General features: G+C 41.7%; 2 protein-coding genes and 2 long non-coding RNA genes across 10 annotated transcripts; 3 read left to right on the forward strand and 1 right to left on the reverse strand.

Moving 5' to 3' along the window:
* Positions 1-5,695: 5,695 nt before the first annotated feature.
* LOC307042553 (zinc finger MYM-type protein 1-like) lies at positions 5,696-14,626 on the forward strand. 5 transcript variants are annotated; one of them, XM_079686507.1, is made up of 7 exons: positions 5,696-6,828; positions 7,557-11,628; positions 11,795-11,926; positions 12,013-12,128; positions 12,216-12,337; positions 12,483-12,557; positions 12,853-14,626. In XM_079686507.1, exon 2 carries the CDS (start codon positions 7,953-7,955, stop codon positions 8,949-8,951), a length of 999 nt encoding a protein of 332 aa, XP_079542633.1. In that variant the 5' UTR covers positions 5,696-6,828; positions 7,557-7,952; the 3' UTR covers positions 8,952-11,628; positions 11,795-11,926; positions 12,013-12,128; positions 12,216-12,337; positions 12,483-12,557; positions 12,853-14,626. The 5 variants fall into 5 exon arrangements, with proteins under 5 accessions (XP_079542633.1, XP_079542634.1, XP_079542632.1 ...); XM_079686508.1 differs by having other exon boundaries at positions 7,557-11,375; positions 11,544-11,628; positions 12,013-12,337; XM_079686506.1 differs by having other exon boundaries at positions 12,013-12,337.
* A 12,030-nt stretch (positions 14,627-26,656) lies between these two features.
* LOC307045245 lies at positions 26,657-29,293 on the forward strand. Its single transcript, XR_013809835.1, has 2 exons — positions 26,657-29,072; positions 29,155-29,293. It is a non-coding gene; the product is annotated as an uncharacterized lncRNA (long non-coding RNA).
* A 24,669-nt stretch (positions 29,294-53,962) lies between these two features.
* LOC307042233 lies at positions 53,963-55,856 on the forward strand. The gene is made up of 2 exons (XR_013809042.1): positions 53,963-54,732; positions 54,978-55,856. It is a non-coding gene; the product is annotated as an uncharacterized lncRNA (long non-coding RNA).
* A 152-nt stretch (positions 55,857-56,008) lies between these two features.
* Positions 56,009-59,779, reverse strand: LOC307042229 (uncharacterized protein). 3 transcript variants are annotated; one of them, XM_079686004.1, is made up of 5 exons: positions 58,694-59,779; positions 57,927-58,520; positions 57,617-57,804; positions 57,199-57,242; positions 56,969-57,065 (listed from the first exon to the last, which is right to left on the reverse strand). In XM_079686004.1, the coding sequence occupies exons 1-4, from the start codon at positions 59,039-59,041 to the stop codon at positions 57,215-57,217; spliced, it is 1,158 nt and encodes a 385-aa protein (XP_079542130.1). In that variant the 5' UTR covers positions 59,042-59,779; the 3' UTR covers positions 56,969-57,065; positions 57,199-57,214. The 3 variants fall into 3 exon arrangements, with proteins under 3 accessions (XP_079542129.1, XP_079542131.1, XP_079542130.1); XM_079686003.1 differs by lacking the exon at positions 57,199-57,242 and having other exon boundaries at positions 56,009-57,065; positions 58,694-59,769; XM_079686005.1 differs by lacking the exons at positions 57,199-57,242; positions 57,617-57,804 and having other exon boundaries at positions 56,938-57,065.
* Between the last annotated feature and the right edge of the window lie 3,309 nt (positions 59,780-63,088).

The following is a 63,088-nucleotide window of genomic DNA, read 5'->3' on the forward strand; positions in this document are numbered from 1 at the left end:
GATAAAATACATACGCTAACTGCACAAATGCTTTGAACTGCCGCTTTAGACTGGTGCACCCACTATTGATGTCCCACAGGTCCCATCCGTTCATCAATGGTCCCAACCGTGCATCAACAAATAACCTCCCTCTGGCAAACGTATACTGCAACAAATGGGATTACTTCTCTCCGAACTACACATTGTACTACAGAATAAGTAGTCTTCACAGAGTTTTTTTGCAGGTTTACCGTTGGATTTGTTGTTTTCTAAGGAATGAGTAAACTAATTTGTCCTAACTTGTCATCATGGGTAACTTAAAACATGCATCATTCCACTGCAGGAACTGCTAAGGCATCATGTCTTGGAGAGGCTTTACACACAACTTCAACAGGCTCTCCAACAAAGGCCATCGGACATTGACTTTTTGGAATTCTTATGCACCCAGGAAATGGTGTTCATCAGCACAATAACATCATAAATTGAAATTCCCCAGGAAATCCCAGATGAGCTCAGCTGAGCTGAGGTGCTTGTTAAGGAGCTATAGGGAAAGCCAACAACAGCCAATCACAGCTGAGCTGTAACAGAGTGAGAATGTAGTCGGACGCCCCAGACTTGAAATGTCTGAGCACTACCTAGTTTATCTGCTTGAAATGGGCATGCCTGCAACGGTAACTGCAAATGTGTTAGGTGTGTCAAGAGCAACACTGTACAGGCGGATGAATGAAGTAAACATTTCTGTTAGGAGACTGTATAGCACATGTACAAACCATGAGCTTGACGAAATGGTGCCAACCCTCAAGACAACAATGCCTAATTCTGGATACTGCCTGGTGAAAGGGGCTCTTCTCCCACAAGGACACAGAGTAGTGGGATCGGGTATTGGTGTTTTGTCAAGACTAACACGTTTGGGTTTTGTGGTAAGACGCACATATTCTCCGTGTGCCAAATATCTGGTGCACATAGATACCAACCATAAACTTATCCGGTAAGTTCAAAGTGATTATTTATAGAAATTCAAGTTTGTGTTTATTTGCCATTGCTATGTTCAGGATACGTTTTTGTAAGTAATATTGGGATTTATTTAAACATATGCATATGTTTCAATTGTTTTTTTCTTTTTTTCAACATTGTCATTTTTGGAGGCATTGGTGGCTTCTCCAGAAAGGTGTGTTACAATACTTAAAATCCATAGACACACACACACACACACACACGCACACCCACACACACACACACACACACACACACACACACACACACACACACACACACACACACACACACACACACACACACACACACACACACACACACACACCCTTCAAATCAAGTTGCATAAATGCTTGAGCTACGTTTTTTACGTTTTTATTATAATTACTTGTGAAATCTGCCTATTATGTTTTCGTCATTATTACAACAAATACACGCTTGCAACTGATAACACTGGCAATGATTGTATATTTATTATTTAGACTATTAAAAAATCTTGCTTCAAATAAGTAGGGGTAAGGCGTACCCCCCGCGTCCAACGCCCACTACACCACTGGCCAACCTGATCTCACCAGAATGCGTGACTCCCCCGCGACTCCTTAACACCACATTGCGTGGTGGAGTCACGAACTTTGCTACATTTATGTGTCTGCACCAGGCAAACAACCCCAATGTAAAGTGAATGAGGCTCCTTTGTCGTGGTGCACACACGCATTTCTACAACGTCCTGCAGTGAGCTTTTATTCAATAAAACGTTTTTAAAATCTACTTTATAGCTTGTAGTAACTCACGGGAGGCTTCTTTTATTTTATTTGTATTCATAATAATTTGTATTTTTCGTCAGAATGTATTATGGCAACCCTTTCTCCTAACAATTACGTTCCCACAGAACTAAACTGCATTCTCAATTACGTTTAGCTAGAAACTTATTTTTCCCGTTACGTTCGTTATGAACGTATCTCAAATACGTTTATTTTCTACATATCTTCTAGAAACATATTTTCTCCCACGTTACGTTCGTTATGAACGTATCTCAAATATGTTTATTTTCTAAATATCTTTGCCCTTTATTGTCTTGCTTATAATAATAGTCATTTATAAATATCATTTTAGAGCACATTTGAAATCAGTAGGCGAGCCTGTAATTTTGCCAGCTGTTACTCTCAATGACGAGGCAGAAAATAATAGTTTTAACATGCCAAAAAGCTGCTGTGTCGTTTATTGCACCTCAAACATTAAAACAAATCCAGAGTTACGTTTCTGTACTTCCTCTAAGAAGAGAGGACACTAACGGCCCGTCCACACAGCGGCGTGCGTTGAAGCTTCAACGCTTCTGCCCATTCACTTTGAATGGGTTGACGTCACGCTTCGCCGAACTGCATTGTGGGGAGCGTAGCTACGCGTTGCTCGCGTCAAAAGTTGAACCATGTTTCAACAGGTACATTTAGAACTGATAAAAAATGTGCGATTAATTTGCGATTAATCGCGATTAACTATATTAATCGACTGACATCCCTAAAAAATAAGACTTTATTCCGAGTGTTCTTGCTTTTCTCTTTGAAAGTCATCACATAACGGCATTGTAATACACAGTTCGGCTTCATTACATATTACACATCTGCCGTAGTTCTCTATTTATAGAGCCCTGATGAGAAGACTTCTGGAAAAACTTGAAGAACTTCCTCCAAAACTGAATACTTGACGTGGATCATAAATATATCAACAATTAAACAACATCTTGCATTTCTTTTCACAAGATATGTCTCCTTCAGTATCAATAGTAATTCGGCTGACTTTTATATTTGATCCAATTGGTAGATAGTTTATATTTACACCATAACAGTGCACAGCTGATAGAAAAGGACTTCTAGTTTTTAAAGATATTACTGATTTTCTTTGAGTAGAAGAATGTAAATACTGAGTTGAGAGAATAGTCAGGGGATTTGGGAGACACATCTATGGAATCACAATTTCAATAGCTTACCATTAAATGACTTATATGCCTTTCTGTCTATGATGTTTTATAAATCAGATGTTAATGTGTAGAAGTAAAACATGAGAAATAGTATAGCAATATCCTGTAAAATTATGTAAAAACATGAATAAAACTAAATATCTTCAGAAGTTATACATACATAAGTGTCCTACACTAATAATACAAAGTTATTATTAGTATGCTGTGTGTACCTTGTGTGCACCGCCTAGTGGTTAAAGCATGTTTTGAATTATTTTTGTTGAATAAAGTTATTTTTGTTGAATAATGTTGTTTGATGAAAAAAATATTAAGACTACATACTTTCATAGGGGGAAAGTAGAAGGTCAATGATAGAAATATAGAATATAAAAAATCAAGAAGATACTGTAAGTGATCTCTACAATAAAACAGTTCAGTGCAGGATGTACAAAGATATTAATATGAGGATGTGCAAAACAGACAAACGAATTAACCTTTATTAACACATTAAAGAATACTTTAGGTTAAGGTCTTCTTTCAAATAAGAAAAAAGTTTTTGGGGTATCTATCTACAGATAAATATTAAGCCTGACAAAGTACTTAACGTCTAATATATTGCTTTCCTGCAATGTTAACTATGTTGAAGCACTTATTTTAACTGATATTATAAACATTAATTATACTCTTATGTATGTAGATAGAATAAGAAATGTGCAGAATAAGTTTAATGGTGGAGGTATACACACATATTGATAGATGTCTTGTAATGCACTGTTAATATGTCAATAAACCTTAGAAAATCTTGAAATCTTGAAAGGGATGTGCAAAATAGCAATTATATACAGTTTTTAATTAACTATTAGTAGAGAATAACAAGTAATGTATATATATACTTTATATGGATCTGCAGATAAATGTTTAGTCTTATCAAGCACCAACTATCAAATATCTCTCCTGATTGTTGATATTAATGCTGCCCATTATGGATACAAGGCTTGTATTACAAGCGATTTTCACCCATTTAGTAATTACATGTTTTAAATGTGTACACATCAATGTGTTTCCTATCGCCTAAACCTCCAGGACTGTACACAGTTTAATACTGAAAACTTCTAATTTTTGGAAAAACAAAAACGTCTTTGAAAACTACAATTCCGAGTAGAGACGTGCCATAGAGAACATGTTGCGAAACACAATAGCCAGCATGTGTAGTTCTCGGGGGGCGTTCGAGTCCAGTTTTGAATAGTCTGCCGTGGTTTCGTTCCATTTCAAAGAGCTTGACACTCGGCGTAACCTTGGCGCACTGCCACTCCAACATCCAAATCCCAGAGCTTGAAGATTAATCACGGGGTATGTCAACGGGACTGTAGTCCCAAACGATAGCTGGGGATTATGGGTAGTGTAGTGTCTTCGGCCATCCTAAACTGATTTTTTTTCCGGATATCATATCACATTAACAACACAACATCTGGCGTCACAGAGATCTTCTGTTACTGTCCTTTGTTCTTAGAGGAAGTACAGAAACACGTAGGCCTAATTCTGGATTTGTTTTAATGTTTGAGGTGCAATAAACGACACAGCAGCTATTTGGCATGTTAAAACTATTATTTTCTGCCACGCTCATGAGAGTAACAGCTGGTGAAATTACAGCCTCGCCTACTGATTTCAAATGTGTGCTCTAAAATGATATTTATAAATGACTATTATGAATTCATACAAATACAATAAAAGAAGCCTCCCGTGAGTTACTACAAGCTATAAAGTAAAACGTTTTAAAAACGTTTTATAGAATAAAAGCTCACTGCAGGACGTTGTAGAAATGCGTGTGTGCACCACGACAAAGGAGTCTCATTCACTTTACATTGGGGTTGTGTGCAGACACGTAAATGTAGCAAAGTTTGTGACTCCACCACGCAATGCGGTGTTAAAGAGTCGTGGTGGAGTCATGCATTCTGGTGAGATCTGTTTCAATGAATGAAAACAGAGGAGCGACATTTCCCCTACAACTGCGCCGAGCACTTGACTTTATGCAGGTAGCTATGGCGTTATATTTGTGCCTCTATCCTGAGCACGCAATGAAACATGTTGAGCATAGAAAATGTGATTGAGCGCGCATTTCAACATTTTTGAGCACAGAGAAATATATTTTCTCTCATAAAACTCCTGCTCCGTGCGCAAGCAGACCGCTGCACGCGCTCTCTCTCCCTTGCTCGCTCGACCTCTCCACCGTGTGCGCGCTCCCTCGCTCGCTCGACCTCTCCACCCTGTGCACGCTCAGCTTTGCCTGCGCTCGCTCAAGTTGTCACTGTAGAAGTTGTCGATACTTCTTAATACGCATGTGTGGACTGGCCATCTGGCATACCGGGCATCGTCCCGGTGGGCCGTTGACCCAATGTGGGCCGGTCCGCAATGTTTTTTTTTTCTTTTCGTTTTTTTTCTTCTAAATTCCCTCCAATTGGGCCGGCCAATTGGCTACAGAGGGCTAGCAGTGTGTTGCCAGTATCGACACATATTATTGGTCTATTGTTTGTCATTGTCAATCAATCATGAGCTGATAAACTCAGAGAGCCCTGACAGTGCTGTCAATCACAACACAAACCAGGGTGGGGCGGGACCTCATGGCATGGGTGGGAGTCGCGGGACGGGCTGCCTGCTGCTGAGCTGAAAATGGATAAGCAGAAGAAACGCCCTGGTGGCGCTGAAAAACTGCGACTTAAAAAGCTGAAGTCTCTGGAGGTGGAGGCTGTCAAAAATATATACAGATGGTTCTAAAAACAAAGAAGAGTGTGTCGGAATTGGTATATATATCCCAGAATTTAAAGTGTCAATATCAAAAAGAGCATCAGACCAACTTTCAGTGTATACAGCAGAAATGTTGGCAGTAGTAATAGGATTACAGTGGGTGGAAGAGGTCAGACCAGACAGGGTGGTGATATGCACAGATTCATTATCCAGTTTACAAAGCATACAGTCAACAACAACTGCCAGAGAAGACATACTCATAGAAATCAATCACAGCCTGTTAAGACTTCACAGAAGCGGCATAGATCTGCAGTTCTGCTGGGTGCCTGCGCATGAGGGGGTGAAAGGGAACGAGTGTGCTGATAGATTAGCAAAAAGTGCACTACAAAAGGAAATCACATTACCAGTTCAACTTGGAAAAGGAGAAGGAAAAGCAGTTATTAAGAAGAAAGGGATGGAGATCTGGCAGAAAAGGTGGGAGAAAGACCAGAAAGGCAAAGAATACCATCAAGTGCAAAAGACAATTACAATTAATATTTATAAAGAAAGAAACAGAAGGGAGGAAGTAATGATAGCTAGGCTCAGACTAAATCACACTGCATTAAATGGTACGCTGTATGTCATGGGGAAAAGTGACAGTGACAAGTGTGGGAACTGTGGAGTTAGGGAAAATGTGGAACATATTTTATTACATTGTGTCACCTATAGAGTTGAAAGAGGGAAATTAAGGGATACAATTTTAGAGGCAAAGAGGGAGTGGAATGTAGCGGGTATTCTGGGAACAGAAGGAGAAGGAGTAAGAGCTATCAGAAAAGCACTGTTCACCTTTTTGAGGGAAACTGGGATAGGGAAAAGAATTTAACAGTAGACCATGGATGATTTGTTTTTTGTTTTGTTTTATTTATTTTATTTTATTTTATTTTATGGTTTTCTTTTTGATATGCTGGTTTATTAGAGGACTGACATGATGATACACACTCGTGTACAGTAGGTGGCGGGATGCAACCAAAAGCTGTTTGCGACCCGCCATTAAAAAAGAGAAGAAGAAGAAGAAGGTGGAGGCTGCTAAATATTCTAAATTGACGGACCTATTTGGTGCCGTGGTCACCGCCCCAGCAGGTGCTTCTGCGCCGGGAGACGAGCGAGTGGAGGCATACATCGTAAGTAACGTTAGCCTGGGCTGGCTAGGCTACATTTTTTAGACAAAAAAAAAGTAGAAAACGTTTTTACATTGAATGTGATGTGACCTAATTAACTGCATAGTCCTACTTGTGACAACATATTAGCCCAGAGTTGAAGGGCTGTGAATGTTGGTAGTTGTGGTTGATTTTGTTTAAATATGCCGAATTGTGATATTATGGGTTTTTATTGTTCAGATGATTTAGCTAGGCTAGCTAAGAGCTGCTAACGTCAGCGGTTTCTTGTAGCCATAGCAACAGTAAACGTTCACATGGACCAACGAGCTGTAAGTAGAGATGAAGCTGCAGAATCAAGCGGTATTGTAAATACAGATGAGATACTTTGAATTTTAGCAAAAAATATAAGTAAACCTATAGGAAATAATTAGATTAATTTGCAATATTTGCCATTGAATTTATTGTAATCTTTCAATTCATTTATTGTTTACTGAGGTGATAACTATTTCATAATTTGTGTGTAACTTTAATTTCTTTGTAAATGTGTTACTTTTACTGTAGTTTTCAAATGGCTGTGTATAGTGCTGTCTTGAGCATTTTCAGGTATTGTCACAAAGATCTGACTTTTTTGCACTAGTGTTGTTACGCTCGCGAACGTTTCGTTCAATATGAACTAATCTTTTATCTTGTACATTATTCTGTAGTTTTGAGTTATTTCCCCATCTAATGATAAATGCTTTCCCTATGTCCAGCCCAGACAGGTTCAGGGCAAGTCCAGCTGGTCAGTTCAGGGAGAGAGCCAGACCAATTCAGGCAGCCCAAAGACTGCACCACCTGAGAGGGAAAAGGCTGTAGAGAGTGAGGAGTATGTCAACCCAAAGACAGGATCACCTGAGAGGGAAAAGGCTGGAGAGAGTGAGGAGTGTGTCAGCCCAAATACAGGATCACCTGAGAGGGAAACAGCTGTTGAGAGCTATGAGTGTGCCAGTCAAATAACAGATTTGTTTTCACAACCTGATCAGAGAAATCTCCAGTCATTTTTAAATTACCATCCTCAGCAAAAAAGTAGCAATCCAGTGGTGCAGAAAGTGTTCTGTAGCAGAGACGTCACCATTAGAAGGTGGCTGACATACTGTCCAGAGCGTCACATGCTGTATTGTTTCATCTGCATGGCATTCGGTAAGAGAACTGATAGCAGTCTGTTCATCAGTGGAATGTCAGATTGGAGGCATATACACCAGCGCACAGAGGAGCATGAGAGAAGCAGTGGACACAGAAACTGTGCTGAAGCTTACCTCTTGAAATCCGCCAGTGCTGATATCAGCAGTGTGTTTGGTGGCAGTCAGATGTCGGCGCACAGAGAGCAGGTCAGAAAGAGACGGCAGGTTTTGGAGCGCATCATAGATGTCATCAAGGTTCTTGGGAAGAGGGGGCTTGCATACAGGAGGTCAGAAAATGAGGCAGCATATACTCTGGAAGACCACACAGTTGATCATGGTAATTTCTTGGAACTCACACTTCTACTGGGGAAGTATGATTTCTGTTTAAAAGAGCACCTGGACAGCTGCATTGAGAACAGCAAAAAGTTGCATTTGTCTGGTGGCACGAGAGGCAGAGGCTCCCTTGTAACTTTACTCTCCAAAACCACAGTCAACTCAATGATAGATGCAATTCACCATCTGATTCAAGAAAACATCTCCAGTGATATCAAGAAAGCAGGAATGTTTTCAGTGCAGCTGGACACAACACAGGACATCACCTCTCAGGATCAATGCTCTATAATTATGAGGTATGTTAGTGATGTTGTTCATGAGAGGCTTGTTGCAGTGCTGAAGTGCAGTTCATCCACTGGACAGGCCTTTGTCAACATGCTGTCAGAAGTTCTGGACAAAATGGGCCTCAGCAAGACCATGTGCATTGGAAATGCGACTGATAGGGCATCAAACATGCAAGGCCAATACAAAGGATTCTCCTCACTATTGTCTGCACAATCTCCAAACCAGGTGCATGTATGGTGCTACGCACATGTACTAAATCTGGTGCTTGCAAACACAACCCAGATTGTTATTGAGAGTGGGTCCCTGTTTGCGCTCCTCAATGGCATTGCGGTATTCATCAAAGCATGGGCGCGGGAAGGGGGGTGCTGAGGGCGCTGCAGCACCCCCTAGCGGCAGGCAGGGGGTGCGGAGCTCCCCTGTCTGAATTATTATTTGACGGTTATTGCTGCTCCCGCTGTGCATAATCTGTGTAATATGTAGCCAATAAATTCCACATTGTTGGTAAAATAATATTTTGGCCTGCCCCGAATGTTTTTTCTGTAGCCCCGGACAATTCTACCTCAATAATATAATACATTAACCTTGCTTTACGTGAACCTCATCAAGACACTAGAAAGGAATGCAGGACTGTAATTTCCCGTGTTCAGTGAATGCAACAGAGGCAAGACACCACACCAATCAGAGAGTTGCATGGAAATAAAAGTGTGCTTGTGTCATTCAAGCTCGCGGCTCTGTGTGTGTGCGGAAATAGCGCATTTAGTGTGTGTGAGAGAGGGAGAGAGAGAGGGACCGGTGCCAGCAGCAGGGACCGTGTTGTTAGCATCTGGTTAGCTAGCTGCACTAACGGACATACGGAGCTGTTTGTTCCACAACAAGCTGGAGGAGAGCTCTCCTCTCAGACTGAGAGGCTCAGGTGAGCTAAAGGACTCTCTGAGTGTTTAAATAGTTAACTTTAGTCTAAGTTATCTCAGTGGGTCTCAAACGGTTTGGTCAAAAATTATTCAAAAGATTATTTCCGCGGCACACCTTCATATGATCATTATAGTTATAAAAAAATAAGAGAATAAAGGAAAAACAGTTATGAAATACTATATGGAAGTAAAACAAGAATACAGTTTGAAAGGGGAGTGATTTGTAAAATATCCATAAAGAAAAAGAACATCTGCTTACAGTTGTGTTTCATCTGGATGTTGAGAGATGTATCCATAGATCTCCTAATGTTGCTCTCAAAGTGCACCAGATTGATGCTTTTAACTTCAATATTTAAAAAAAATCTTCCCGGGGGAACATCCCCCCGGGCCCCCCCTAGAGGAGGTGAGGTCCGCTCCCCACTCGTAAAAAATAGCACTTTACCCCTGCCTATATGCCGTGAGCTGATTATCGAGCCTTCATTGTAACAGTCGCGGGTTTACTGTGTGATTGCGTGTGGGGAGTTTTTTTGTGCGTGCTCTATAGTGCCCGTAATAGTGTTCACTGGAGTCCAGCACCTCAGCACCCCCACTCAAAATACCTTCCCGCGCCTCTGCATCAAAGAGTCATATAAAAGAATGAATGTGTGGGAAGAGTCAGGCCGAAACAAGAGACGTAGACGCCTTGCTCCTATTGGCGAGACACGCTGGTGGGCCAAGCATGAGGCCCTGAAGAAGGTGTTTGGCTTCTTTGGAAAACCGGAAGATGGTCTGTACGTTGATGTGCTGTTGACATTATCAGCTATACAGAAACAGGCAACAGTGAAACCATGTATCCGTGTCATGGCCAGAGGATATGCAAAGTCATTGCTCAAGTATGAGACGATCTTGACGGCTCAAATCTTCCTCCGCATATTTGAACATACCTCTCCATTGTCTAAATACCTTCAGACGGCAGGATTGGACATCCTCTCTGCTCACAGAATGGTGGCATCGACACAGGATATGCTGAAAAGCTTGGGAAGAGATTTTGAATCTGTAAAAAAAGCAGCAGACACATTTGTCAACTGGACAAACACAGAAATCCAAGAGAGAGATGACACGGACATTGAAGTGGAGGCAACACTGCCACAAAAGAGGAGGAGGATGAAGAAAGTCTTGCCTGGAGAGATGGCTCAGGATGAGACCCTGGATGATGCAGAAAAATCCTAAGAGGTGAATGTGCATAACTGGATCATGGACACAGCAATTGAAGCCATTCATAGGCGCTTTTTAACACACGGCAATCTATATGCTGACTTGGCATGTCTGGATCCCAGAAACTTCCCTCAGCTCTGCACCAGTGCTCTTCTCCAGTCTGCCCTTCAAGACTTAAGCAAGTGCTTGCAAGGATTTGACAGCAGGGCAACCAAGGAAAATATGCAGGCCGAGTTGAAAAGCTTTGCACTCCAGTGGAACAGGCTGAAGGCATCCCCATTGGCAGAGTACAAAGCAAGAACAGTAGAAGATGGATCAGGTGGTGAGGAGGACAACACAGAAGAGGTTGAGATAACTCCCATAAGCTGTTGCTCCTGCAAAGAATGCCCTCTGTGCTGCTACCAGATACTTCGCCGTTTCAACATGCTAACAGATGCATACCCTGTCCTAGGCCTTGCTTATAAATACCTGCTTACATTATCCCTCACACAGGTGGCTTGTGAGCACACATTTTCAATTTTGAAGTTTATTAAAAACAGACTCAGAAGCACCCTCTCATCTGATAAATTGGAGGCATTTATGTTGATGGCCACAGAGAAAGACATCCTCATGTCCTTGGACTCTGACTCTGTGATAGACAGACTTGCAGAGAAGAGTGAGCTGCTTAAAAAGCTGCTCCACTGATAAGGCGAGAAATATTTAATATTATTGTTATTATCACACATCACACATTATGGATGTAGTAATTCATTATTTGTCATTTTAATGATGCTTTTCAGAAGTTGTATTGTGCTTATGTGTTGATCCTTAATGGTGTGATCATGTACACTAAATTATCAATTATTCTCCATTACAGGTTGTTCTGATATATTTGAGGAGTCGTTCTCCCTCTGTTCTATATGTGGACTTGTTCTCTCATTTGGGACCACTGTTAGAATTTGGTAAGTTAATCATGTATGTTTTAATGTTGTATAAATTCATACTTCATAATTTTAAAAAAGTTTTGAAAGAAACGTACATCCCAAAAGTTTTCAACTCTAGGTGCAGGACAGAGGAAAATATTTTATTTATTTTTCAGACTTAATAATGTATCCAATTCCCTCTCAGGTTGACCACTTGACATGTGAGAGCTTGAGGAGTTGTTCCCCCTCCGTCCATGTTCGAGGACTTGCTCTCTCTCTGCCTCCACTCTCTACCTTCACTGCACCAAAGTTTGGCTGTTGAGTCTCCTCTAGTATGGTGAGTTTATCATTTTTTATGTTTTATGAAATCATACTTAATTTGTGATGATTAGAGACTTAATAATGTGTCCGATTCCCTCTCAGGTTGACCACTTGACATGTGAGAGCTTGAGGAGTTGTTCCCCCTCCGTCCATTTTCAAGGATTTGCTCCCTTACTGCCTCCACTTCACCACTTTTTGAGAAGTCTATGATTTGTTGAGTATGTCATGTGTCTTATAATGTTATATGAATTCATACTTGATTTGTGATGATGAGAGACTTAATAATGTTTCCATGTCTCTTTTAGGTTGACCACCCTATATATGAGAGCCTAAGGAGTTGTTTTCCCTCTGTCCCCTTTTGAGGACCTGCTTTGTCTCCTCCATCATTCACTGGGCCACTTTTAGGTTCCTGAGCTTATTTCATGTGGTGAGAGGAATGCAATATGTGTATGTTTAAAGGTTATGTTTAAAGGTTTATGTGAAGAAACATACTATATGTGTGATAAAATGACAATTGGTAATTCATAAATGTCTCTTTATATTCTCTGCTACCATTATCTCCTGTCAAACAGGTTTTCCTGACCTGCTAGAAGTTCTTCTATGATGCTTGAGTCATCCATCATATCTGAGAGCTTCGTCTTGACTTTGTGAGTTTATTATGCAACTTGTTTTGTCTCAGATTGAAACAAAAGGTTTGATTATGATTATTTCCTGGCTGAAGATTTTCATATTGATGGTTTTAATTTCAAACATCTGCATATCTTTTAAGTACAATTAACAGTTATGCAGGTAGGCCTTAGGGCTCTTTTGAGACTTAAGTCATCCTTCATGACAGATACATTTGTTGACTCAGTGTCACTACGTCACAAAAAGGCTACATGGCTACTTATATTTGTCAGTACACAGATACTGAGTACAAGTTCTGTTTGCTGTTTCTTGCAGGTCACGAATTTGGTGAGGAGTGGAGCTGGCTGGCTGCGGACGAGGAAGTATAGAGCAATACATACTTGTGCACATACACGTATATGAGAATGCATATCTATTCAGACCTGTAACCCATGTCTTAGACTTTTCACACAGCTATATATATATATATTTTTCCAATTCTCTATTTATGGTTTCATAATGAGTGAGTGAGTTTCAGCTCTAATGCTGCTGCTGTCTGTAATATGTTTCTATTTAGATTATTTGTCAGGATATTTTTTTGTTATTATTGTCCGAGTCTGGTTTGAACTAATACTGGGCTTACACCAAAAGATTTTCACAGTCACAGACTAAAAACTGAAAGGGTAGCATAAGGGTTCTTCCCGTTAGTCTCGTCCCACCCCTAGTCATGACATAACTTCTGTTGTGATTTGACACTATAATGAATAAAGATTGATTGATATAGCTGTCAATTTTAGTCCTTGAGTTCATAGTTAAGTGCTTTATTTGTTAACTGCTATCAAGGAATATGACTCTCCTTTGTAGTATGCATGAGAGAAGATGCCGCAAGTTTAGTGGACTTCTAGGTAGTGTCCGCTGAAAATGTAGTGGGCTGGTCTGGACAGAAAATGCCAGGGCTGAATTTTTGTCCCAGTCCACCCCTGTGTGTATGTACAAGGAATACACAATGCATAGGCAAGTGGTGGCTTTATTTATGACCACAGCATGAACAGTGAACATGTACGTTGCATGCCGACTAACAACTGAATGCCTATTATCTTAACACGTCACCGGGTGGCACACTGTTACGTTCCCCATTGGGCTAGGGGAGCCAAAGGGGAAATAACACGACCAGAGTGGTATTGGTAATAATTATAAGTGGTTTTATTACACCAAGAGAGAACTTTAACAAGGAAGTTTATAAACACAACAAAACCCTCCCGTTACACGGGGTACAAATGGTGACTCAAGAAGCTGCACACACACACAGTTGTAGCTGGTCTACAGGTGCTACTCACCTGGGTCTAAGCTAATACTTGTTAAACAGATCACAACAGCTGGTCAACAGGTGCTACTCACCTGGGTCTAAGCTAATACTTGTTAAACAGATCACAACAGCTGGTCAACAGGTGCTACTCACCTGGGTCTAAGCTAATACTTGTTAAACAGATCACAACAGCTGGTCAACAGGTGCTACTCACCTGGGTCTAAGCTAATATGGGTTAAACAGATCACAACAGCTGGTCAACAGGTGCTACTCACCTTGGTCTAAGCTAATACGGGTTAAACCGATCACAATATTACACAATACGAAGCTACAACACTCTACTTGCACTCGGCTAAGTATCTGCGGATTACAGGGGGAGCTAACAGTATAACACACACAAGAAGTATCGCAATGCTAGAGGCGTCTGTCTCCCAACACAGAGCCTCCCGAATGATCTCCGTTCCCAGCCTTTGTACTCCTCCCCCCCCCGGGGAATGTGCCGGAAAGGGCGGGGATTGGATAACGTCTCATCCAATCACCTCTTCGGATGCAGCGGGGGCGGGACGTCTGCGGCTGTAACACGCACCATCTACGGTGGCCTGCAAAGGACAAACTTAATCATATGAGAATGATCTACATCCCTTCTCTTTAGCTGATGTTTCTATCTGAAAGTAAATAACATTTAAGGCAGAGGATATTGAACATTCCTTTAGCATTTGGTGACACAAACAATAAACCATTACTAAATACCTTACCAGGTAACAGGAAAAGGAAATGACTAAACATATCACTTTAACAAGATTGTCCAACAGTTTTACTGCACATATTTAGGGTTTGGTTTGCATGTGCGACCTGGTCGTGTTATGTATGGTGTGTCACTGTTGTTGCAAGGGAAATGTGTCTTGGTAGTGAAGGGGAACTGTTCTGTGTCAGCCTGCTGTTTCTCTCAGGTGTTTGTGGTGTGTGGGGTACACAGTCCATCATAGAGGGGTCAGTGTTTTGAGGGTCGAAATCTTGAGGCTGCTGTTGCTGGAGCAACGGCTCGAGAACAGGAATGATGTGACGACGATTCCGTCTGTATGAAGTCCCGTTGGCTTGGATTATGTAAGAGCGTGGTTTCTCGCTCACGTCCTTGACAACGCCAAGCCGATCATATCCTTTTGGGGTCTGCATCCTGATCACTTGTCCCTCTGCCAGGGGTTTTAGAGGAGAACTTGAGATGTCATAGTGGCGCTTTAAGATGAGCCGCTTTAAGATGAGCCGCTTGTTGAGGAGTTGTGTTCTGATTAGTTGTGCATCTTTTGGGTTTGGCTGTAACAGTTTGGTGCTCACAGGGATGGCTGCACGTGTTTGTCGCGACATCAGGCGTTCAGCAGGAGAGCCTAACGTCAGATCACGGGGAATGTTTCTGAGATTTACCAGGTTGAGGAAGACATCTGTGCCATCTCTGTGTGAACGTTCCATCAGCTGCTTTGCACTGCGAACTGCTCTCTCTGCTAGTCCGTTTGACTGGGTATTCAGGACTGCTGGTGATGTGAACAAAGTCCCACTGTTTTGCAAAGTCCTTGAAATGCTGACTGGCGTACTGTCCAGCATTATCAGAGATGAGTGTGTGTGGTGTGCCGAAAACAGAGAAATGTCTCTTCAATTTAGTTATCACAGTTGATGAGGTCACATCCCGGAGAAGGTCGATTTCAAACCAGCCAGAGTATGAGTCAACCAGCACCTGATACCGTTTTCCATGCCACTCAAAGATGTCTGTTGCCACTGTGGACCATGGGAGATCTGGCACAGGATGAAGCTGGAGGGGCTCCTTTTGCTGATGGGATCTGGTGCTGTTGCACACCGCACATGAAAGCAACTCCTCAGTGATGTCTCTAGACATTTCTGGCCAAAAGATGATGCTTCTTGCTCTGCGTTTGGTTGCTTCAATGCCGGGGTGCCCTCTGTGCACTATTTTGATGTACTCTCTGTGCAGGGATTGAGGAATGACAGTTTTGTGGCCTTTCATGACGATTCCCTCTTCTACTGTCATTTCATCTCTGTAGGGAAAGAAGAGACGGACAGCAGGTTAGAGCTGATTCTGTCGGATGGGCCATCCTCTATTAATGACTGCACTGAGGGCTTGCAGATCTTCGTCCTCTGCTGTGTGCTTTCTGAGTTCTTCCAAGCGGGCTGTGGAGATGTAGCTCACAGACATAACTTCATAAGCATCATTTTCAGCAGGGCTTTGAGATGTTTGTGTGGTTGGGGCACGTGAAAGTGTGTCTGCTACATACATATACTTGCCCTTTTTGTACACCAAACTGATGTCGTAGCTCTGCAGCCGGAGCAACATTCTCTGCAGACGGGCAGGGGCTGTGTGGATGGGCTTCTTTAAGATAGTCACTAAAGGTTGGTGGTCAGTCTCCACCACTACAGGCTTTCCATGCACATAGTCTTTGAATTTTGTACAGGCAAACACGACAGCTAGCAGTTATTTTTCAATTTGTGCATACCTTGTCTCTGTGTCAGTGAGGGTGCGTGATGCAAACGCTACTGGCCTGCCATCTTGCATGCACGCTGCTCCAAGTCCGTAGCATGACGCATCACAGGCGAGCGTGACTGGTCTTCTGACATCATAGTATGACAGGACAGGTGGACTTGATAAGCATGATCTAAGAAGGTCAAATGCATCCTGATGCTGCTGGAACCAACACCATGCAGTGTCCTTGTGGATGAGTTTTCTCGGTGGTGCTGCGATGTCGCTGAAGTTCGGGATGAACTTGCCGAGGTAGTTAACCATACCGAGGAAACGCTGTAGTGAGACAACGTCTGTGGGGACTGGCATGTTAGTGATTGCATCTGTCTTAGAAGGGTCTGCCTTTAGGCCTTCACTTGTGAAAATGTGACCTACATATCCTACATGATCCAGGCGAAACTTGCACTTGGCTGGATTCAGCTTTAGGTTGACTTCTCTCACTCGTTCCAGCACCTTCTTGAGGTTGGCATCATGCTCAGCAACTCCGCGGCCACCAATGATGATGTCGTCAACGATGACAGAACATGGGTAACCTGCAAATAGCTGTTCCATCGAGCGTCATAATACCTCACTAGCAGAGCTAATGCCGAAGGGCATCCTTAGGAATCTGTACCGCCCAAATGGAGTACTGAAGGTTGTCAACATGGAGGATTTCTTGTCGAGACGTATCTGCCAGAAGGAGCTTTTAGCATCTAGCACAGAAAACACTTTTGCTCCTGACATCTGTGCTGCAACTTCTTCTACTGTTCTCATAGGGTGATGTGGTCTTTTCAGCGCTGTGTTGAGGTCTTGTGGATTGATACACAGTCTTATTTCCTGCTTGTCTTTTTTGTGTGCTGCCACCATAGATGAGACCCAGTCTGTGGGCTCAGTAACTGGTATAATGACACCTATGTTTTGCATGCGGTTAAGTTCAGCTTTAACTCTGTCTTGCATTGCAATAGGAATGCAGTGGGCAGGTCTAACCACAGGTTGTACACTAGGATCAACTGTCATGGAGTAAGTGATTGGTAGTTCTCCAAGTTCATCATCAAACAGGTCTTTGTACTGCATGAGTGTCTGTGTGGTGAAATCCGTGTTGCTTTCCGTAGTGATCTGGTGGACATCTTTGCTCAATGTGACAATTCCCATGTCCACGCATGCCCGAAATCCCAGTAGTGGCTGCACATCTTTGTTCACTATGAAGAAAGGCAACGAATGGTGCTGCTCCTTTAAGCAGCAAGGCAGTGTGGCCAGGCCTTTGGTCTCAATCCTGCTTCCTCCATAAGCAACAAGGTTTATAGCAGTCTCTTGCTTCACAAGTTGCTCGCCATTGGTCACTTGTGTGAACGTTTCTTGAGACAACACATTGCATTTAGCTCCTGTTTCAACTTTCATTTCAGTTGGTATGCCATTAATGTGAATTGTAACAAATCCTTCTTCTTTGTCTTTAGCTTGAGGATTAACACTATCAACATGTCTTTCGATATCTACGCCATCCACGTAGAACGTGTCTTCTCTGTGTGTTGTGGGCTCTTCCACTGTTACTTCATGTACAGACTGGTTAAAATTATTTCTATTTGAATGACTGTAGCTGCGTGGTTTAGACTTGCAGCATTTTTTGTAGTGATTCACTTTTTCACAGTTGTGGCACTTTTGCCCGAAAGCTGGACACTTTTCTCGCATAGCTGCATGGCTGCCTCCGCAATTATTACAGTTAGAGATGCTTTTGGAGTGAGCGAGTGACTGTGGCTTTGGCTGATATCTTCTGCTAGAAACAGGTCTCACTGCATCAACACTGGTAGCTTGAACGGCTAACGTCCTGCTGCTTTCCTCTGTCATTTCGTGTATACGGCAGACTGAAACAGCTTTAGCAAGTGTCAGTTCACTGTCTCTCAACAGAGTTTTTCTTAAAGAGTCATTGATTATGCCACATACTATTCTGTCACAGATTAGTTCCTCAGCTAAGTCTCCAAAATGGCAACTTTTAGCTTTTATCTTCAGATCACTGATGAATGACTCAATGCTCTCACCTTGCTTCTGATTTCTTGAATGAAACCTGTGCCTTTCCATTATTTTGTTATGTTGAGGGTTGCATATTTCTCTGAATTTCCGTATCAAACAGTCCGGGTCCTCCCTTGATTCAGCTGGGGAGATCACTGCACCGTCGGGGCCTGGCGCGCGCACTTCAGCTGCATACATAAAGGATCGTTCACGTTCAATGGCTTCTGGTCCAGCAAGATTGAGGAGGATGTAAGCCTTAGTCCTGGCAGCCTTGTCTGGGTGCGCTGCGGCGATGAAGATTTCATATTCCCTCTCAAAGATCCGCCAGCTCTCCGCGACGTTTCCTTCAAACATAACAGGGTCCGGACGGCGAAATCCATCCGCCATTGTAGCTGGGGCTAGCTTCAGCCAGCTAGTTAGCGTTAGCACGGTCCGTGGAAAAGAAATTCTCCAGACGAGGAGAGGCTCGTGCCGTCTTCTGACACCATGTAGAAGTTGTCGATACTTCTTAATACATGCATGTGTGTATGTACAAGGAATACACAATGCATAGGCAAGGGGTGGCTTTATTTATGACCACAGCATGAACAGTGAACATGTACGTTGCATGCCGACTAACAACTGAATGCCTATTATCTTAACACGTGACCGGGTGGCGCACCATCTACGGTGGCCTGCAAAGGACAAACTTAATCATATGAGAATGATCTACAGTCACAGCGTTACAAATGTGCCAAAAAACCAACCAATCGGAGAACTCGAGAAGGTCCATTCTGATTGGCTGGTCGTCTCCAAACATATCTTCTATCTGAGATGAGAGAGGGATTTTCGGTTGCCATCAGGCTGTTGACGTTCTTATTACACATCCATCGTTGACATTTACAGGAGACACGGAATGGACCAGTAACCGGTCGGAGAAAGAAGTGAAGTCGGAGAAAGAATTGAAGTCGGAGACGCGTGACAGAAAGCTCAGACAGAATTGGAAAACTCGGATACATACAGAAACGGTATGCAAAAGGGGGGGGGGGGGGAGATTAACATTAACATGCTTATTGTAGTTCTAAGTGCAATGCCTTGCGGTCTGTAGCACCATCCTTGATGGAGCATATGTGTGGGCAGGAAAGGAGTGAGCAGAGAGTAGAGTAGTTGTCGATTCTTGTTCTGTTTTCTGTGACTATCTGCCTCACCCTCTCAGACTTTCAGTTGCGCACGACTAAAGAGACGTGTTACCATGGAAACCAAACAAGGGTCTAACTGTATTAAAGTCTGAGTGGAAACAGTCCTGAGTAAATCTGATTTTGTCAGAAATCGGGAGAAATGCAGGAGAAATATGACCCCGGGAGGAAACCGGGAGAGGGCAATGAAATCGGGAGTCTCCCGTGAAAATCGGGAGGGTTGACAAGTATGAAACGGTAGCATTGGACTGTTATTTTTGGCGGATTTGCATAAACTGTACATTGAGTGTTTCATCATTTCAACCAGCTCAGATGGTAGCCAAAGAAACGATATGGAATGGATGATATCCAAAGCTGCGAGGAACAAAAGATCTTTGAAAGAAAGAGATAGTTCAGTAAGAGCTAGAAGTTGGTCGGATTGCTCGGGTGAAGCAGACAAGGCTAATCAAAGCAAAAAATCAAAAATCAGTCAAAGTGTCAGCCAAGCAATGTTGAATAAAGAACTAGAACACGAGTGGAAAGTTGTAATAGAATTCAATCAGGATGGTGGGCATTACCACCCGATTAAACTTACCAAAGCAATTGAAAAAGTGATTGGAAAAATTAAATTGGCTAAATTCATGAACAACAAGCGGGTTTTGATACATGCCAATAACAAACAGCAGCAGGAAAAGATTCTGGGAATGAACTCACTGAATGGGGAGAAAATGAAGGCGCATGTAACGGGAGCAATGGCAAAACTGAGAGGAGTAATCTCAGGAGTACCATTGGACATGTCAGTGGAAGATATTAAAAGTGAATTAAAAGGAGGCAAAGTAGTGGAAGTCACAAGGCTTAAAAGCAAACGGGATGGCACACTCAAAGAAACATTATCAGTTCTCATTCAGTTTGAGAAGACATTACCTAAGGCAGTACAAATGGGATATTTGAACTTCATTGTTAGGGAGTACATTCCCAAACCTCTCAGGTGCTACGCATGTCAACGAATGGGGCACACAGCGCAGCAGTGTAAAGGGCAGCTAAGGTGTGCGAGATGCGGAGGAAAACATGAGTATGGAAAATGTGAAAAGGATGCAAAGGTTAAATGTTGTAACTGCGGAGGAGATCACAGCGCTGCATTTGGAGGATGTGAAGTGCAGAGAGAGAGCAGAGAGGTGCAGAGGGTTAAGATTACAATCAAAGTTTAATACGCAGAAGCAATAAAGAAAGTAAGGGGAACAATAACAATCAATAAGACCCCTAGTGTAATGGAGCAGAGCATTACAATACAAAATGGCAGGAACACACCAAAAAGTAATCTTCAAATTCAACACCACATCGCCACCAAGAGTAAAGAGGATGATGATGTTCTAGGAGTGAAAAAGGTGAATTTTGTGGTATTTATATGCCATACTGTAAATGTTGCATTACAGTTAAAAAAGAAAAGTGATAGAATCAAAGCCATTGTGGAGGCAGCTGGAAAATTCCTAGACATGAAAGATATTAAAGCAGATGAGATACATGCAATGTTAGCTATAAATGGAGCTGGGGAAAATGAAAATCAGGAGGAGGGTTAGATCCTTAATCATGGTTCTGCACATACTACAGTGGAATGCAAGAAGCCTCATAGCTAATGGTCGAGAATTCAAGAAATATATATATGAGCTAGAGGTAGTCCCTGAGGTAATATGTGTGCAAGAAACCTGGTTACGACCTCAATTAGACTTTGTCATTCCAGGATTTAGCTGTATAAGGCATGATAGAGCTAATAGTCAAAATGGTGGAGGGTGTGCCACGTTTCTCAAAGAAGGTGTGGCATATAGGGAGGTGCAATCTCCTGATGATATAGAGTGTATTATAGTGGAAATTTGCAACCCTAGGAAACAAGATAACATTAGGATAATCAATTTATACAACCCATGTAAAAATCTAACCACTGATATATTTAAAGAAATAGCAGGCAATAAACATAGGAAGGAAGTTTGGTGTGGTGATTTCAATGCACACAACAGTCTATGGGGCAGCAACCCTACAGACAGTAACGGAAATATAGTGGAAGAAATGCTGGAGGAAAGAACACTAGTATGCCTTAATGATGGACATGGAACAAGAGTAGATGTACACAGGGGGAAAGTTTCATGCCTGGATCTGACATTAGTATCAAACTGTTTGGTTCGTACATGCGAATGGTTTGTTTTGAATAGGTCCACTGTAGGAAGTGACCATTATCCAGTGCTTACTAAAATCAATACTATATGCAGGAAGGAGGTGTAATAACCAGGTGGTGTGTTGCTAAAGCTGATTGGGGGAAATGTAGGATATGGTGTGAGGAGTCGGTACACCTGCTAACATCAAAGGGAAGCATAGAGGTCATTACAAGCCAAATAACGCAACATATACTAAATGCAGCAGAGAACAGTATACCAAAAACAACAATCAAGGGTAGGAAGAAAGTGGTGCCATGGTGGAATGAGGAATGCAGCAGGGCTATTAAAAAGCGAAACGATGCACTTAGAGAATTAAAGAAAAACATGACACAAAATAATGTTATAGAGTTTCAAAGGAAAAGGGCAGCTGCTCGAAGGACAATAAAATATACAAAAAAGAGAACATGGAGAGAATTTTGTTCTACCATTGGCAGAGGAGTTAAATTAGGTGATGTCTGGTCCATGTTTAAGCGGATGAGTGGGAAAAGGAAATCCATTAAAATTCCAGCTTTGGTTGATGGGGAGAGACTGGCAGTGACAGATAGAGAAAAGGCAGATATGCTAGGAAGGACACTTGCAGCAGTACATAGTGGGGAGCATCTCAGTGATATCCATAGGCAGCAAAAACAGCAGTTACTAGCAGAGAATGAAAACGTGAAGGAGAAGAGACAGGATAATAGGTCAGCTCTGGATGTGAAATGTACAATGTCAGAACTCAAAATAGCCTTACAAGGTACAGGATATACAGCCCAAGGACAAGACCAACTATGTTATGCTATGTTTAAACATTTACCTATGGAACTATGAAAATGGTGCTGAGTCTTTTCAATAAAATCTGGAGAGAAGGAGATATGCCAAGTGTGTGGAAAACAGCAATCGTGCTACCATTCAATAAGCCAGGGAAAGATACAGCTAACCCTATAGTAACTACAGACCAATAGCTCTTATATCACACCTATTAAATGGATGGAAAAGATCATTGTCCGTAGGCTCTCACATGTACTGGAACAGAAAGGGCTGCTGAGTATTTTTCAGAGCGGATTTCGTAAAGGGCGGTCCATAATAGATGCACTAGTAAGAGTGAGTAACGATGTGGAAAAAACATTGAAAATGAAAGAGATAATGGCAATAGTGTACTTTGACATTGAAAAGGCGTATGACTCTATGTGGAGGGATGGGCTACTGATCAAATTGGGTAGAATGGGTATTGGAGGGAGAATGTACAATTGGGTAAGGGCCTTTTTAACAGACAGGACATTTAGAGTAAAGGTCGGAGCAGATATTTCAAAAAATTATTTTGAAATAGAAAATGGTATTCCCCAAGGGAGTGCAGTCAGTCCAATATTATTTAACATCATGATTAATGATATATTTACATGCTTAGACACATGCATACAATCGGCTCTGTACGCAGATGATAGGGCAATTTGGATGAGGGGAAGACATGCCCAATACGTAATGGAGAATATAGCTAGAGCGATTAAAAAAGTGGATGTAGCAAAGTTTGTGGTCATATAACTGGGGATTCAAAATGTCAGAAAGCAAGTCATGCTACATGGTATTTACAAACAAACGCAAGATTGGTGGCCAACAGCTAACACTATATGATCGTCCAATGACAAAGGTGAATGAGCTCAAATACCTAGGACTGTGGTTTGATATCAAATACACATGGAAAATGCATATTAATCAAGTGGAAACAAAATGCAAAAAAGTATTAAATTTATTGCGAGCTGTAGCTGGATGCAACTGGGGTGCAGATAAACAAGCATTAATAGATATTTACAGATCAATTATGAGGTCCACAATAGACTATGGCTGTATAGTATATGGAGCAGCAGCAAAAACATCGCTTTTAAAAATGGATAGAATACAATATACAGCATGTGTATTGGAGCGATAAAGTCATCCCCTATAAATGCAGTTCTGATAGAAGTAGGAGAGACACCTCTGGAGATCAGAAGAGAGAAACTTGCTCTGTCATACTGGGTCAGGCTACAAGGAAGTGGAGAGGAAAATATTTCAAACAGAATATTACAGGATTGCTGGGAATATGCAAAATTCCATGGACGTGGGTTTGGCTGGACGAGTAAGGAAAGAACGAGGGCATATGGAGTGGAGAATATCACGTTTGCCAAAGCAACCCCGTTTAGCAGTGTTCCCCCATGGCTGTTCCCAAAAGCTAAAATAGATATGAGTATTGTAGAAAGGAAAAAAGAGTGGCAAATAAATGAAGTGGGAATTAAAACAAGTATGTATTTGAACCAAAAGTATTACAATTACCAACAAATTTATACAGATGGCTCTAAGAACAAGGAAGAGCGTGTTGGAGTTGGCATATACATCCCAGACTTTAAAATATCTATTTTAAAAAGAGCGTCTGATCAATTATCAGTGTATACAGCAGAAATGCTTGCTGTAATAATAGGATTGCAGTGGGTTGAAGAGGTCAGACCAGATAGGGTGGTTATATGTACAGATTCATTGTCCATATTACAAAGCATACAATCAACAACAACTACTAGAGAAGACATTCTCATAGAACTTAATCATAGCCTGTCAAGACTGCACAGAAGCGGCATAGATCTGCAGTTCTGCTGGATGCCTGCACATGAGGGGGTGAAAGGGAACGAGTGTGCTGATAAATTTGCAAAAAGTGCACTACAAAAGCAAATAACATTACCAGTTCAACTTGGAAAAGGAGGAGGAAAAGCAGTAATTAAGAAAAAAGGGATGGAGATCTGGCAGAAAAGGTGGGAGAAAGACCAGAAAGGCAAGGACTATCACAAAGTACAAAATACAATTACAATTAATATTCATAAAGAAAGAAACAGAAGGGAGGAAATCATGATGGCTAGACTCAGAATAAATCACACGGCTTTGAATGGTACGTTGTATACTGTATCATGGGGAAAAGTGACATTGACAAGTGTGGGAACTGTGCATTAAAAGAAGATGTAGAACATATATTGTTACATTGTGATATCTATAAAGCGGAAAGAGAACAATTAAAGGCTAAAGTCTTAGAGGCAGAGAGGGAGTGGAGTGTGGTTGGTGTTTTTGGAACAAAAGGAGAGGGAGTAAAAGCTACCAGAAAGGCACTGTTTAAATTATTGAGTGAAACTGGGGTAGGAAAAATAATTTAACATTAGGTCAGGAAAGAACATAGATTTTTTTTGTTTTGTTTTTGTTTGTTTTATTTATTTATTGGTTTTATTGATTTATTGATTTATTTTAATTTTATTAGAACATACAGAACTGTCTCAGAAAATTAGAATATTGTGATAAAGTTCTTTATTTTCTGTAATGCAATTAAAAAAAACAAAAATGTCATACATTCTGGATTCATTACAAATCAACTGAAATATTGCAAGCCTTTTATTATTTTAATATTGCTGATTATGGCATACAGCTTAAGAAAACTCAAAAATCCTATCTCAAAAAATTAGAATAGTTCCTCAGACCAAGTAAAAAAAAAAGATTTATAACAGCAAAACACAATCAAAAATTTGAAAATGTCCATTAATGCACTCAGTACTTGGTTGGGAATCCTTTTGCACGGATTACTGCATCAATGCGGCGTGGCATGGAGGCAATCAGCCTGTGGCATTGCTGAGGTGTTATGGATGCCCAGGATGCTTCAATAGCGGCCTTTAGCTCATTAGCATTGTTGGGTCTGGTGTCTTTCAGCTTCTTCTTCACAATACCCCACATATTCTCTATGGGGTTCAGGTCAGGGGAATTTGCAGGCCAATCGAGGACAGTAATGCCATGGTCAGTACACCAGTTACTGGTGGTTTTGGCACTGTGGGCAGGTGCCAGATCATGCTGGAAAATGAATTCCTCATCTCCATAGAGCTTTTCAGCAGACGGAAGCATGTAGTGCTCTAAAATCTCTTGGTACACAGCTGCATTTACTCTGGGCTTGATGAAACACAGTGGACCAACACCAGCAGCTGACATGGCTCCCCAAACCATCGCTGACTGTGGGAACTTCACACTGGATTTCAAGCAACTTGGATTTTGCTCCTCTCCAGCCTTTCTCCAGACTCTGGCGCCTTGACTTCCAAATGAAATACAAAACTTGCTTTCGTCTGAAAAGAGGACTTTGGACCACTGTGCAACTGTCCAGTGCTTCTTTTCCTTAGCCCAAGTCAGACGCCTCTTCCGTTGTCTTGAGTTCAGAAGTGGCTTGACCATGGGAATACGGCTATTGTAGCCCATTTCCCGGACACGTCTGTGAACAGTGACTTTTGATACCTGGACTCCAGCTTCAGTCCACTGTCTTTGAAGCTCCCCCAAATTCTGGAAGCGACTCTTCTTCACAATGCTGTTAAGGCTGCGGTCATCTCTCTTGGTTGTGCAGCGTTTCCTGCCACATTTCCCCCTTCCAACAGACTTTTTGTGGATGTGCTTTGAAACTGCACTCTGTGAACAGCTTGCTCTTTGAGAAATTTCTTTTTGTGTCTTACCCTCCTGATGGAGGGTGTCAATGACGGTCCTCTGGACAGCAGTCAGATCAGCAGTCTTCCCCATACTTGTGATTTAGTTTACTGAACCAAGCTGAGTGTTTTTCAAGGCTCAGGAAACCCTTGCAGGTGTTTCGAGTTAATTAGACGATTCAAGTGATTCGTTGAACACCCTACTAGTATACTTTTTCATGATATTCTAATATTTAGAGATAGGATATTTGAGTTTTCTTAAGCTGTATGCCATAATCAGCAATATTAAAATAATAAAAGGCTTGCAATATTTCAGTTGATTTGTAATGAATCCAGAATGTATGACATTTTTGTTTTTTTAATTGCATTACAGAAAATAAAGAACTTTATCACAATATTCTAATTTTCTGAGACAGTCCTGTAGGTTAAAGAGTTGGAATGATGTGATGATTCATACTCATGTACAGTAGGTGGCGGTATGCACCTTTTAAGTTGTTTGCAATCCGCCAAAAGCAAGAGAAGAAGAACAAGACATTTACAGGACATGACAGACTCGAATGTGGCGTAAGAGAATAGTACGCCACAGTGTGAGGTGAGTTATACATTTCTAGTTTTCTGATATCACGTTATTGTTTGCAATGCCTGAGTTTGCTAGCCGGCAACATAGCTATATGGGTAGTTTAAGCAAAAAGCTAACAAACCGTAACCTACATGTACATGAACCCTTCTGATGTATTGATTACATGCTGTAAGCAATGGAGGTGGCAGAATGACAAAACATGTTTCTCTCTCTATCACAATTTTGGGTTCACCAGAACCTCGACCAACTTCTGTTTCCTGTTCTACAATGGGCATAGAGCTTGCGTTAATTTTCAACCGGACAACTAAACAGATTAGGCTAGGACCGGATAAAGTTAGCAACACACGTTAACCATGAACAGCCTATTAATCCGTTCTCTTAATGTTATTCCGTCCAACGTTGTGGAATTAGAGAGAAAGGGCTTCTTAACATGCTTTTATCCGGGGTGGAGGAAGTTAAATATTAGTTAAAGGAGACCTATCATGCTATATTTAAATGATACAGTGTATGACCATACCCATATAAGGTATATTTATACATTTTATTTTTCAAAATACCAAACAGATCATTTTCTAGCCATGCCTCGTTTCGCTCATTTTCGCTCTATTCCAAGCCTGTCTTTGAAAATTCTGAGCAGCAGTTGACCACGCCCCCCTGAGGGGGGCGTGAGCCGGCGAGAGTCACGTTACCATGTTTGCTGTGATTACGAGTGTGGAATAAACATGTCATCTCAGAGCAATGCATGTGTTCAAGCATATTATCACTTGATCCAGAAACTGACCCTGAAGCAGTGGAGGTTTCGGTGTAGGTGCAAACATCTCGGTTGCAGCAGGACGTTTCTGAATGGTTAGTTGACAACATACTTGTCAACCCTCCCGATTTTCGCGGGAGACATTGCCCTCTCCCGGTTTCCTCCCGGGGTCATATTTCTCCCGCATTTCTCCCGATTTCTGACAAAATCAGATTTAAACACGACTGTTTCCACTCTGACTTTAATACAGCTACACCATTGTTTGGTTCCCATGGTAACACGTCTCTTTAGTGGCGCGCGCAACTCAAAGTCTGAGAGGGTGAGGCAGATATTCACAGAAAACAGAACAAGAATCGACAACTACTCTACTCTCTGCTCACTCCTTTCCTGTAAAATACAGGTCCAGTCCACACATATCCTCCATCAAGGACGGTGCTACAGGCCGCAAGGCAGTGCACTTACAACTACAATAAGCATGTTAATGTTAATCTAACAGCTCCGGCAATCCACTAGCACCCCCCCACCCCCCCCAATTTTGCATTTTGAAATGCTCCCAATTTCTGAGGTCTAAAGGTTGGCAAGTATGGTTGACAAGCTGTTGTCCCTATTTATTTTTACTCTGTTTGTTACGATGCTTGCTACTTATTCCGTTCATATTTTGGCTAATGAGCAAGAATGCAATGTGTACAGTTTGTAACTTAGAGTTTGACCCAGCAATAAGTCTCTGAAAGGCGGGGAAAAGTTGTGTGGATAGAGGCAGAGCGCAGCAGCAGCAAGCAGAGAGGAGCAGGCTGCGATAACCCCCCCCCCACAGAGCGTACCCAGAGGACAGGCTGCGTCACCTCACTTTGTAACCCATGAAAGGAGCAGGAATCCTGGGTACGTGAGTGTTAAAAGTGCATTAAACTGTTTTAATCCGACAGCCGCTGATGTGCACGGAAGTTTGTCCGTTTCGTTAACATTTGAATAGCCAAATGGACGGAAATCCGTCCTACAGTATATGCGAATGAGAGGTTTGGCAATGCACGTGGCCGTGGCTCATTCCCCTGATAGGTGGAGAGTTGATCAATAAGCGGAGCACCTCTTTGTGACGTAGAAAAGTGTTGAAATCTGGATCCGTTTTTTTCAGATCCGTTGCAGCCCCATTTTTAGAGATTTGGCTAAGGAGGAAAATAGAGAGGGTTGTGTTTTCTGACACTTGGTGAGTTCCCTGGAACACCGGGGACACATATTCATGTATAAAAGACGTACAAAGGTGCATTTTGCATGATAGGTCCCCTTTAAATATAACATTGGGGCGTGTGATTGTAGTGGGTGGAGGTGGTGAAATGAGGATATCCATTTTGGAGTTCAAGCTAGCATAATATAGTTAACGTTACACAATAATAAGGAAGAGAGCTATTTTTGTGATACATTGATATGGATTTAGAGTAGATATTTGAGACTTCTAAACAGTAAACAAAAACGTAATTTATGGGTGAGTGTTTTTAGCAGAGTCATATTATGTCTTTGTGATTCTGTTGATTATTACCTGTCTGTATTATGTTGCAACTCAGCTGATTTTGGATTGATGGCAAAGGGAGAGGGACTTAAGTGAGAGTGAAAACACAAGGTAAATTTAAAATAGGTCAGCAATTTCCCATCCTATAGGTTGCTAGATGTATCTAACCCTTTCTCCTGTCTCCCTCTTTCAGCACAAGAACCCCAAGGGGACTCAGTGGAGCCTGAAGACCTGCAATGAGACCCTCACCCTGAGCCTGAGTCTCACCTCCCAGAGCTTTGCAAGCCTCTCCCTGTTCCTTATTTTGATTAAAAAGACATTAAGCTTCCAAATGGTGTGGTCTTCGTTTTGTGAAAAATATGATTACCTCACATATTTTGTTGCTGTTGTTGTCTGTTGTGATAGTTAAATTGCTCCTGTTGACTTGAGCCAGCCATTCTTTCCTCCTCTCTGTGTCAGTGGGTAAGCCGTACATTCATACTCCTTTCTTTGAGTGATTGGAGCATCCCCAGGCAGCACAGCAAACCATGGGGGAGACGATATGCCAGGACAACACAGAGGAAAAGGCCCAGACAAACTGCACGCATGCTATTCAATGTTTATTGAATTCCATTTATTTACATGGATGTTCCTAAAACAACACATTTAACATCATCATCATGCTGCTGCTGCTGCTAGTCCTTTGACTCATTGTGCTGTCATTTGACAATCATTGATAGGCACCTGTCGGTCTCCTGTCCTTTCTGAAAGTCATAAAGATTACATTAGTCATTTAAATTACTTATGTCCTCAATTACCAGGGGATTACTGAAACCACCATGAATTAAAGAAATGGCAGAAATGATTTGAATCAGAATTTTGAAACCTTCCTTCCCATCCCCTCCCTCTAAATATATCAATAAGGATGTGATGTTCTTGACTCATAGAAGTTTAAGAAGATAATATTTGTTTTAAAGAATTCTAAGCAATAAACAACAGCAACAGGCTCTGTAACCAAGGCAAAGTTAGCCTAACATGTACAGTATGTTAACAGGTAAGATAGCTGTTCACACTATCCATGTATATTTTCTACTTTTTGTAATGCTGTTATTTCTATTTAAGATGTTTACATTTTCGATTATTTAATTCTAGTCTTTTAACTGTTTAATGTACAATGTCTTGTCTTTTGCTGCTGCAGCGTAAACATTTCCCCAATTGGTATCAATAAAGTACTTCTTATTTTGTCTTAATCCTCAAATATTAGCACGTTTTACTTTAAAAAGACAAAAAACACATTGATGTAACTTCATACACATATCGATATGTTGTATACATATTGCAAATCAAAATCTTTATTGACCACTAACTAACAAAAATTACATTTCTATCCTGTTATTAATGCATTCAAATCGTGATTCATGGCTCGCAGCAAACTTCCGGGAACTTTCTGAGTCTCTCTGAACCACGTGACGATCAAGCATTTTGGACTTCCGCTGTCGCAACTCTTCTCTCTACATGGTGCTGGACCAGCTAATCAGAATTGACCTTCTCGAGTTCTCCGATTGGTTGGTTTTGTGGCACATTTGTAACGCTGTGACAACTTGAGCGAGCGCAGGCAAAGCTGAGCACGCACAGGCTGGAGAGGTCGAGCGAGCGAGGGAGAGAGAGCGCGTGCAGCGGTGTGCTTACGCACGGAGCAGGAGTTTTATGAGAGAAAATATATTTCTCTGTGCTCAAAAATGTTCAAGTGCGCGTTCAATCGCATCTTCTATGCTCAACATGTTTCATTGCGTGCTCAGGATAGAGGGACAAATATAACGCCATAAATAGCCAGACAGTGGGACATTGTACGAAAAGTCAGCACACTCAGCACGGATAGTGCGCGCAACATGATTGCAGCGTCCAGGCAGCTCCTGTTCGAGCATATGCCTTGAGTTACACATAGCTCCAACGATCCATCACAGTGTCTCTCCAACACACAGACACACAGACACACACACACACACACACACACACACACACACACACACACACACACACACACACACACACACACACACACACACACACACACACACACACACACACACTTTGTATTGTATTATTGTATTGTATGAGAGAGGTTCCAGGTTGAATTGAGGCGGATATTTTTAATGTTCAGTGGTTGTTATGTTTAATATTCATGAGAATATTTGTCATTGATCATAAATAAATGATCATAAATGATAATAAACTAACATTTGCATAAAGCATATTTGTTCACTCATATGTTGATAAGAGTATGACAAACTTGAAAAATATCCCTCTAAGGAACATTTAGAACAGATAAAAAATGTGCGATTAATTTGCGATTAATTTCAGGACAACTTTGGGAATTTTGTTTGTTTGTTTTGAGTTTTAAATAGATTTTGAAAGGAGAGAGATAGAGGGAGAGGCAGCGCTGTCTGCTTAGTTGCAATACTGTATAGCTTATGCAATTTAGGCCTATACATTGTTTATGTAACTTATGTGCCAGTGTGTCCATGGTTTTGAGTCTGTGTGTGTGTTGAGCGCAGCGCCGTCTGCTTTTTGCAGTACAGTAACTAAAGTAGGACTAAGCATACCGGTAGTTTCTGTGGACCTGTCTGCCCGCACTGCGCGCGTTGTTGGAGATTTGGAGGATGTTTAAAACCAACCTCGTCTCCGCGTGTCGTTTGATAAGCTGGGTAAATTCGTAAAAAGGAAGGGATTAAGAAACACCAGAATGCAAGTGAAACAATAATCTTGTTTTAATGATACAAGGTAACAATACAAATACAAAGGAATCACAAAGCACTCTGCAGAGTACTCCGGGCTCAGGTTCTACCACGTGTGAGACAGGTCTCAGGAACGGCCGGTCAAAAACAAGAGCGCGAACCAAAGGAAAACACAGGCTTTCATACTAAAACACAGGAGGAGGTGTGTGCGTGCTTTCCCCCAGAGGTCATCTTATTGGGAGAGACCAACACATGGCCTGTCGCACCCAATCAGTGCGACACAGCAGAAGAAACCCGGAAACAAAAAGTCTCTTTCAGTTTGACGAAGACCAGACACCTTTTGGTGTCTGGTACGAACCTGCTCTAAACAACAAGTTTCCTTATCTTATTTCACATCTTGCAGCCAGCACACACACATCCCCTTTATGGCCCTTTGTCCCTGAGTCCATCTTCCCGCCTCAGGCTGCCACACACAAGTTAAAAGTATGTTTTAAGATATAGTTGTTATAGTTGGCTAAATATACGTAATACATGTAAATCACTTTCATATCAATAATAACGAAGAACACATTACCTATGCTCTTAAGCAGTATTAGAGATGCTTTTCAAATAGTCAAACTTCACACAGGCCTAATATAGAGAACACACTAATTTGTCCTACAGCCCTTCCCATTTGTTTGAGCTATTGTTCACATCTTTACTTCAAATAAAAGGTTTCACATTGCATATTTCCAGCTTCCTTTACACATACTGTTATTATTAATACAAAGTAATTAACCACACACATCTATTGAAAACAAGTAGATTTCCCTGATAATTGACATGCTGAAAATGCTCTCTCGTCCCTATCATAAAAGCTGCTTCCATTTCATATAGAGTAATAAAACATGTTTAAGCTAATTTCTCCACAATGTTTGTAGCCATTTAGTACCCGCACATGAAAGAATAAGAACAGAGGTATAGTTGAACAGTAATCATGTAGCAGTAGCACATATATTTACTGCAATGAAAACACACATATTTGCCCCAAGCATGTGTAACGCACACTCTTCTTTTATGAGGGAAACATTCCAGAGTCTTGGAGATATCCCCAAATTAGGATGTCCCCTGCTCCCATCCTTCTCTAAACACAAAGACTTCACCTCAATATATTGGGGAGGGAAAATATACTTTGTCCCTTCAAATTTAACACACATGAATATATATAAGGTGACATTAAAATGAATATACCAGATTTAACTTTCCTGCCATAACACGTTACTTTAATACTTCAAATAATTCAAATAATCCTTCAGCGTGCGCACTTGTGTGGCATTGTTTGGAGCTAATTAAAATAGCGTCCCCCCAGTAAAAAAATCCCCACTACACCACTGGTGACAACGGACTATTTTTGATCTGCCTGTCGGGTGTTCTTTTACCCATTATGACCGACTCGCTGCATATGATCACTTACTTAACTTCGACCTCCGGGGTGGCCTTACTATGGAGGAGTGGATTGAGAAGTGCCTGGCTATCTCCAGAAAAAAAAACACCTAAACGACGACATGCAGAGCTACGTGCAGGTAGATCAACTGGAAAAGTACCACCATTCAAAAGCTTTCTGATACCTCATTCACACCAATGGTGTTTCAGGGCCGGTTCGGAGCTGGAGCTTGAAAAGCACCGGGTTTTCCTGTTCACAACGCAGCGGAGCAGCCTCTTAGCTCCGGAATCCGGTTCGTTTCAAGCACCAAAAAAATTGTCCGGTCAGAGCAAAAGCACCACATACGTCTTGCTTACGTTGAGGCGGGGGCAGGGGCAGGGGCGGGATCAACTCCTGAACAACAAGAGAAAGCCCGCATTTTATCCAGTTTGTACACAACGATGAAGAAACTTAACAAGCAGCAGTGGTCCACTGAAGAGACCAGCTACCTACTGGGAATCTGGTCTTCCGAAGAGGTACAGAGGAAGCTGGAGCACAATCGGCCATTGTTGTTTTTGTCGGTGTCAGCTGTGAGGGGTTTCCGCTGGCTTTGGCTTTATGAAGCAGGCACGTGTTACGGGTCCCCAATATGAGGACCACAGTAACAGTGATGATACCTGTATGGTGCAGGTGAAACAGAAGTAATGAGGACACGTTGTGTTCGGTTTCCTTCCAGATTACTTCTGCGGTTGTTTTATTACACAAAATCATATAAACATATTACTTATCTTATACATTTCAGTTTCGACTTACATTCCTTGATAACCATTCACATACCTTCACTCTGTCTGTATGTTATTCTTTTATGTGATAAACACATATTTCGAATTGAATTTCACATTCAATAACACTTGTTGTACCTTAAATACATTTGTATACAGTATTAACCTGTATTTAATACTACTCTTCTTTTTACTTTCACTTAAAAGTAGTATTTCATGACCCCTCTAACCTGTCATGTTGACTATTTACCTTCTGCCATTAATGGCAGGTCACTAAAATGCATTACTGAAACATATTTAAGTGTAACAAACAACCTTACTCTTTTATCAACAGTAACTAACTTATAACCCTTACAAAGTACATATTTATTACAAACTCACAATCACTATACATGCATGTAAATACTCAGTGTGTGGGAGCCTTCAGATATACTGACAAACTTGTTTCCTTACTGCGTCAGATCACGTTGTCCCCAAAATGGCGCCGTACCGGGGAAGCTAGGCTAATACACACACACTATATAACAGTTTTACACATGTAAACAGCGCTACAAAGTCTTCAACTGTTAGCGGGCCATTACATATTATCTTTGCAAACCTTATGGGGGATTCATTGTGATTTATGCACAGTTTACCAACCTGTATGGTGCAGGTGAAACAGAAGTAATGAGGACACGTTGTGTTCGGTTTCCTTCCAGATTACTTCTGAGGAAACCCCGGGAACGTCCGTCGCTTTAATCGGTACCCCGGAACCATTGAATCAAACACAAACGTTCCGCCTCACTACTCACTGCATCTATCAACCCCGTTAATGACATGAAAATAACAGATGTACAAAATAAATGCATGTTCTAACTCTAAATAATAATAATAATTATATTAATGTGGTCACACATCCCAGGGGTGCCACACGCTCCCCGACAACAAAAGTGGCTCCCGACACTTACTTGAAATCACATATTCCTATTCAAGATAACTTTAACATCTTCATAAAACACAAATATTTACAATGTCCAAACTATCACACCTCAAAATGTATGACCCTTAGGACTAACACTGTGTGTGACCTTTCAATAACCTTGTATGGGACATGTAAATGGTGAATGGGGATATGGAATGAGGGGTGTGTAGTGGAATGATGGTGGGCATGTTTGTGAATACCAAAGGTGAGTGTAGGGCATGAGGTATGTATCCATAGCATTTACTGTTGGACCCGACTGGTATGTTGGGAGGCCAAGAGATGAGTAGGTGAGGATTTGACCTGGTCGTCTCTCCCGAGTAGACCGTCTCAGTGGGACAGGTGAGTCAGGTTCAAGGTCTTGTACCCGTTCCTCGGGACATGCACGTTGAGGCAACTCTTGCTCATCTTCGTTCTGAGGTACATTGGGGGTTGTCTGCTCATTGTCCTCCTCTAAGTCAGTTTGATGAGAGATTTCCGGTTCATCCTCAAGTTGAAGTTCACCCCTGTCTGAAGAGTACTCTTCTTCACAAAGACCTCTAGCCTGTCCTCCAGTTTCCCGTTGCGCAATGTCCATGTCAGGTAAAGTTTGGAACTCTAACTGTCTCTCTACACCAGAGTTCCTGGTAGTCTTTCCAAACATCTCCTCAGAAGGCTGTTGTTCCAACACTGGTCTCTGCTCTCTTCTTAACATAATTGGTCTCTTTGGAGTACCTGTTATGATAGGCCTAGCCCGATTTGCTGGTACCCGCAACCAGTAACCTCCTGTTGACTCATCCTCTGAATCAGATGTCTCAGCATTTTGGTCTCTCACATCCCTTTGTCTCCTTGGATGGCTTCCTTGCTTCTGTGATGGCTTTGGGGTTGGTTTGACTAACTGTGGTGGGAATTCCACTGGCAAGTCATTGACAAGCAGAAGCAGGTTTCTGTGCAGGGTTCTGATTTTCCCTTTTGCATCACTTTCTGGATGGACGACATATACTGGGTTATCTGAAACCTGTTCCTTTACCACATATATCCTCTTCTCCCAATAGGAACGCAACTTACCAGGCCCTCCGCGCTCACTTAGGTTCCTGACTAACACTCTATCCCCTTGCTTCAGAACCACTCCCCTCGCCTTCTGATCATAATAGGACTTGCCCTTTGCACTAGACGCCAGACTGTTATCAGTAGCAATCCGATATGCTTCTGTCATCCTGTCGCGCCATTTCTCAGCATATCCTTTGTGTGTTACTGGATCTGTCTCCTCTGACAGGCCGAATAGGAGATCCACAGGGAGACGAGGTTGACGACCATAGAGCAGAAAGTGAGGCGAATAACTGGTCGATTCGTGACGTGTGCAGTTATACGCGTGTATAACCTGTGGAAGATGTTCTTTCCATGTCTCTTTTTCTTTGTCTGTCAGCGTTCGCAGCATCTGTAACAGAGTTAGGTTGAACCGCTCAGCTGGATTACTTTGTGGGTGGTAAGGAGATGTTCGAGAGTGACCTACTCCAGCTAGCTGCCCGAGTGTTCGAAAGAGATCATTCTCGAATTCTCTTCCTTGATCATGGTGCAGTTTGTTGGGGAACCCAAAACGGGGTATAAAGTCATTATAAATCCGCTCTGCTGCTGTCCGTCCGGATTTATTTTTGGTTGCATAGGCCTGTGCGAACCTTGTGAAGTGGTCGACTACCACCAAGATATATTCATAGCCTCCTTTACTTTTCTCAAGGTGCAAGTAGTCAATGCAGACCAGTTCCAGGGGTGAGTTAGACTTCATGCTGCTCATTGGTGCACGCACATGGACCGTTGGTTTCTTCTGTTTAATGCAACAGCATTTCTTTGTCACATAATCCTCTATGAATCTTTTCATATGAGGCCAGTAAAACCTTTCTCTGGCTAGTTGAATGACTCTCTCTGTGCCTACATGTCCCATGTTATCATGAAGGTGCTTCAAGACAAAAGACTGATATTTCAGAGGTAGGACAAGCTGTTTTCTCTCTGGTGTCCGCCGATATAGGATTCCATCTTCAAGGTGTAGACGGTTCCACTCGTGGAGAAGCTTACACGCGGTTCCCTTGACTGACCTCCTCATATCATCTGAAAGTTTATCACTAACTTCTTTTAGCCTTACGATCTCTCCAATCGTTTGGTCTTCCCTTTGGGCTTGAACCAACTCATTGTGACTTATTTCCTGTAGAGGTGTGCACGGCTGTGGGATAACATCAAGGGAGGAGGCAGAGAGGGCAGCTACCCAGGCAACATCTTTTCTCTGAGCTGCTTGACCTCCTTCCCAGGTTGCACTCACCACATCTTGCGACAACTCTTCTGTGCACGTTGACATGTAGTGGTCAATATCAAGAGGGATACGGGACAGTGTATCCGCATCAATGTTCATTCTTCCAGGTCTGTACTTAATGTTAAAGCGGAAGTCTGACAACTCCCCCACCCAACGGTGACCGACCGCATTGAGTTTGGCCGTGCTCATAACATAAGTAAGTGGATTGTTGTCAGTGTAGATGGTGAAGTGAGGAGCATAAAAGAGGTAATCTCTAAACTTCTCACACACTGCCCACTTTAGCGCAAGGAACTCTAATTTGCCGCTGTGCAAATGATAATTCCTTTCAGCCGGTGTCAAGGTTCGTGACCCATAGCCAATGACTCGCAGCTTTTCGTCCTGCTGTTGGTAAAGAACTGCTCCCAGTCCTTGCTCCGATGCATCGGTATGCAAGACAAATGGCATGTCAAAGTCTGGGTATCCGAGAACTGGAGGATGAGTTAACATGTCAACCAGTTCCTCAAGTGTAGTCTGATGCACAGCAGTCCACTCTATAGGCGCCCTGGATGACAGCTGGGGGCCTTTAGCTTTGATCTGTCGAGCTTGTGTTGAGGCTTTCACTTGGAGCAACTCGTATAATGGCTTTGCTATCTTTGAGAAGTCTTGTATGTACGACCTGTAGTAACTGAGAAAGCCGAGGACTCTTCTCAGGTCACCTACGGTCTTCGGTGTTTTCGCTTTCAGGGCCAGTACAGCTTCTAGATCTTTGGGGTCGACTCGAACACCCTCACCAGAGACCAGGCGTCCGACATAGCGAACTTCTCCCCTGAACACCTCACACTTCTCAGGGCGGAGCTTCACTCCCTGACTCTGTATCGCTTGGAGCACTTTCCGAACCACCTCCACATGATTTTCAAAGGTCTGGGAGTAACACAGGATGTCGTCCAGGTAAGGTATACAGCACTCATCTCTCAAAGAACTCAACATCTCCTCCATACTCCTCTGAAAAGCTGCTGGTGCATTCGTAAGACCAAACGGGATTCTCACCCACTCATAAAGCCCCCAGGGTGTGATGAAGGCGGTCAGATGGCATGAACCTTCAGCCACAAAACCCTGGTGGTATGCCTTACCCTGGTCAAGGATGCTGAACCAAGAGTATCCCCCCAAGGTGTCCAGTAGGTCCCGTATCCGAGGCAGTGGGTGTCGGTCTGGTACAGTTTTCTGATTGAGCAGGCGATAGTCTATACAAAGGCGCAAAGAGCCATCTTTCTTCCGCACGCACACAACAGGGGCAGAATAGGAAGACTTGGATTTAACAATCCATCCCTTCACCAGTAGGTCTTGAATATATTCTTTGACCTCCCTCAAAAGCGGCTTTGGTATGGAAGTATACGTCCTTTGCACTGGAATATCGTCCTTCAGATTTATCACCATTTGTAGGCTAGGGTTACAGCCAATGTCATTTCCGTCCCTCGCAAAAGCCTTTGATTCTTCGTACAACATTCTCTTGGCAATCTCTTGTTGTTCCTCCTCCAAGTGACTGAGGTCCACTGGGGGGTGCCACAGGGGTGGAATCGGCTCAGCTTTTTGGATTGGTTCAAGGGGTTGAGTTGAGACCTCATTGACTGTTGTAGTACATGTTGTCTTGTCAGGAGATTCAGCATCCACAAACCTTTCAATGTGCTGCAATACGCCCAGGGCTGTCTTGCGTGGTAAGGTGACATCATGTTTGGTGTTATTGCCTACTGGAATTGTGACATAAGGCTTTGCAGGGTTCTGTATCTCAAACAAACCTGTCCCTAAATCCAGCTGCGATAATTGATGACTGTCTTCATCAGCTTCAAACAACACCAGACGATCAGAGGGGTTCAGGGTTTGGGGAACACGACACCTCACCCAGGTGACTTGACCAGCCGGAATGACGATGTCATTTACACCTGTTCTTAGGCGTCCCTGCGACACACTTGGTTCAACTGCCTGAATAAAGCTCACAATTGCTTCGGCTTTCTCCACCGGAACACTGATGGCATCACGAAGCAGTTTAACCAGAGTGCATATCAATCGTTCTGGCTGCCCCTCAATGATTTCCTCCAAAACATTAAAACCAACCAATGGTCTCTCCATGGTCAAGCTTGTGACTAGGAATGGAACACTGATGGAAAGACTGGGTTCTTCATTTCCTGGCAGGTTGGTCATAATGGCTACCCAGCCATCAAACGGAATAAGCTCGCCATTAACTGCATACACCTTTAGCTCGTCCAGATCCTCGATAATCTCCGATATTGGTCGAACATCAAGATTAGGCAGATATTGTTCTTTCCAGGCTCGGCTTATGATACTGACTTGAGCACCGGAGTCAAGCAATGCAGTCACTGCCAATCCGTTTAGATTACACTGTATTAGCGATTTTTTTTCTATCAGCTTGGCAACATTTCTACGTTTCACCCCTGGTGAACCAAAAGAAAACTGAGTCGAGGATTCATCTTGCTGGTAACTATTCTGTGCACTAGCTACTTCAACTGTTTTGCCCTCACAACTGGTTTGCGCTTTTGCCTCACCAGAATGTTCAGCTTGGGGTCGTATTGTGGATCCGATCACTGGCAACCCCGCTGCAGTGACCGGCTTGAGTTTCCCTGACTCTCTTGTCTCTTTAAACAGCCCACAGCCCTGTGCCCTCCATCCCCACAATAGAAACAGTGGTTACAATCTGGCCGGTTTTGTTCGACACATTTTGAACAACCAAAAGGTTTCTCTCTCCTGGGTCTCACTCTGTTTTGAGAGTATTGATTATGGTTAATCATGTCTGCCGGATGTGGCTGCTTTTGTTGTCTCATAGCCTCAACCATGCTGGTTAGCTCATCTACCTTAGCTGCAAGCTCTTTTATTGGGTCTGTTTTTGTTTTGTGTGCTGTGCTCTCTTGTTTGTTGCCACACTCTTGGACTGTGTTAAGCTCAAGTTGTGCGCTATGAGCACTAGTTGTTGCCTGCCGACGAGAAGGACCTATCCTCTTCTGTCTCTCACTCTCCTCACTGGTGATTCTCATTACATGGCGTAATATTGTTTCATCACTCACCTCACCACTTGACAGAAGAGGCTTTAGTTCTCTGCGTACATCACTGTGTTTATATCCAAGTCCCTGCAAGACCGTATGTAGAAACACATCTTGAACAGTAGCTGGACTGTATTTAATGCCTGCGTCTGACAGTTTGGAGGTGAATAGGACACGTTGCTTTAACCCTATCACTCGGTAGAGAAACTGTTGTGGTGTTTCATTATCATCCTGTCTAGCACACATTAATTCTTGGAATAACTCCGTACTGTTTTTCTCTCTTAAGTGGGCCTGGAGAAAGCCTTTGAGCTCCATCACTGTCAGGTCATCCTTATTTATTAGCATGTCTTTGAAAGTTCCAGGTTTTATGATTCGGAGCACACCACGAACTATGTCTCCGTCATGGACACCTTCTCTAATCCCTTCCTCGATTTGCTTACAGACATTGTTATAGCTTATGTCCGAAGAATGATCACCAACCTGACCCCCTTGCACCTTAAACTCCCTCCTCTGGAGGTAGGAGAGCTCTCTTAAGGAGATCATTGTCTCAGGGCCGGACTGGGCAGCAGACTGAGCTGTTGAGTGTGGGCTGTTATGAGACTTATTAGTGTGTGCTGGTGACAGTGGGGTTGGTTCTAGTGTCTGTGTTGCAGGTGCCAAAATGCTTTGTCTTAACCTTTTGCCCAGGTCTTCATAGCTATTGAGCATTTCCAGTAACCCAGTATTTGTGTTATCACCTACAGCATTAAAACTGACTGGAGAAGCGGTGAGATCTGTCTCAGCTTCAGATATCTGCTTAGTGTTGTTACCTGTGTTTATCTCTAAGTGTGGTTCTACATGTGGCAAACCCGGTACACTTACTTCTCTGTCTTTCACAATGTCATCAATAGCATCTTTCAACATCAACAAGTGAGCCATCCCACTATCTTCTGACTCAAGCAAGTGCTTACTGTGCATAAATAAACTGATGTAGTTGAAGCAGCCTTCATCGTCTCCCTCCTCGAGCTCAGACGGTTCCTGGCCTGGCACTGGACCCACTTCCTTGGCAATGTGGAGGAGTTCTTTCGCTGACAAGGAGAGTAGGCTTCTTCTGATGTCCCACACCAGACTTTTCCTTTGGCTCTCCGACATGACAGCAGCTCTTCCAATTCACTCACGATGGATCGCTCAGTTCAGCAACGGTTCCACGTCTGCTCCAGCTTACAGCTCTCTGCTCGCATCAGCTCTGGTATTGGTCCTAGAAGTCATTAATGGATCGGCTCCCGACCAGTAGGTGGCGCCGATCCCGGACGAGCCCCCAAGAACTGTTACGGGTCCCCAATATGAGGACCACAGTAACAGTGATGATACCTGTATGGTGCAGGTGAAACAGAAGTAATGAGGACACGTTGTGTTCGGTTTCCTTCCAGATTACTTCTGCGGTTGTTTTATTACACAAAATCATATAAACATATTACTTATCTTATACATTTCAGTTTCGACTTACATTCCTTGATAACCATTCACATACCTTCACTCTGTCTGTATGTTATTCTTTTATGTGATAAACACATATTTCGAATTGAATTTCACATTCAATAACACTTGTTGTACCTTAAATACATTTGTATACAGTATTAACCTGTATTTAATACTACTCTTCTTTTTACTTTCACTTAAAAGTAGTATTTCATGACCCCTCTAACCTGTCATGTTGACTATTTACCTTCTGCCATTAATGGCAGGTCACTAAAATGCATTACTGAAACATATTTAAGTGTAACAAACAACCTTACTCTTTTATCAACAGTAACTAACTTATAACCCTTACAAAGTACATATTTATTACAAACTCACAATCACTATACATGCATGTAAATACTCAGTGTGTGGGAGCCTTCAGATATACTGACAAACTTGTTTCCTTACTGCGTCAGATCACGTTGTCCCCAAAATGGCGCCGTACCGGGGAAGCTAGGCTAATACACACACACTATATAACAGTTTTACACATGTAAACAGCGCTACAAAGTAGGGATGTAACGATACCAAAAACTCACGGTACGATAATCTCGCGATAACAAGCCCACGGTACGGAATTTATTGCGATATTGAATAATAAAGGGAAGAAGAAGAAAAATCTGAATTTTTTTTTTCAATAAAACATTTTTTTACTCGGAAAATGTTTTTTTATTACATAATAAATCTGATTTTTACAGCATTTTTGTAGGATAGCAGTATTTTAAAGTGTCAAAAACAAAGTGACAGTAACAGACTGGAACAAGAAAACCAGTGTTTTTGTACCTACTAGTACTACCAAACAAAGTAAGCATTTTCTTTATGCCACTGCATCTCACAAATAAACAAGGACATTTAATAATCAGACCCTGCAATAAAATAAATCAAGTTTCACTTTAGTTTTTCAAGTAACTCAACTCAAACTCACTAGTCATTTTGACAGATTAGAACAAACTCGGAACAGCACCAATGTTTCCCCGCAGCGAGGCTCTGGTGTTATGCCGTGTTATGCATGCCCTCCAAAAGGAAATGATATAGTTTCCAAACCGTACTTTGCCGTACAGATCAATACATGTCTGGGAGGTCTTGCTTTACGCTGTGCGCGTCGCGCGAGGTGCATGCACACACGGCATAACACCGCCCCCCCCCCCCCCCCCCCCCGCTGACAGTTCACGAGCATGCTCTAGAGTCTATCGTGAACTTTTCAGACCCGACGGGTAATAAGGGATTATGACGGATATTTTATGATCCTGTCTGTCGAAATGACGGACAGCGAAAAAGTCTAACGCCAGGCTTATTGACAGGGCGAGATATAAATATATGGTTGATACTTGTCAATGTCTCTAGGTGTTTAAATGTAGCTCTGTAAATACGATGTCCTTTTGTGTTATCTGTTGTTTTATTTTCATGTTGTAACCTACTTGCTGCCATGTTAGACAGGTATCTCTTGAAAAATAGATCGATGATCTCAATGGGACCACCTGGTTAAATAAAGGTTTAAAAAAAAAAAAGTGTTTACAAAAAATAATATATATTTTTTAAATTAATTGTTTTTTGAAAATCGCGGTAGATTTTGTCAGTCTCACGACGGTATTGGGAAGTTTATTTACCGCGATACCGCGATATTCGGTATATCGTTACATCCCTACTACAAAGTCTTCAACTGTTAGCGGGCCATTACATATTATCTTTGCAAACCTTATGGGGGATTCATTGTGATTTATGCACAGTTTACCAACCTGTATGGTGCAGGTGAAACAGAAGTAATGAGGACACGTTGTGTTCGGTTTCCTTCCAGATTACTTCTGAGGAAACCCCGGGAACGTCCGTCGCTTTAATCGGTACCCCGGAACCATTGAATCAAACACAAACGTTCCGCCTCACTACTCACTGCATCTATCAACCCCGTTAATGACATGAAAATAACAGATGTACAAAATAAATGCATGTTCTAACTCTAAATAATAATAATAATTATATTAATGTGGTCACACATCCCAGGGGTGCCACACACGCAAACGGTTACGTAATGACGCAAACGATGACGCAATGACGCAGCACCAGTCGGACTCTGGGCAGTGTGAAAAGAGCCGGAGCTAAACCGAAGAACCGGTTCTGAACCTGAAAAGCTCTAGCACGGAGCTTGAACCGGAGTTGCGTTGGTGTGAATGAGGTATTAGAGACAAGCTGTCCCTAATGTCTCTGTTAATAAATGAAGTCTCTGTTAATACATTAAAGTATAAAGCTTGCATATTTGAAATTAAATGTTAAAAGAAAAAAATTGTATTCTAAACATGACATGACAATGTGTTCATATTCCCTCTTGTTAAAATTGCATATTATTACTATAAGTCTTTATTTGTTTTATTTAATTAACATATGTGACCTCCTTCTCCCTCAAAGATAGAAAAGGGGAAACCCCCTGATGCAGAGAGGGAGGAGCGAAGAGACTATAAAAGATGACTTGTGAAGAGAAACGAGAGGGCTTTAGAGCTCGGGGGGCCTTTTTTCGAGGCTTGATTTTGGGTCTTGGGCCCTGGGCCTGGGCTTGGGCTCTTTTATGGCGCGTAGCACGGTTTAAGCGTGCCGTGCCAAACCCGGCCCGTTTTTTGTTGCGTTTCCTCTAGGGGTAGTTCCGGCTAACGGGTACTTTTTCCCAGTTTTTCTCATGGGAGCCTGTCTCAGTACACCTGCACTCTGAGGACACTTCCACTCTCAGGACAGGAAGTGCACGCTAAGAATTCCAAAAATAAAATCGCCACTATCAGTACAGCGCCACTTTCCAAACAGGTAATGCACGCAAATACAAAATAAAATCATATCGTGACACTTATTATATACATATGTAAATATATAGATATATACGGACACCTTGTATTGTAGTTACTATCAGTACAGCCGCAGCGCCACTTTCCGAACAGGAAATGCACGCTAATACAACTTAAAATCGCACTGACACTTATTATCTATATATATATATCTATATATAGATATATATTTATTTATATAAATACGACATCTTGTATTTTAGTTACACCCGCTAGACAACAGTGGAGGGTTCGAGAAACAACCGTGTTTGCCGGGTGCACCGCGGCGGAGGTGGGGAGGTTCCAGCTGGGAACCTCCACCCGCATTGAAGATGACGTCACTGCTCCGCCTACACTGCGCTACTATAGTTACTGCCCCAGCTACTAAACTCTAATGGAAACGCAGCATAAAGTGAGCCTGGCCTACCAAGGCCTAACTATACCGTACTAAGCCGTGCGAGGCCCTGCAGTGGAAATGCGCCATTCGACCGCTCTAGGGGATTCACTTGTGAACCTGTTGCTTTTGTACTTTGACCTTGTGTCTTTGTAAACCTTTTGTATCATTCTTTTGTTTTTTTTGGGATCTGGGATTTTGTAAATCCTCTATTGTTGTTAAAAACGTAATAAAACCGGTTTGTACTTTGTACATTTCGACCCAATTCCTGGTCTCTCTGGTGGTCTCTGAAGGTATCTGCTTGGTCTTAGAGTGAGGTAAGAACGTCCTTCCTTGGGAAAGGCTGACATTAGTTGATCATTTGGATTTCAAATTGTTTTAGGGGAATAGAAACCCTGCTAAGGTTAAACTATAGTTTCATATTGATTTCTGTTTTTGATGTGGTTTTGATTGATGCTGAAATATGACATATGCTCTGCTGATGTGGTAATGTCACTGCTGTGATATTAATGTTTGACTCTGGCTTTGTTTGATATTACATTTGCATTGTTTTAATTGGTATAACTGGGGTTCAAAGTGGGGGTTAGGGATTGTGGGTCCTGAAGCTGCCCTAATTACCAGGGAATATCCCAATGACACGGGGTTTCTCCTCCAGGGGCAGTTTAGATACTGCTCTGGGGTTCTACCAGCCCACCAACAACTATACACTATATACTCCGTTTTGCTATCCCGGTGGTTGGACATCCGACGCTTTAGTGCCTGAAATAAGTGATACGACGGGCATCTGGTGTTAGAGGCCACGCTGTAAGTGCCCCCCTAAACAGATTACGGTGATCTTGCGTGTAGATTCTGGGGGGTTTAGTCCTAAAGGTAGGACGGCCGTTTTCCGGAGCCTTATCAGCACCGGAGCTCGGTATCGCAGACGACCTAGATATCAACGTTGGTTGTTTAGAAGTTAGATTCCTTTTCATAACTGTGAAGCTGACAATTGAGCGGCCCGACCAAGCAAGGAGGCAGAGGCAGAACGTCCAAAAATACAACCCGGTGTGGGCATTTATTAAATCATACACATATGATATGACACAGCCTCAATCTGCTGCTCCTGTGCGCACAGTCACCAGCCACCACCAGGATCTCACACACACTCCCCTTCTAACAGCAAAACCCCAGAGCCTAAATGCTCAACCCAATCAACCCAAGAGGACACAGGTGAGGGGGGAGGAGACATTACAGGGCAAAAAGCTCTTTTTCGGCGGAATGCTTTGGAATTTGCGGAATATAAAGAACCTTCTGAGAGGTACTTTATATTCCGCAAATTCCAAAACATTACATGGGTCTTACAGGAAGGGTATTTCATCAAGGTCAAAGAAAAGTTCTTAGATAAAAAACAACAGGCCTGGTATTGTTCGGATGTCAGCGATAACTGACTTGTGTTGTTATTTATGTGTTAGGACATTTTGAAAGGACTATCCAGTATTATTCAAGCTTTGGATGCAAATAAATACTGAAGTGAAAAATGTCCTCCAGTTCTTTGGAGGTTGTTTAAAGTCATTCTGAGAAATGTAGTACATTTTAATGGCCAGCTCAAGGATACACCATCAATTTCAGCACTAAATCCAACCCCATTACTGGAAGGCCTAGTATCATAGACTTTCTCCTTTACATCAATGAAGGGCAAGCACATTTATTTCAGATATCTTAATCATGATAGATTACATAAAATAGAGACTAATAGCCAAGCAATGCTAGATAAGCACTTTGGTAGGTCTCCAACTAAATAATTATCTGATGATTCATAGAAACAATCAGTACTAATTCACTTCACACTTTTTAGTTAAAAGCCATGATCCAACGTTTATAGTCATCAACAAAACCAGGAGAGAAACAATAAAAGCTTTATTGCACACCAAAAACAATGCAAACCCATCCCGAAAGATTCCTGAAATTTGATGTAAGATTAAGTTTCATCCCTATGTTCAATTTGCCCACTATGCAAAGTTACAGAAATCATCAAATACAAGCTAAAAGCTGAGTAAATGTGTCTATTTGAGTTTCTTGTAAAAAAAGCTGAGTTTGAATGTGTGTCCACAGCTGACGTTAAATCATCCGGACTTCTTTCTGCGGATTGATATGACTGCACATATTCCCTTGATCCTTCTTAGGTCATGTTTTCCTTCGTAATGTGTTAGCAAGTACTAACAAGCACTGACATTTCCAAATTGACCAATCAGAATTGATTTGTCTTTTCCCTTCCCCCACCCCATCTCACCGTCCCACCGTCCAATCACAACGCTCATCCGGACTGTTAAATGGTAACAAACTATGAGTGTTGCAGGAACGGTCTTGGAAGTCAGTGGGGTCCAATCCATCACCAGGTGGTGCTTATAATGTTTGGGTGGCTTAAGGAGATTGGATTGGACATTGTGTACTTGAGCGAGGTCAGAATTGTGAAGAGCCGGGTAATAAAAGTATCTTTAATGTGGAGATCAGAAGACATCAGCACATTAACATGGATCCTTCATCATGATGTTAGAAATGGTGTTTCCTGAGGAGATACGGACATTAAGCACGGTTGGAGGGTTTCATCAATGAGAGGATGGTCAGGGATTACTAAGATTTATTGAGGCATGTTGATACATCAATCACACTGAAAAACTGAAATGTTGACTTTAATTAAATGTATTATGTCAACAGACTTCACATAACTCTATTAAGTTAGTTGAAGCAATAATATTAAGTTAAAATAAAACATTTTTTAGGTTGAACTTAATATTATTGCTTTTCACTAGCCTATAGTCTTGTAGTCAAGGCCACCTTATCCGAAACCAAGACATTACCAAGACCGGAGAATAGCAAGACCAAGACAAGACCAAGGCAGGACAAGGTCGAATCAAGACCGGAACCAGACTACTGTGAATCCAACACTACATAATACACTTACAATACCATGTGTAAGATACCAGAGTCAATTTGATCTGAAAGATCCACATCGTCATAAAAAGACACACATACGTAAGAAAGTTATAAATTCAACTTCATCATATTTATTCAAAAAGTTATCCTTTTCATATAAAAACAGTAACATAGTAAGAACATAATATAAAACATCATAATATAAATTGTACCCTATATAGGTCTAAGCCACTAACAAAAAACAAACCAACCAGGAACCACCTTTGTAGACAAACACACACAGGGTGAAGGAAAACCACACACACACACACGCACGCACGCACGCACGCACGCACGCACGCACGCACACACAGATACACATTCTCTCTCTCTCCCTCCCTCACATTTTGCAACATCTTCACTGCAAGAGCGTTTCAGTGTGTGTGAACGGGGAGAGGTGAGGGGGCAGCAGCCGGTATAGACCAGTGCCATGTTTACAAACATTGCGGCGCATGAGGGCAAAGATTCAGAATCACATGAAATGAGCGTTTTACATCCAATAACATCCCCAGCAACAGCCGTGGTCTCGACCATGGATCCATAATAAGAACGGTCTCTACCGGTCTTGACATAAACTCACGAGACCTATAAGTCCGAGACCGAGACAAGACCGAGACCAAATGCAGTCGATTCCGAGACAAGACCAAGACTGTTAAAAAGTGGTCTCGAGACCAAGACCGGTCTTGAGTACTATAACACTACTAACCTAACACAGTTAAGTGAAATCTGTTGACATAATACATTTAATTAAAGTCAACGTTTACGTTTTTTTGAGTGCAATCAATCATAAATACTTTCCAACCCCAAGGGGAAATTAGGTTTTGTGACAGTTTCAGCATATTAGTATACAATCAATAACTCACTATATAAACATACGTTGAAGTAAATATGTGCAATGAAAGTCCTAGTAGCTGTTGAGGAAATATTGACCTAGGCCTTTTACCCAGTTTAAATATATACTCCCGTAGTCAGCATTCAGGCACCTCGGCTGCCCCTTTCTCTCTTTGAGAATAGTTTTGTCTAGAACTAGAGAAATACTTGGGATTGGATGAGGGAGCTTCAGAATTGGACACGCAGTAGCTGTATCAGTGAATGTAAATTCTCTGGCCGTAACTTCTAAAAAATCTTCAGTGACTGACATCAGTCCAAGCTCTCTTTGTGTTCTGATGATGAAGCTCTAGGTATAATCCTTGTCCTTCACAACATTACCGAAGAATGAAAGCAAATGTCGGAAATGTTGATCGAAAAGTTGCCCGAACTGAAGCCATCGATGTTGTTTGAAGAAATATCGGGTGCAGCCATGTTTCCATGAAACACATTCAACTCAAGTCCCAGGAAGTGCGCTGAACGTTGGAGCTTATTTTTGGAATGGCCATAGTGCTACAACTTCTGTGTAATAAGAAAGGTAAAAGTTGAAAATAGTACACATCTAGCAGGAGAAACTGCAACAGGATGCATGCACGGTTGGCATATGAATTTGATTCCCAAGAGTAATACAACAAAAAGAGAGACTATATTGGTCCAGAGACCGGCAAATATCAGTCCCTTTACACGTTTTAACCCCCTCAGAGGGATCAAGCAGACATCTGAGCCATCATAACCCCTTAGGGCCATATGGCTCGGGGTAGAACGAAACAAAGATGAGTTTGTGTTCTTGTTTCTCTGAATTAAATCCGATGAACAAACTATTGTAGTAAAATGTAAGAGTAAGATCCTTGGATCATAAGTTAATAGCAAAACTATTTTTTTTAGCTTTTATTTGCATTTCCCTGTGAAAAGCCTTGATTATGTCATTTTGTATCTATACTTACTGCATGGAACCGAATGTCAAACAGTGCAGCACTGCAAAAGCAAGCACTTTCCTGAACAAGTGAAGGGTATGGGGAAACATGTGACGCGAATGTAAACATAGTAACCTTCAAAAAGCCATGTTTTTACAATGAGTTTGTGTAAAGAATTGAACAGAAACTAATATTAGTACCCTAACATAAAGCAATAAAAGGACATTTTAATCAAAGGTGTTGGTGTTGCACTAGCTGATTTAGTTGAATAATTGCACAAATAATTGATGAAATGACAACATGCCAATTTTTTTTGCAGGATGGAGTGCATCCCCAATCCTATTCCATCATGATTTCCCATGTACTCAGCCACATTCAGGGGCTCTCATTACTGTCCTCTCCCCCATGAGCATTGTGTTTTACAGTCCTACACTGCCGCGGCAGCAGGGCACGTCACATGGGACAGAGTTTTTCATGGCCACAGAGCATATAGATGCACTACACACACACACACACACACACACACACACACACACACACACACACACACACACACACACACACACACACACACACACACACACACACACACACACACACACACACACACACACACACACACACACACACACACACACACACACACACACACACACACACACACAATTCAATGCATATGATTATTTTGCCTGTTGTTAACCCTATTTTATGGCCTCTATGTGATTTTAGATGTAGTCGCTTCCAATGTTCCTACAATGAACGCAGAATGAAAAGAACAGGAAGAGCTTTATATATTATTCTGACTAGAAAACAAGGGTGTAACTTTGGTTTGAGAAGTGGGGGGGACACAAAACAGGGGGTCCTCCGCAATGAAACATTGTTCTCTATTTAATTCCTTTTCCTGCCTTTCTACAATTATATATTAGGGACTATGGTGTTAACTAATCCAAGAAAAATGTGTAGTGTATATAATGAGTGTGCAAACTTATCTATCCATGAACCTGTTTTATTTGTGATTGCCTCACATCCTATAGGGAGGTCCGGGGGCATGCACCCCCGGTAAGAAAAATGTCTTTAAATTGAAGTTAAAGCATCAATCTGGTGCACAAATTAAGAGATTTATGGATACAACTCTCAACACTCATATGAAACAGAACTGTATATATTTCAATACTCCAAAAACCATTAGAATATGCTCACAACCAATAACACATCATTGATATACTCCTCTCTCCTATCTTTATCTTACCTAGTCTGCATTCTTTCTTTTTATTTATGCATATTCTACTAATCACTTCCCTTTCAAACTGTGTTTTTAATTTTTTACTGACATTGGAATTATTTTTTAACTTATTTTGAACAACTATATTAAATAGATGGAAATATTTGTTTAGACCAAACCGTTTGAGATAACTAAAGTTTACAAGCGAGTCCTTTACCTCCCTGAGCTGACGTTATCTCAGCCTCTCAGTCCGACAGGAGAGGACTCTCCCTCTCCTTATTGTTGAAAAAGCTTCTAATCTCCGTTAGCTCCGAGCTAGCACCAGATACTAACAACAACCCCTGTAACTCTCTCTGTTTCTCTCTGTCTCTCTCTCTTTCTCACACAAACTGCGCTCCTGCCACACACACAAACAGACGCTCCTCTGTGACGATGACCACTTGCGTAAAAAAAAAAACACATTTGAAAAGTGGGGGGGACACAAACGGGATTTTGAAAAGTGGGGGGGACATGTTTTATTTTCCCCATAAGGAACAAGTCGCTGCAAATTATCCCGCTTATTACATGGCCACATTCTCATCAAAGTAACGACATGACTCCCAATATTAATTTAAATGCTTTTATGGATTTAGAAAATGTTTTTATTGATTTAAAAAACAGTTGTATGTATTGATTTAAATTGACATGCATCCGCTAAGAAAAATTGTCCGTTGTTAACGTTTTTTAAACAGTCTGAATTAAACGGCAGCTCTCAGCTGTGTATTTACACAACTAATGGCCCATCAACCACAGCTCTCTCCCCCCCTCACCCCCTGATCTTTCTTAACAAGCAGCTAAATTAACTGTAGGTTACTCTGAGTGACAAGTTTACAGTTAGTGATAACACCATAAAAGCTGGTGGGTTGAAAGCAATACGGGAGGTAAAAAGAACTACAATAATTGTGATCTATTTATTGTGGCTTTTATGTTTTTAGGTATAAAATGTTGTGTAATTCAGGCTTATAATGTACCGTTCTCTAAAAGCCTTCAACAATGACAATATTCATATAATTTAATAAATCCTTCCAACACACATTGTAAAAAATAGCCTACTGTAAGTTAAGAAATCATTCCAATATGTACATCTTCTGATGTAACAACAATAACATTATAAATAGTAACATAGCTGAACATGGTATTGCACATTTAGCTTTGAGTGTTACTGATCTGAGATGTTTTTATTACATGAATTAAGGTGACTGAGGCTTTTTAACATAGACAGAGCACAACTGAAACATAACATCTGAAACGATGTAACAACATAATACACTTTTTGGGGATGCAGCTTTGGATGTGAGGAGTGGGACACGGCTTAGAACGGGCGTGTCGCCTACTGTCCTGCCAGTGTTGGCAGGACAGGAGAGTGTGTGCACCAGTCTGCCTTGATCTATGAATTCATGTCCGTGACACTCACTGCTGCCCACAGCTGTTTTATAGAAGGAAAACCTCCTTCACTTCATGAAAGTGTTTTAACCACACACACCTCTACACCCACACACACACACACACACACACACACACACACACACACACACACACCTCTACACACACACAAACACACACACACACACACACACACACACACACACACACACACACACACACACACACACACACACACACACACACACACACACACACACACAATTGACATGAAATCACTTACAAATATGAATATACTGTATTCAACTTCATTAAAACGTTATTAACGTGCCTAAACTCACTAATTCACTAAAAATATTTATATTTTAATGGAGCCTCGTCGGCAGATCAGGATCCCAACGCGTAGCGGAACAAGTCGCTGCAAATTATCCCGCTTATTACACGGCCACATTCTCAACAAAGTAACGACATGACTCCCAGTATTAATTGAAATGCTTTTATGGATTTAGAAAATCTTTATATTGATTTAAAAAATAATTGTATTGATTTAAATTGACATGCATCCGCTAAGAAAAATAGTCCGTTGTTACCGTTTTTTAAACAGTCTGAATGAAACGGCAGCTCTCAGCTGTGTATTTACACAACTAATGGCCCATCAACCACAGCTCTCTCCCCCCCTCCCCCCCTGATCTTTCTTCTCCAGCAGCTAAATTAACGGTAGGTTACTCTGAGTGACAAGCTTACAGTTAGACACAACACTGTAATTACAAGTGACCCTCAGTTAGTTGACTTTTATGTTCAACTGCTAAATTCGTTACTGATAAAAAAGGGCTTCTACTGTACCTAATTACATTAACACTAGAACCGCCAGAGGTTTTTGTATAGGCCTACCTAAACCCGTCAAATCCCGCTATTAGAATGCAATTTTTAACAACATAGGGTGCTACATAACACACTTTGAGGAAAAGTCACGGACTGGGAGACTTTAATATTTTATTGAAAAAAAGTTACATTGCACACACACAACACACATCACACAAATGGACCCGATTGGCGGTTCTAGTGTTAAATAAATTAACTAATTAATTAAACCAGTTCAATACGCATTATTCTTATTCTTATCATTCTTTATGAGCGTAGAAATAGTCTTAAAATCAGATCTGTTTTTTAAATGAAATCTGACGGCAGGCAGTTAGCTCTGATCACCTATGATAAATGCGCGACACCTAATCGCTGGCCATGCAGCCACAGAGCTCCCTCTATACAAATCAAACTGTAGACGGTGTGAAAGCACCTATTGTTTTAAATAATGGTCGGAATGTGACCTGTGAGCCTTCTGAATTACCGTGGGACAGCACATTCTAAACTAAAATGTTCAATCAATAAAGTAACATCTTATCTTATCTTAATAATATCTTCATATTAATAATAATAATAAATTATACAGTATGTGTCCGAAAGGGAGCAGGAGGAAGTAAACAAAAAAATATACAAAAAATATACTGCATATTAAAGAAAACGATTGTAGAGGTAAAAGTATGAGCATAACAAATAAAGAAGTGTAATGTAAACATTTACCTTATTATTATGATTATTTAATATATAAAGACTATATATTATTGAATTACAAGATTAGATATACTTTAGTTGATCTAAAATATTGATGTGTTCAAATGCTCTTCAAAACACAACTGAAAGTCCATGAAACTTGTCTTTCTGTATTTGTGAATGAAGCGCCATCTCCTGGTTAAAACCTGAAATTGAAAATCTGGCAACGCCCTCTTGGAAAATAGTGGGAGGGCTTAACATTCCTCTATAGAGCTCCTGCGGATGATGTCACATATGCTGGTCACGTGACGAGAAACGAAGGGGGCAGCCATTTTGGCAGTAATCGCGTCAGTAAATTCATTGGCAGGCACTGGCAGACTGTCGAGGATGGTGGATAACTGCTGTGCACCAGGTTGCACAAATAGGCGTGGGAAGAAGAAAGGTGTATCTTATTATCGCATTCCAAAAGACGCGGAGAGGAGGGAAAAGTGGATCGCAGCGATTAAAAGAGCCAGGAGCCGTCTGAACAAGACTGAAAGATGGGACCCCCCGGCCGTTTGCTTTCGCTTATGCAGTGATCACTTCATATCAGGTGGGTGAAGGAATACAGTACAATGCTACAAAAAGTTTCTGGTCAGTTTAATTTTTACCGAAGTAGAATCTAGCACCCAGTTATTATAGCTAACGGACTCTGTGATGTCCCTTTTTAACTCAACAAGTGTGGCTCTGGTGCAGCCTAGCCAGTTAGCTTGTAGCAAGCTAGTGGTAAACAAACCCGTGTTGAAAATATTCCTTCTTATTTTTTAGGGAGAAAGAGTGATAACCCGTTGAGTCCGGATTTTATTCCGTCAATTTTTGATTACCTTCCATCTCCAGAGAAGAGGAGACGAAAAACGAGACTGGAGGTTTTTAACAGAAGGCAGAAGGCTAAATTGCACAAAGTAGAGCAGGCAAAGCTATCTGCAGAAGCCATCCGTCAAAGGTTGGTAGATCAAACTCCTGTCTGATTACATGTTGGGTCTACTTGTTATCGGTGTGTTATTCAGATTATTTTATTTCAAATAGTTAACTGCCGTGATATGGTTCTAAACAAAAACGTCACACCAGTCATTTAATGAAGGCTAATATCATATGATTTCCATTAAACATGTCAGACTGTAAACATGTAAACTGCCATCAGTATTGTATGCATGAAAGCTTATTTTGCTGCTTCTGTGTTTTCATCAGGACATCAACTGATTGTCCCCAGAACAAGGCAGCCCAAGAAGACCAAATCACAGAGCCTTTGAAGGAGCCCCCCATCTCAGATCCTTTGGTAGACTCAGGCGATGATGATCCTGTCAAGCCTGATCCAGCAACACCACCATGCACCTCTGAAACCTGTTCTAACCGCATCCAGTGTCTTGAGCTAGAATGCCAAGCTCTAAGGACTGAAAACATGTTGTTAAGGGACAAGATAAATAGGAAGACCCTGACAGAGATTAGTTTGCATAATGATGATAAAAAGGTGAATGTCCTCACTGGGTTAGCAACCTATACATGTCTTATGACCATTTTTCAATATTTGGCTCCATTTCTCAAACTTAAATCATCAATAACATGTTTTCAACAATACATGTTGACTTTGATGAAGCTTCGAATGAACTTCACATTTGACTTTTTGGGTTTTTATTTTGGCATCGATCCAACTACTGTCTCCAGGCACTTCAAACACTGTGTTAATTTGATTTATTGTAGACTGGTGCCAAGTGTAGTGGTGTGGCCTGAAAGAGAATCTTTAAGAACATCTCTTCCATATGTATTTAGAAATGGTGACTACGAGAAGACTGTTTGTATCATTGATTGCTTTGAAATATTTCTAGAGAAACCAAGTAGATTGCGACCCAGTGCGCAGTGTTACTCAAGATACAAATCACATCACACCATGAAATATTTAATTGCCATTTGCCCTCAAGGTTCAATTTGTTTCATTTCTACTGGATGGGGAGGTCGCACCAGTGATAAGTTCATTACAGAACACAGTGATTTTTTACCTAATATTCTCCCAGGGGATGTTGTTTTGGCAGACAGGGGGTTTCTGGTGAAGGAGTCTGTTGAAAGGTGTCAGGCTGAATTAAAAATTCCAGCATTTACTCGTGGAAAAACACAGTTAGATCCTGCTGACATAGAGAATACAAGATCTCTAGCCTCTTTAAGGATTCACATCGAAAGAGTCATAGGAGTACTTCGTCAGAAATATACTATCTTACAAAGCACTGTGCCAATAACTTTCACAGACATAGAGAAAGAAAATGATGTTACTTATCTTGATAAAATTGTGAGTGTATGTTGTGGACTAACAAATGTACCTGATTCTGTGGTGCCCTTTGAGTGATGAATTTGTGCGTCAACAGAAAATAAACCTTTTTGATTCGCTTCTCACTTGTTTGTTGTGACTACTTTTCTCACTCACTAGATTTGAGTGACCTATCCATGTTTTAAGAGCGCTACAGATACTGCTACAGACACAGAAGACATTGGTTTAACAGTTGTTTATTAATTAATAAAATATTGACATTGCATCAGCTCATTCATATTCACACTTTTTGTAAGTAAGTAAGACTAAGTAATTATGTTGTTTTTTTTTGGGCATTGATTAGTTTCCTACAACTAGGACACACCCACTGTTTCGGTACCCTTTTCATCCGAAGGCAGGTTTGGTGGAACCTCTTCACGGCACAGAACCCTGAGGCACAAACAAGCATGTTCCCTGCCGCAGGTGCACGGCAGTAGCACCACTGTTGCTGGGGATCGGTGCTTGCAGTTGCTTGTTTTGGTGCAGAAAACCATTTGCCTAACAGCTCTGGGATGATGCATTTTAGGAAGAAGTCACGAGCAAGTTCAAGTTCTTTGTGAAAGAATTCTGGGTCAAATGTAATGCGTTCCACAAAGGGTGAATCACCTTCCTTTTCAGTCCACAGAATGAAATCACAGTATGCCAATTTGGTAACAAATAGCTGCATCTGCACTTGGTAGAAGTATGCATGGTCTCGCTTAAGTCTAATTTTTCCTTGGGAATCTTGTTCAAGGCAAAAGTGTGCAACAGAATTTACAGCTTCATTGACAGAAAGCTCCTTTGCAGAAAATGGGCACTTAATTTCTAAGACCCCTGTACCACAGCAGCTACAGGACACATACCCATCAGGTGAGGCCCCGATAAATGGGTGCAGAGGTGAAATTCTAAATCCGGCTGGTCGCACCAGGACGTCTGTGTGTGATAGGCGATGCTGCATTTCGTAGTATTTTCTGGCCAGTTCTTCATTCTTGCATCCCCATCTGAAGAAACAATGTAAATATGAGTTTTGGACAATAGTAATGCCACCCCACATTGCTACCTCCCTGCCCTTTACAAATGTTTACTGCTGTACTTGGTTTTACACTTCTTTTTAAAGAATAGCCTAGTACTTACTGCATTTACCCTTCATTCACCTCACACTAATTTCCTTGTACACCCTATGGAAATGACAAGTTAACACATACATAGAAGAGATTACACACTGCACACCCTATTTTAGTTTACAGGGAAATTCCAGCTGATTTCAACATGCAGTTGTAATGCTCACACACACTACCCTTGACTTGTTGTGAAGATGTGGCATTTTATATCATCCCACATGATACAGCTGTATTGTAAGGTGTCTGCTGATGCACATGTCACAATGTTTCATACAATAAGTAATCAAATGCATATGCCCATTACTTTTGGGATGATGAACATCAGCTGACACCTTACAACAAGGCAGAAACTTTTGGGATGCTATTTGGAGTATGTTAGGATGTTCAACTGCATGTTGACATTGGCTGGAATTCTCTATGCTCATGAATACCTGGTAGCCTCACTGCTGAAAACATGGGACTTTGGGTCACATATCTGTCTTATGAGAGACACTGCTGGTTTTCTGAGGTCTGTTCTTGTTGCTGCTCTGAAGGTAGATCCTGTCACCCTACCACTCCTTTGATCAAAGCAAATTCTGGACTTGGACTGGGCTTGGATCTCCTCCTCTACAATATCACTCTGAAAGCATGGCAATCCAAACAGTTTCTCATTTACATTGCAAGTTAGCACACACAGTACACGTGCACATAACATGGTAGATCTTAGATTTCAGTCATTAGTAAACAGAATATGTTCTGTACCTGTTCTTCAGTGACAGTCAAGTCCTCAAATATTCCTTCTGCACGCTCTTGTAATTCAGCCAGGTTCAGGTCTCTTGCCTTCTTGTCGTACAGACTGGTAAGGGGTTCAGGTAAATCTAGCTTGACAGTCTTGGGTACATAGGATGTGGCATACCCGCGAACAACTGACAGGACTGCAGGTCTGCAGGACTTCCCATCTTGAGTCCGGCACTGTGAGAGATTTTTGTAGAGCTGTGTTTGCTCAGCAGCAGTCAGGGGTGGGAAAGATGCCGGCGCAGAGGTACCCTTGGTGGAATTCCCCTTTTTATTTTGTTGAGTATGGTTGAATATGATGTCCTTGCCCTGCAGGTACTCCACATTCTTCGCAGCATCCTCACTGGGAGAGGCCCACTTGCATTTCTTGGATGTGCAGCTGATCTCCTCGTGCCTTTCGTTGTTTTTTCCCCACAGACTGAAGAGAACAGCTGACACATGAGAGCAGCTCTCCCCGAGTCCCGCTGTGCAGTTGCAGTGGGCTCCCAGCACAACACTGTCGTTCCTGACCAACACCCATGGCTTTAGTTGACTTTCATTAAGCCTTTGGGAGTGATTAACCTATATATGAAATTCAAAAATAGATAAATAAAGGTTAAAAACGCCAGCCACTTTGGTTGAGTACGTTCAAAAATACAAACTAGTTTCAGACGCACTGCAGTAGCTATCCAAGCTAATAAACAAACAATGCTAACGTGACACTGCATATCAAACTGGAATAATTTAATACTTACCCTTGCAGTGATGATGCCGAAGTTTTTGGATGTAAGACTCCACAGTTGAATGTTGTTTACGAAGCCGGACTGACACCATTTGTAAGCCTCCAAGCTTTTGTAAGCTCTGAGGGAGTCTCCTGAGTACACTGATGGAAAGCTTACAAGATAGCTGTGGATGTCCGCGTAGCGCAAGTCGGGTACATCGTCTTCAGAGCAGGAGGTTATGCTCTTGAAAAGCACACCGGATGCATTATATGGGTCGCTTATATTTAATCTTTCTAATTTTGTACTATAAAGCCGAATTTCACTTGAATTAAAATGAGATGTATACTCGCACGGTAGGAAAACGCTGGCGCCGGTCGTCATGTTTACTGCCAAAATGGTGGCTGATAACCAAAAGTCACGTGACCGCAGGAGCTCTATACTGGTCTTTGGCAGGCCGTAGGCAGGAAGCTGTAAGCTGGAGTCTGAAATGAGGTGCTACATCTGTAACAACGGTTTCAAATAAGCATCTCTTAGACAAAAAGTTTAAATGAACAACTCAAATAAAACTCCAAACATCTTTCATTGTGTTTCAAAGCTCTTTTAGTTTTAAACCTGATGTTTATAAGCTTCTTAGTTTTTGCAACGGTCTGTAAATATACACAACTTTAAAATAAAATGCACACATTTACCTTTTTCTAGACTAAACACAGGTATGATCCTAAGTTAAAAACATATGAGGTTATCATGAGGTTGTTAACATCGCAATTTACCAGTGGATGTTTGCTGGAACTACTTGTAAACAGCGTGTTTCCTGACGGACATACACAGCGTGACTCCGGTCAGGTAGAGAGAGACCGGTCTCAAGTCAGCACCGCTGCAGACCTGCTGCAGACTCGCTGCTTGAGGGCTTGATAGCCCAATCCCCCTCCACACCGCTCCACACTCGTTGCTTTGGAACAGCCCTGACCCTCTGCGTGAACGCCATGTGAACGCGCAAACGGAGGGGTAGGGTGTAGGGGGCGGTTTGGGAATGGGCCGTAAAATTAAGCCGCTGACGTCACTTCTTCTTCTTCTGCTTTGGGTTTACTGGCAGGCCGCAAACCACTTCCCGGCGTATACTGCCACCCGAAGTCCCGGCCGGAAGTCCCCGGAGTCGGGACTCGCTTCAGTAGAAGCTGCTGGTCCCAGCAGCTTCTACTACACATGAAAGATACGATTTAAAGAGGTTGGTGAATTCTAAAGAGAAATTTAAGTTGAGCATTTTTTGCATTACGATGTTATGATTAACAGTATCAAAGCTTTCTGTAAATCAAGGAACACGGCCCCCACAACCCCACCCCTGTCCATTGATGCCTCAGCCCGATTGCCCCCGCCGGCGTTTTAGTTCTAAATGTAATGCAATTACATCTTAAGTAAAAGTAAAAAAGTGTTTGCATCAAAATATACTCAAAGTTCAAAAAGTAAGTGTGTTATGGATCATTTTTTGCTTTATAATTATTATTAATGAATTTATGTTTTCCTCACAGCTGGTAAAGGTGGAGCTAATTTTAGTATTGTGCTGTTGGATATCCTGACCTATACATATTATTCAAGGGTTCACTTTTTAGTTGAGTTATATTTTGTAATAGCTACAAATCCAAAACTTCAAAGTAACTCTAGCTGTCAGATAAATGTAGTGCTGTTAAAGTATAAAGTAGCATCAACTGAAAAATACTCGGGTACACGGAAAAACTGAAACGTTGACTTTAATTAAATATATTAGATCAACGAATTTCATATAACTATTTTAGGTTAGTTAGTTGAAAGCAATAATATTACTTTTAAATACAAATAAAAAGTTAAGTGTAAATTGCAAGTACCTAAACATTTTACTTAAGTATAGTATTTGAGTACATGTACTCTACATTCCACCACTGACTGCTAACCTTATAATCAAATGATTTAAACAAGCTATACTTTTTCATTGTTGTATTTGGAGTGCTACTGTGTGAGTGAATCGATATAGGAGCAGTGTGTGGCTCCTTTAAATCAGCTCAGTCAATTATGTTAGTGATTTTAATAAGGTGTGTGCGGTGATCACTTTTCCTGTGTGAATACTGACATTGAGTTTTGTGACAAAATCTATATATTAAAAAAAAAAACGGAAGTCAGGCAGCAACTTACAGTAACAATTAATTATATGAACATAATATACTTCAATATGCATCGAGGTGCGTTATGTTTTATAAAGTATTTTTTATATCAAATTCATGGTAATAAAGGCGGACATTTGGCAGCCCTATCCGTCACTGATGTACTGCTGCAAAGCCTGCACAGCACGGGGGACACAATGTACTGGGTGCTGTTACCCCCCCGCCTGTTGATCTGAATATTGCTGTATATTGATGTTATCACTTTTTGATTTATATGTGCATTGTATACACACCAAGGGACAACGGATGGACATTAGCATTCAACATCTAACATTATTGTACGCTGTCCCTTTTTTAAATAGACCAAGCCAATACAAATACTGTAAAATAATATGACGTTGTGTCCTCCACACCTTTTGAGTCATCAGCCACCCCTGGTGTGTGTGTGTGTGTGTGTGTGTGTGTGTGTGTGTGTGTGTGTGTGTGTGTGTGTGTGTGTGTGTGTGTGTGTGTGTGTGTGTGTGTGTGTGTGTGTGTGTGTGTGTGTGTGTGTGTGTGTGTGTGTGTGTGTGTGTGTGTGTGTGTGTGTGTGTGTGTGTGTGTGTGTGTGTGTGTGTGTGTGTGTGTGTGTTGTGAACTATCACTTTGCATGGGTGTTGAGCCAGTCATTACAGCAAAAAAATGAGAACTGCTTAAACGTTTCATACATTCAAATTTTCTCTGTCTGTACACACAAACTGGAAGATTGACAATAAAGTTGACTTTGACTTTTGACTTTGATACATATGATGTGTGTGTGTGCCTTTCCCACTGAAATGAGATGTGCTAGTTCTGTGCTGGTGCTAGTCGTTTCCCAACTGCAAGCCAGTTCGCTTTTCCACGTCACCACCACCATAAATAAAAACAACAACGGTTGACTGCGTCGGAGCTGTTCTTATGTTGGTGTTATTCTTAGGAAGCCAGGTTGAATTGAATACTTCTCCAGTTTTACACTGATCTGCAGACAGCTGTGGATAATAGTTTGCCAGTACAATTAAGCAGCGCTCTTCACTGTATGCCATGATCTGTTGTTGCTCAAGTAAATCTGGCCTCAGCCTCCCACGTAACCCTCCTCTGTATCTGTCACTCGGTTCCAGCACAGCAAATTGTAAATGCCTTACTTTACTGTATTACTCACTGCTGAAAGTTATTAGTTACACTACTACATAACTTTTGGACTACTCTCTAACAACACTTGAGATGCATCATAAATCAAATGACAAATACTATAAAGTTAAACCTCATCTATGCCAGATCAGCACTAACCTTTAATCTAATAAGGAAAATACTGTTCACAGACCTCCGCTCTTTGTTTGAACATTATGTTTTCTGTAGCTCAGTTTCCATCAGAACACTGGTCCAGGTAGCTTCAAGTGTTCCAGTCTGATGGGGAAATGTAAGAAAGCTGAAATGTATGGCATGGCACTTGTGATTCACTACTGATTTAAAACATGACAACACCTGTGAAGGTGGTCTAACACCTTGATACAAATAAAATAAAAGGTTTTCAGCCAATGAATGAAGCCTTAATTGATACTCTTTCGATGTAAGTGAGCTTGTGTAAAGTCTATGGCAGAAAGCATGGCACAGTTCTCATCTTATCATAGAGTCAGTATGGCTTGCTACTGTTAAATAGATTGAAGGGAGGGATGGTAAAACCTTTCAATTTCTTTAAGGCAAGGTTCCCTAGAAGTGATTGCACACAACCTAAAGATGTTTTCATATATAATTTGTGTTAAACCGACTTGACTGACCTTGTCGTCCGTGCTGAATTTCTACATGCACGGAAAAAATCAAATAAAAAAACAATTTTTGGTCGAGCCAAAGTGCTGTACATACAGTAAAAATACTTTGCAATGAGGACACTTTACAACAAATACAACAGCACAGTTTGTGCAGAATATCAGTATGAGAAAACGACACCCTCTGTCCTTTGACCCTCACATCGTACAAGGAAAAACTTCCAGAGAAAACCCACATTTTAAAGTGGAGAATGGGAGAAACCTCAGGGAGAGCAACAGAGGAGGGATCCCTCTCCCAGGACGGACATACGTGCAATATGCCGTGTGTAAATCAAAGAGATAATACATTTTACAGCGTAGGTAGACCAAATGTTTGGAAAGACCAAATGTTTGTAAATGCATGTGTCTATAATAAGAAGATGAATCCACGAGGATGTCAGCAATCCTGTGGGAGCCATCAGGGAAGTAGTATGATGAGAGTCAGGCAGGACCGCAGAGACAGGTTCAGCCAAGAC

Source organism: Notothenia rossii (genome assembly GCF_949606895.1).
Source record: "Notothenia rossii genome assembly, chromosome: 6".
Taxonomy (NCBI): domain Eukaryota; kingdom Metazoa; phylum Chordata; class Actinopteri; order Perciformes; family Nototheniidae; genus Notothenia; species Notothenia rossii.

What these genes read in the sequence shown, in the direction of transcription:
- LOC307042553 (XM_079686506.1), top strand. Translation starts at nt 7,953, where the DNA reads ATGCTGTATTGTTTCATCTGCATGGCATTCGGTAAGAGAACTGATAGC.
- LOC307042229 (XM_079686003.1), bottom strand. Translation starts at nt 59,041, where the DNA reads ATGACGACCGGCGCCAGCGTTTTCCTACCGTGCGAGTATACATCTCAT. An exon ending in TCGGCATCATCACTGCAAGG is followed by an intron (nt 58,521 to 58,693) that starts GTAAGTATTAAA and finishes TTTCATATATAG; the next exon opens with GTTAATCACTCCCAAAGGCT. An exon ending in TTCAGCAGTGAGGCTACCAG is followed by an intron (nt 57,066 to 57,616) that starts GTATTCATGAGC and finishes TTGTTTCTTCAG; the next exon opens with ATGGGGATGCAAGAATGAAG.